This window comes from Porites lutea, chromosome 3, assembly GCF_958299795.1.
Source record: "Porites lutea chromosome 3, jaPorLute2.1, whole genome shotgun sequence".
NCBI lineage: Eukaryota > Metazoa > Cnidaria > Anthozoa > Scleractinia > Poritidae > Porites > Porites lutea.
Genome location: NC_133203.1, coordinates 9523229 through 9592799, shown reverse-complemented (window position 1 = coordinate 9592799; position 69571 = coordinate 9523229). Strand labels below are relative to the sequence as shown.

At 39.4% G+C, this 69571-nt stretch overlaps 7 protein-coding genes and 1 pseudogene across 9 annotated transcripts; 2 read left to right on the top strand and 6 right to left on the bottom strand.

Annotated features, from left to right (window-relative positions):
- The window catches only part of LOC140930406 (uncharacterized), a 7995-nt pseudogene extending 1332 nt beyond the window's left edge, over positions 1–6663 (top strand).
- A 1870-nt stretch (positions 6664–8533) lies between these two features.
- On the bottom strand, positions 8534–12246 carry LOC140929355 (uncharacterized). Its single transcript, XM_073379153.1, has 4 exons — positions 11892–12246; positions 10645–10749; positions 10032–10259; positions 8534–8871 (listed from the first exon to the last, which is right to left on the bottom strand). Exons 1-4 carry the CDS (start codon positions 12225–12227, stop codon positions 8650–8652), a joined length of 891 nt encoding a protein of 296 aa, XP_073235254.1. The 5' UTR covers positions 12228–12246; the 3' UTR covers positions 8534–8649.
- Positions 12247–14976: 2730 nt separating this feature from the next.
- Positions 14977–18879, bottom strand: LOC140930404 (ADP-ribosylation factor 1-like 2). The gene is made up of 4 exons (XM_073380091.1): positions 18656–18879; positions 18447–18557; positions 18212–18336; positions 14977–16287 (listed from the first exon to the last, which is right to left on the bottom strand). The coding sequence occupies exons 1-4, from the start codon at positions 18798–18800 to the stop codon at positions 16123–16125; spliced, it is 546 nt and encodes a 181-aa protein (XP_073236192.1). The 5' UTR covers positions 18801–18879; the 3' UTR covers positions 14977–16122.
- A 2927-nt stretch (positions 18880–21806) lies between these two features.
- On the bottom strand, positions 21807–25880 carry LOC140930403 (ADP-ribosylation factor 1). Its single transcript, XM_073380090.1, has 5 exons — positions 25759–25880; positions 25500–25673; positions 25246–25356; positions 23722–23846; positions 21807–23251 (listed from the first exon to the last, which is right to left on the bottom strand). The coding sequence occupies exons 2-5, from the start codon at positions 25642–25644 to the stop codon at positions 23090–23092; spliced, it is 543 nt and encodes a 180-aa protein (XP_073236191.1). The 5' UTR covers positions 25645–25673; positions 25759–25880; the 3' UTR covers positions 21807–23089.
- Positions 25881–26331: 451 nt separating this feature from the next.
- LOC140930402 (ADP-ribosylation factor 1-like) lies at positions 26332–30546 on the top strand. Its single transcript, XM_073380089.1, has 4 exons — positions 26332–26606; positions 26716–26826; positions 26940–27064; positions 28818–30546. Exons 1-4 carry the CDS (start codon positions 26459–26461, stop codon positions 28977–28979), a joined length of 546 nt encoding a protein of 181 aa, XP_073236190.1. The 5' UTR covers positions 26332–26458; the 3' UTR covers positions 28980–30546.
- An 804-nt stretch (positions 30547–31350) lies between these two features.
- Positions 31351–38202, bottom strand: LOC140930401 (kelch-like protein 18). The gene is made up of 4 exons (XM_073380088.1): positions 37186–38202; positions 35656–35816; positions 33881–34130; positions 31351–32700 (listed from the first exon to the last, which is right to left on the bottom strand). The coding sequence occupies exons 1-4, from the start codon at positions 38141–38143 to the stop codon at positions 32303–32305; spliced, it is 1767 nt and encodes a 588-aa protein (XP_073236189.1). The 5' UTR covers positions 38144–38202; the 3' UTR covers positions 31351–32302.
- A 4295-nt stretch (positions 38203–42497) lies between these two features.
- On the bottom strand, positions 42498–53321 carry LOC140930399 (uncharacterized). 3 transcript variants are annotated; one of them, XM_073380085.1, is made up of 6 exons: positions 50371–50556; positions 49909–49964; positions 48951–49058; positions 47774–48111; positions 45492–45689; positions 42498–43260 (listed from the first exon to the last, which is right to left on the bottom strand). In XM_073380085.1, exons 1-6 carry the CDS (start codon positions 50436–50438, stop codon positions 42568–42570), a joined length of 1461 nt encoding a protein of 486 aa, XP_073236186.1. In that variant the 5' UTR covers positions 50439–50556; the 3' UTR covers positions 42498–42567. The 3 variants fall into 3 exon arrangements, with proteins under 3 accessions (XP_073236186.1, XP_073236187.1, XP_073236188.1); XM_073380086.1 differs by lacking the exons at positions 49909–49964; positions 50371–50556 and adding an exon at positions 53203–53224; XM_073380087.1 differs by lacking the exons at positions 48951–49058; positions 49909–49964; positions 50371–50556 and adding an exon at positions 53203–53321.
- Positions 53322–55443: 2122 nt separating this feature from the next.
- LOC140930398 (uncharacterized) lies at positions 55444–64662 on the bottom strand. The gene is made up of 8 exons (XM_073380084.1): positions 64186–64662; positions 60579–60658; positions 59683–59872; positions 58859–58914; positions 58308–58415; positions 57394–57731; positions 56995–57192; positions 55444–56305 (listed from the first exon to the last, which is right to left on the bottom strand). Exons 1-8 carry the CDS (start codon positions 64362–64364, stop codon positions 55616–55618), a joined length of 1839 nt encoding a protein of 612 aa, XP_073236185.1. The 5' UTR covers positions 64365–64662; the 3' UTR covers positions 55444–55615.
- Positions 64663–69571: the final 4909 nt, after the last annotated feature.

Here is a 69571-nt window from a genome sequence, read left to right as displayed (position 1 = left end):
ACACCCTGTAATTGCCCATATATATGTTGTGATATACAGTAGAAACTAGGTAACTCAAACTCTAAAGGAGAATGAATAACAGTTTGAGTTAACAGGGAATTTGAGTTATCGATGTTCTACTGTACTCTGCATGCACTGTGTTTAAAGTGGTAATGTCTTGTTTTAGATAAGGCTCTGTTTTTAGGGTAAAATTTCAACAAGCAACATAGCCTTGCAACAGCAACATGAGACAGATAAAAATTAATGACAACAAATGACTTGAAGATGGCTTTGAAACTGCAACAGCGATGAGCACAATATTATTGAAAATACAATAGTAAAATACTGTCAAGGACATGTCCTCCACAGTAAGCAAAATGTCCGGTTTTGAAATTCAGCCTACAGGCATAAATCCCTCACTAAGAGGACCTGTTGAAAAGATGCAGAATAATAAATAATTTTTTCAACCACTTGGTAGAAAAGGAGTTTATTTCGCAGCAGAGGGAAATGCTTTTGATCTTGTTCACCAGCATGACTACAGTTATGTCTGCTGAAAACCTGCCATACCCTTAGTCTTACCTTTCCTTTCCAACTTTATCCTCATGATAAATGCATTTTCTGGTATCATTCTGCGAGCTTCTGTTATATATCTGCTTAAAAAATGGCCCTTTTCCATTGCCACATTTGTCACAACACAATGCAAATATAGCTAATGCAACTGCAAGAAATGTTCATTTTGCTTATTTAGGGGGGTTGCTTATTGGAATTTTTTGGGTGGGGTACTGCTTGACTCTAAGTTCTATAACATTAACGTTTTTTGTGTGCATTCACTAGGTCACTCAGTCAAAGCCCCAGTGGGAAGATGGCAAAAGGGAAAGGATCTTCACTGGTAAATCTTTTTTTTTTTCTAAGCATTGAATTTTTCTTCATTCCTTGTCTTAAGACTATTCACGACAACTTATTTTTCATTATCTGCCATTAACAGTCTAGTTTTAAAATCAGCTAAATTTTAATCAGTTATACACTTATTTACAGGTATACAAAGGGTGGTAAAGCAGACATCTGCAATTTCCAAGCAACAGGTGAGGTAAATTCTGTATTACAACCAACGTTAAATTCGTAGATTTAGCCAGAGCTTAAAGTGAAGCTCCCTTTAATGCATTTTAAATTTACCTCAGATAATGGACTTGAAACCAGTGCAAAGAAATCCATAAATCTAAACTTAACGTTATGGGAGTGAAAAACATAAACTTCAGCCTGTGATCAACTAAAAGCTAATAACTAGTCAAGAGAAAATTAAAAAAAACACGTGACCTTGATGGGTTGGTACCTGAGCTGGCCTGTGATGTGGTCATGAGACTTTGGTCAGCAGATACCTTGTTTTGATGTCCATTGTCAAGTTAAACACAAGTTACAGGCTCCCACACTAGCAAGAAGTTTGACATTTCACATTGGTTAGCCTGTGGTGCAGATGGATAGATTACCAAATTTTCTTAGGTATGGGGCTTAGCTCATGCATGCTTTGCGCGCACGTAGGGTTCTGCTTTCACTGTTGATTAATTTAAGGATGGAGCCTCTTTCTTTTATACTGTCCAAATTTTTGGTACAAAATAAGAAAATCTGAGAATCTTGATTATTTCAGTCGTGCTGCCTCATCATAGACCCTCCACCCCCACCCCCACCCCCAGCCCCAAAATATTTCTCAGGCATTATTGATCACCTGGACTTAATTGTATTTCTTAGCAGAAGGTTTTGAATAAATTTATGTTGGAATATTGTCTTTTAAATTTCAGGAGAAAGATGCTATAAAGAAAATGGAGGCGGAAGCTTTGGCTATAGCTCTGTGAGTAAACAAAAGACCATCAAAACATTTTTGTGCAAAAATATTTTGAAGTTGCATTGGGAATGTGATCATTTGGAACTTGGTCATGATTTTATCCCTGGAAATAAATAGTTTGCTCTCTTATGATCATGGTAGATGAGACAAAAAGAATAAACCTATTTCACAATTCACAGACTAATGTAGCCTGCGTGCAGACGATAACTAAACTCTGATTAGTACTGTCTGCGAAGCAGCGCAGAGATCCTTGTTCTGGACCCCCAACGGACTCAACGAATTACCGGAAGTGCGTTTCGAATTTCCCTTCAACCTGATTGGCGATCACGACAAACAAAACAAAGGCCTTTTTTAACTGGCCAATTGTGGTGCGTACTCAAATCTGGGTACACAGCTGGAAGTCCAGAACAAGGATTTAGGCGCTGTTTCGCAGACTGAGTTAACCAGAGTTTAATTTCGTCTGCGCGCAGGCTAAGACTAATGCTAATAAAGGAAAAAAAAGAAGGTTGTGCTTGAGAATAGCCTTCAGAACAGGAGTTCTTTTTTGTGTTTTTGAGGCAAGCAAAGGTAAGCACAAAGCACGTGCAATGGGGAATTTAGTTGGTTTGGTGTAGAATTATATTATTTTTGGGATGAATTCTGATGGTAGCCCAAGAAAGAATAAGAAGGCTGCTGACAATGTTGCAAGTTTGCTGATCTTTCATTGTATTCTTGACGGTTAGCTTTAGGATACTGCTTTAGGTGGGCCAAGTGAAGACCAGTCTTCAAATAAGATAATGTGAAAAAGTAAAGTCTTGCAACTTAGAGACATCAGCAAAGTTGTGTTAGTGTAGTTTTGTACTTGTCAACTAGAACAATGCAGGTTCTGTTTGTATTGCAAAATTTACCACCCCAATAAAGCGGATAAAATTAATCTTTCGATCCATGCCTCATGCTCAAAAATGGCCTTAAAGATGAGCAGTGTTGTCAAATAGCTGATGTATCTTTTAAAATTGTTTTGCGTTACCGCTGGCAATATTCACTCTTTTGGATCCGTAGTAAAGAAATGCTTTGGGATCATGTATCCAAAGTATCCCGTTTTGGATATGATCCAAAGAATTGTCCACCTCCGTTGTGGATCATTTGGATCAAAAATTTGTTTTTTGACTATAGTAAAGAAATGCAGCATTAGTAGGAGAAAAGTGATGTTGATTACCCTTAGAACTTAAAGCGCTAACCTCTCTTTATGGCCACCTCTTCACAATAGTAGCAGCTGCCAATAAAGTGCATCCCAGTTGCCAAGAAAATTTTTATCCTCTCCCATACCTCGCCATAGTGACGCTTCTCTATAATGGCCACTTTCCTCAATCCTTTCCCAAGGTGCAACTTTTGAGAGTTTGAATTGCATCTAGTTGGAAGGTTACAAGCTATAGTTTATACAGGAAAATCATTATGTAAGGCATGGCGGTTTAAGAAAGAATGGAGGTCTTATCTTCTAACCAACCAAATCTGACCTTGCTTATAAGTTCTATCACTGATATTATCTGAGATTTTATTCCTCTCTTTACTGCTGACGATTATCTGAACTTGATGGTGTCCAACAGGAAAGCTCGTGCTATTTTAATTTGGACACTGTACGCAAATGAACTTAATGTCTTTTAGTTAATAATTATTATTTATCAGCTACTTTATTTTCCTACCTACGTACACTTGTGTAAATATCTTATGTAGTGAGAAATAAAGAATTGAATTGAATCGTGCACAAGTCTTGATGCATGATATTGATCAAAGAAAAGGTCTGAAATGTGCACATTAAGTGCTAGACAAGATAGTGTTAGTAAGTAAAGCATTTGACCACCCTCCCAAAAATTAATCTTTTGGTGTTGCAGAGGGAAGGGAAATGTCAAGAAAAAAGCAAGTGGAGTTTCTAAACAGGTGAGGAACTCCCCTTTTTATTTAATTACAATTAAATTTTAACTAATAATAATAATTAATCAGAATAATTATTTATTGCTTAGTGGGTGCAAATTAACATATGGATATGATCAATACACAATCTAGGAATGGATTTTTACTATCCTGCAATAAATACACTTATTTTGTCATAATCATTTCATAAAGATGTTGCAAATTGCCATTGTATGTTGCAAATTGCCATTGTATGTTTCATTTAATCAATTAATCATTTAAGTTTAAGTCAGGGATCCTCTCTGAAAAGCTCAGCGGAGCTTGCTGAGATATCTCCTGTTCATGTATCCCAGCAAATACCAACAAGGTACAATAATATTATAATTTTACAAAGTGGCAGAAAAAGGAATAATTACACATGCTTTTCTTTTTTGTTAGGAGCTGGCTGAAGTTTGTCGTAAAGGCCAGTTAGAGCGTGACTCTATGGACATTGAGAGAGTGGAAGGCATGGGTTTTGGAAGGTATTTAAAAATAATGACTTGTAGGAGCCAAACTCTGTTATCAGGGCTAAAAATAAACACCCCATTCGGTTGTTTGGGACAAGCAGATTACCTTGCTCGGCAACTAACTTTGTAAGCTCACTTGCCTGGTGGGTTAGGGTCCAGCAAGGCATCTTGCAATTAAAATATCAGTGAGCAAGACAAACAAGCAAATGAAAGAGCTACTAGTCTTGTCCAAAGGCCAATTAAGCTGGAACTGAGTTTTTAAGCCATTTGTTGTGTTGGCCCTAAGCTACATAATGTGGTTAAAGTTTCTTAATAAATCGTGATTTTTTTATTTAAAGTAACCAAGCAAATTTTGATCGCGACGTTGTCCCCTGTTACATGTAAAGAATAACAGGGTCACAGAGTTTTTGTTATTACAACGATCGTAAGTCTTCTCTATAAAGTGCAGCAATAATAAGTATAATTGTTCAATAGTGTGTCACTGATGGTCTGCTATCAAAACAGTTATTTTTATGTGGCTAAAAATGAAATTTAGGCTTAGTTAAACTCAGGACATGGCTAGCCAGCACTCACTCACAGGAGATTTGCTGGGTTGCCCTAATCATGTCACAGGGGCTCATGGATTATTTTTACATCCTTTCACTTGAGGTCAGGCCATTATTTCCGTGTGTTGTTCCCTGCATGTTGTGGCTTGTACTTGCAAAGTGTTTTTCTACTCCCTACCCTTCCCTAGTGTATGGTATTAAAATATGTTAGGTTCCACTTTTTAACAGTGTGACAGTACCTGGGTGAAAGCCATTCTCGGGGTTGTCAGGGTTACCCATTATGCATCAAGCAGTATGGGGCTCCACCAACTTCACAGGTACCTCTCCCCACGCTCTCTGTTGATGAGTTTTATGAGTGCTCCTTTCTATAACAATTCTTCAATTGTGGTTAGGTTTTGGGTAGTTCTGGCCATAGAAGAGAAACATAGAAGAGAAACAGAAAAAAAGAAACACCACTCTCATTTTAAGCATATGGCATGAATGACTGTCTCTCAGCCTACAAATTTTTTTCAACAGCTCAAGAGCTAGGCTTATGGATGTTGCATCTGCACCAGTTAAAGAAACACTTGGAGCTACTGGTACACAGGAGGTAAACAGTTTATTTAATTATAATAACTGTATAATCAAATAGGATCAACCAATCTTACTTATCTCTGAAATGGTTTTGATTGAAAAATGTAATTATGGGTATAATAATAATGTAAATAAAATTGATTAGACATAAATTTCTTATGAATTAAATAATAATATTTCATGGTTAGAGGTTTGAACACAGGAATCAGTTCATAAGTAGGTGGAATATGACCATCTGGGTCGACGTAGTCCTGAATAGGACTGTTGTTGAAAGCACAGGGCACCTAGAATCACAACAGCCATACTGGCAGCCAAATTTTAAGGACTTGTATGGAAATTTATCTTAAGATCGATAAAATGATTAAAATGTACAAAAAAAGCTATAAAAGTATACATACCTTATGAAAAGTTGTGTCTTTGATGTTTTCTTACTGTTTCCTGTCCTACAACTTGCTAAAGTGGCGGTTATAGGGCAGGAAACAGTGTTGGTATTAATAAAACTATGGTTATTGACCACAATACTATTGGTCATCTTTCAGTTAAGCCATAACGTTATTTGCTTTTTATGTCTTGTTTTTGAAGATGTGGTTGGTGCAATTCAATCTATTTTTTGCCTTACTTTAATGGTTGTTTATTGTCAGTCAAATCCAGTCATATATCATTATTTTTTTTTACTACAGGTAGATATTCCAGTCCAGGGAAGTAAAACTAATGAAAAGGAGGAAATTCAAAGAGACAAAGATAAAACCAAGAGAAAGAAAGATAAAAAGGAGAAGAAATCCAAAAAGGACAAGAAGCACAAGAAAAAGCAGTACAGTGACGATGAAATCAAAGAATCCAAAAGAAGGAAAAGAAAACACGATCATGATGAACTTGACAAATTTGATAATAAAAATGCTAAATATGAAAGGAAAAGATCACACAATCATAGTGAACACAAAAAGAACTCTAAACGCAAGAGGCATGACTCTTCAGAAAGTGAATCATCGGATGAAAAAGGGAAGTATTCTAAAAAGCGTTTTGATCCATCAACTGAAGGCTATTCTGGGAAAGCTGGCAGTAAGCATAGAATAGATGAAAGGCCAAAAGAAAGAAGACAGAGGCATGATACAGAATGAATAACTGTGATGATCATTTTGAATATTTTATTTTGTTTAAAGTACAGTTTAAATAGGCCGTTTGCACAATGACATGTTTTTACTACTAAGACCAGAATTCCTTTCTTTTTTCTTTCATACTTAAATTTGGTAATCCTATTTAAAAATGACAAAAGCCCTAATTTGCACAAGAAAACAATACCCTGTTCAAGGATTCTGGTAGTGGTAGCTACCACTCAACTCTCTTTAGCTGTGCATGCAGGTTTAAAACACTTCAAACCAGACATATTTATCATTAATATCTGTTATCTGTTGTTAATTTCATAAACTTGTCTGATTCACATGAACTGTAACAAAAAAGACTGGAAACAGTCTCTTATTTTCTTCATTTAGTCACTTAGTATGGTGATGCCACGTGCAAGCTGCGAGATACAAGGGCGCAAGCCCGAAGAGGGAGAAATCTCTCTTTTCTCATTTCTTGTCTGGCTATGCACTCACCATTTAAGAACTTGACAGATCTAAGAAAAAGGTGGACTGCAAGCAGTCTATTAATACAAACATATGTTTTAACCAAGAAGAGGTTGCCTTAAGGCAATGTGTATTAAGAATGTATCCATCAGGAAATTGAGTAATTTTAATTGTCTGTAATAACACCAAAGAAAATTCCTTACCAGAGCCTGAGAAAATAAAAGTGAAATTTAATAAAAAAGACATTTTTCACACGGAATTTTTAGAATTTTATGTGTGTTTTCACAATTCTTGTGAAAATTAACATTTATTTTCTCGGGCTCCCATAAGAAATAGTCTTTGGTATTATTACATCTATAGCCCTTGAAAATGTACAAAAAAGGTGATATTGTTTAAATTATTCTGGTACAAGGTTTTTGTCTACTGAAAGTTTACTCAATTCCATTTTCATGATTTTTACGAGTAAAATTTTCTCTAGTGTAAGGCCGAATCCTGTGTTTTGATTAGCTACCTTGGCTGCCCACTTGGGATTTCCTGCTTTGGTCCCGCAAGAAAAATTTCTCTTTTTGGCCATATAATAAATCCTATATTGACCAAGCTTGTTTGGTCAAGGTAGCTGGATGTTACCCATGTTCATGTTTTGTTTTTTTTGTTTTTTATTTTTATTTTTATTTTTATTGACCTTAACTTTGTCTTAGTCCATAAAAAAGCAAACAAGAACTTGGCCAATAGCCAGCCATCTTTACCTTGTGCTTGGGTCAAATTTTCAGGCAAATATCATATTGACCATGACTAATGAAATTTACCTCTTACTGGTACCATGTTGACTCAACACTTCTAGCTTAAAACTCTTTGAGTATCTTATGGATTAATTAAAAAAGCCTAAATCATCACAAATTTTGTTATAGTAACAATAATTAATTGATAACAGAGCTTTGTGTCATCCAATTCAGTCTGTAATTACATTCATGATTAAACAAATCAAACTCCCACTATTTGATCGTCCAACTTTATTAATCACTTCTATGATTACAGACTGAATGCTGACTCATCTCTACACTTCTCTTAGTTTCTTATTAAGACTGTGGGGTCAAGGGGAGCATGAGCAGCAATGGGAAGGGGAAGGACGGGAGATGACTGACAGATTCTATATCCTCTGCATTCATTTTTCCCCTTCCTATCATCCTTCATGCTCCCTTTGGTCATGCTTGTGGCGTTCCATCTTTCGTGTGTGATTCCCGCATCCAATTAGAGACTACTGGGGATGATTCAGGACTCCACTTAGTCCTACATCTGTGTTAGCCTAATTAATAATATTATAATTTTGTATTCTGTCCATTCAATGTTCTTATCTCCGCATTACTGGAAAAGTGTTGCTTGTTTGGAAAGCATCTCCAGGTTTTACTCCTCCAGTGTAGCTTGGTGAGGTCTCCCAAGGCCTGGTGGTGAATGTTGCATCTTCTTCTCCCAGCCAGTGAGTGTGGATGAGTTAGGACTTTACTTAATCCTGTAACCCATATTACAATAATTTATTTTGTGATTCTGTCCATTCACAGTTCTGATCTCCACATAATTGGAAAAGTGTCGCTAGTGTGGAAAGCATCTCCAGCTTTAAATCCTCCAATGTAGCTCAGTGAGGTCTCCCAGGGCCTAGTGGCAAATGTTTCATCTTCTCCCAGCCAGTAGCGGTGATGAGTCAGGGCTCCACTTATCCCTATCACCCTAATTAATAATTTTAATTTTGAGTTTCTGTCCATTCACTGTTCTGATCTCCACATAACTGGAAAAGTGTCACTGGTGTGGAAAGCATCTCCAGGTTTTAATCCTCCAGTGTAGCTCGGAGAGGTTTCCCAGGGTCTAGTGGCAAATGTTGCATCTTCTCCCAGCCAGCGAGTGGCAACCACTTGTCGTCCAACTGTGTCAGTGGTTTGTTTGGCTCCATGAAGAGTGAGCATGTGAAAAGCTATGCAATCACCAGGCTAAGAAAATAATAAAAATTAAGAAAATAGATTTTGAACATTTGATGAAATTTGTACATTACAATGAACTATTATTATAATTGATTTTTTTTTTAAAACGAAACAAAAGCAAAAACATTTCTGAGACAATAGGCCTTAAATTTTTGGGCTTAAAAAGCCTGCTCATGATCTTGTTCTAGTGATTTCCCTTCCCCTGTTATCAAAGTTGCCAGCAATTCGAGATGATGTTCAAACCTCAGGGGAACAACCTTGAATAGAGGAAAGGGAGTGGGTGAGTGCTATTTCTTGCAGATACGTGACTAGCAGTGATTTTAAGACACTCAAGGGAAACATGAGCAATGATGGTAAGGAGAAAGAGGGGAGATGACTGGAAGATTCTGTATCGTCTCCATTCATTTCCCCCTTCCCATCATTCCTCATGCTCCCTTCAGTCATGCTTCTTACGTTCCATCCCCCACGTGAGAGTGTCTCAACATTTTTGCAACTGGTTGTAGTCCACAAGTTCTTTTTGGCTTAGAGGGTAAAAACATAATTGACTGTCTCTTGAATACAGTTTCCTGTAAAGCTAGGGATAAAAATAACTTGGTCAATCTGCCATAGCCTCACCAAGGGTACTGATTGATGATGCAGTGGTGGAGGCAGGAAAGCAACTGCTCAATTTGATGTAAGCTTAAATTCTATCGCAGGCCAAGGAGTGGTGTTAATGGTAGTAGCAGTGGTAGTGGTGGCAGTACTCCCTATACACTCTGTAGTGGTGGTAGTCGAAGTGATAGTGGTAGTGGCAGTGGTAGTGGTAGTGGTAGTGGTAGAAATAGTGGTATTGGTAGAAATAGTGGTATTGGTACATTGTAGTGGTGGAAATAGTAGTAGTGCTAGTGGTAGTGGGTGGTAGTGGTGGTAGTAGTGCTAGTGGTAGAAATAGTGGTATTGGTAGTGGTAGTGGAAGTGGTAGTGGTAGTTTCTGTTCATTACTTCTACACATAAATTAGTCATTTTATGCAATTTTTTATCCATATGAATTTTGTGAGCTGTTTTTATCTGCTTGTTTTCTATTTTGAATAATTCTCAACTTGAATCTGCCGTTTGCCGTTTGCCGTATATGTGAAGCTTAAACTCTCTAACAGTTTTGGCAGTAAATTCAGTTAAAAATTCACCAGTACCTGCAAATCCCATGAGAACAGTTCATACTTGTCTGGTTCTCCATCTATGTTTGGGATATCATCAAAAGCTTCTTGTTTGCTTCTAGTGTTGGCATTGTCATAGTTGTAATTTTTGGAGGAGGCAAATTTCCTGGGAATGAACCACTTTCTCCATTTGTGAGACCCACCAACATATTTCAAACAGGAGACTTTAGAAACAGGAGTCAGTGGCAGCCATAATGAACAGTTCTGTGGATAAAATGAACATTTTTTTACAGTGTGACTACTATAACGGGAGCCACCTAGCCAAATTGGACCAATCAGATGACAGGAAAATAACAATACATTTGAGAAAGTTAGTTGTCAATCATAATTATCATAAAAAAAAATCAATAACAGGGATCAAAATCAACCAGTTACAACCTACAGACGAGACCTTTGAACCCACTGAAGAAAGCCTATGTTTCCTGAGAGGACTGTTAGTGTTGACGGAGGTAAAAAAAAATCTAATTGTCGCGGAAAAACAGACAGGACTTTCTTCGAGCATTGCAATCTCTAAGAATTTTCACTGACCAAGTGCGGGTGGGGAAAGTGTGAAATAGAAGAGAACTTTTACTTAGAACTTAATAATTACCTTCCATCCATTTACAGGGTAGTATGGTTGATCTTGGTGCCATGGTGTCCCACGAGTTGTGCCGGGATCTTTAGTGAACACATGTTCATGATAGAACACTGCAAACTGAAGAGAGGATCACGAAAAAAAAAAAACTTTCTGACAGAGCAGACAGATATATTTTGTGGTTCAATTTTATCCTTTTATTCTCCTTTGTTCTGTGGGTATGGTTATGTATAACAATGTGTTTGAAACAAAGAAAAATAAAATTTAAATCAAGGATAAAATTGAACCACAACATATACAATCACCCTCAAACTGAATTTGTAAATGAACATGAGTACAGAAGAACCTTCGTGATAGATCCACAACTGCCACGGCCAGGAAAAACTGGCCTAAATGGGTATTTGCCACTAAAAAGGGTATGGTTGTTAGGGGTCTTACTTCTTTAACAGGGTAACTAGACAATTTCACTATTATGCATCTTGAACAGGGTGTCCTTTTGAACCGAAGGTTGACAATGAGCGGTTCACATTACCCACACTTTTTTTCCATAAAATCTAATTAGGTGATGTTAGTTTGAAAAACTCCTTAATTCTGTATGCAAAATGAAAGAGGTCATAAAAAGTTACAAACATTACCGAAGATTCCCGAAGATGCTATAATGATTTCCTAGGGTTGCCAAAATATGTAGCAATGTGAAGCACGAAATCCTGGCACCATCTTGCCAAGATCGATCACACACATAGACCTTTGCAAGATTATTAAGGAATAGAATCGTGAGATCTTGACGAGATAACCTTATTAGTTGCCTTTGTTTTTGTAATTGTGCGTTACCTGTGTAAAATTGTACAGTATGTGTGTGGTAGAAGTTTTCCATCTGAAGGTTTATGACGCACTTTTTTTTACTTATAAATACAAGATGGTTTGTAGGTATACAATAGGAAATCTGTGTAAATCTACCCCCTTCCCTCAGATAAAAACAGGGAGGGGATAATCTGCAGACTGCAAACGGGAGGGGGTGGGGGGGGGACGGGTTCTTCCATCCTTTAATAATTTCCCATTAATTTTTTTGCCTTGACATCCTGTATACTGTTTGGCTTTATCTCTCTGGTCTCCACTACTTCTGATGAAACGGATATGAAAATTAATCAGGCTTTGATTAAAAAAGAAAATACACACGGCTGATTATAACTAAATGTCCCCCAACTCTTAACTTTTTTCCACCCACGTGTTCTACTTTTGTTCTCTTAGTGGATGAAACAAACCTCAGACATCATCAGTTTGCCGGCAATTTCTGCAGCTGGTGACGAACGTACAAATTCCTCAAACTCTGGGATCCGACGCCAGTTGAAATAATCATTGAAGTAGAACGTCTGTGAATCCTCGCTTTTCAGCCATTCGCCATCTTTACTGGGGTTCGCATGATTCGCACCAACGCCTTTCTTCAGCTTGTCGACCCATTCTCTGAATGCTCCCCTGACACACACGACCCCTTGCTCTTGGAATGTCTTTATTTCCTGTACTGTGACAAGTTGTCGTGAATCCAAAGACTTGAACAGTCTAGATTTAGAAGAACTGAAAACACTAAATATACGCGACATTTGATTTCTATGGATGTGCCGGCGCCGCGCGCGTTCACCAGGACCCTTTCTCCGCCCCCTGTACAGTAGCCTGCGTGGCAGGCGCAAAAAGGGGAGGGGGGAGGGTCCCTTCCTCCCTATCCCCTATCCCCTATCCCCTACCCCTTTCGACGCCTGCTACGCAGGCTATCTGTACAGCCCCTCAAATGATCCCGATCCCGAAATGATCCCCAGCCCCGATTAGGGATCATTTCGGGGTCGGGATAATTTCGGGGGCTGTACAAATCCCCCAGAATCCGCCATTTCAGTTCCTATTTCCACACCCCAATGATCCCCAGCCCCGATTAGGGATCATTTCGGGGTCGGGATAATTTCGGGGGCTGTACAAATCCCCCAGAATCCGCCATTTCAGTTCCTATTTCCACACCCCAAGAGCAGGGCAGGGAGGGGTAGGGGTACTCAACGAATTCTTTTTTAGGGAGGCTCCCTCCCGAGGTTACCCTGGGTACCAGAGGTTTTTCTCGCATGCGGCGGGAATTTTCGGTGTTGGCCGAAGGCCGACACATCTTCGGCCGTAGGCTTTTCGCGCGGGTCACTATAAAGACTTGACAGAAACCGGAAACTGCGCTAGAAATAGACTACGAGTAGTCCCCATTTTTCCTCAGGGATAGTAGAGCCTTTTCTAGCGTGGGGTGATTTTCACGCGCGCTCGCGTTTCGCTCGCTCTACTATCCCTGAGGAAAAATGGGGACTACTCGCAGTCTACGCTAGAAAAGTCTCTGCCACCCACGGTATCCCGAGGTTAGCCTGTACATAGCCTGCGAGCCGCAGGCGTATTTCCGGTCGTCGCTTCTCTCCCTCTTGGCGGGTGAAACTACAGGCAAAAAAAACGGATGCTCTCGCAGGGTAGCCTGTACCCAGACGTTACTTTAGTTTTCTTTTCGTTCTTTTCAAAAACATCGGCGAGCTCGCTCGCTGTTTTTTTATTTTTCTTCATCCGCGCTCGACGGTCCAGTTCCTTTACCCTTTATCCTTTCATATACCAACACCCCTTTCACACACCTACTTTAGAACAATGAATCCCTTTTAATCTGCTGTAAATGTACCGTCTTTTTGATATGAATAAACCACAAAACCAGGACGTTTTCTTGTCTCCTTCCCACCCATCAAATGCGTCTGTTATCCCTTTTAGTTACACAACGAAATGGCAGATTTACCTACCCTTTCCAGTAGACGGCAACTAGTAAAATCGCCTACCCATTCATTACTCTTTCATACACCTAAAGTCTTATTAGAGATACCCATTTCGGACAGACCCTCCCGGAAAAAGCCATTATAGGGTGAAGTCTACGGGAAGAAAGACGGCATTCCATTGGGATGTTCTGGATCAGGATCAGTGATTCGAGATTACTCGGATGATTTAGCCTACGAGCAGGCTCACGTCAAGTAATGTGTGTCTTAGCGAGTTCACTGTACTACAATACATCAAAAGTACAGTGTCTACAATGGAACCCCATTAATACGGTCACCAATGGTTCAAAAAAATTTGGCAGTATTAACAGGGTGGCCATATTATTGGGGCGGGTTCGAATTTCATGAATATGAGGGCCGAAATGACAAATACACCGTACAGCACATTCGCATTTCGTGAACAACTGTTCTCAATAATAAACAACCGGAATGTAGATATCAAGTACAGTAATAAAAAAAAACTACTTAAAATTTCCCTTCAGTACATAAAACACTTTTAAAATGCACTTCAGTTTAAAAACAGTACAAGAACAGGCTCACACCACTAGGTCAATAATAAAATTGACATGTCACAGGCATTTTAATTTTCTGACTTTCGAACAAGTAGCCGTAGGGTGAAATTCTTAGAGATTCTACTGCTTGGGATTTTAAAATGTGGCAGTTGGCTGTATGAACGGGTGACCACACTAACAGGGTTTTTTCATAAGGAAATGTATGGCAGTGTTGCCGGGCCAAAAAAAAGTGGCCATAATAATGAGGTGACCGTATTACCGAGGTGGCTATAAGGCGGGGTTGCACCGTACTAAACACAGTGCCATTATCAAATAATATTAACACAGTAAAAACCTGTGACTAAGAACCTGCATTTTCTCAAGCTAGCCACAAAATTGGGCTATTTAGGTTCGTAAATACTCAGTTCTTATTTTCTGAAGAAAACAAAATTACATTGTAGCTAAGAGTATTTAGTGGTATATAGCTCATCCTTTTGGTAAAACCTGTATTCCATTACAGAGTTTGGAGTGATGAGACACCTATGTTTCCAAAGAGGATTTTGAATGTTGACTTATCTTATTTGCCTAAGGGTGCAGGTTCTTATTTTCTATAAATGTCTATAAAAAAATTGTTTTATAGACATAAAAAAATAAGAACCTGTTTTAAATTTTAGTCTAGCAGGTTCTTAATAACCAGGGCCCAGTTGTTCGAAGGTCGATTAGCACTAACCCAGGGTTAAATTTTAACCCGGTTCTTTTATTCTTTTCATCAAAAGCATTTTCTCAGACAATTTTCTCTATTCTCTTTAGAGTAGTAAATCATCAAATTATTGACAAAAAGAATTAAACTGAATTTGCTTTCATATCTGAATTCAAATTTCGAGCTAACCCTTGAACAACTTGGCCCAGGTTCTTAGTCATCACTTTTTACCGTATTTCTCATCTGGTCAGTGAGGGCAGCATCTAGTAAGGGAAGGTGCTCACTTAAAACATTTCATTATTAATTCATTTTTACAAATAACACAATATTATACATTTTTCCCTCTTTTCTTTAATTTATTCAAAAACAGTAGCATTGATTCACGAAGAAAGTTACTATTTAAGGTCTAAATATGTCCCTTTCCACAGAAAATAGATGACGGTAATAGCAATGGCAACAACTATGTTACATTTTAGCATTAACTGTGATTAAAATCAATGAACACCATATTGTAGCTAGGGGGATGGAACCATAATTAATCTTCTCATAATTAGTTTATGATCCGACATGCAGCACTCACTCAGCAGCACTCTTATGAGTAAGTACCATAGTGTAAGAAAACAGTCATGTCATTATTTTTGTCAGCCCCATTCACACCAACAATGTTTAAAAGCACTTTGGTTAAACAAGGTTTAAATTTGTTTTCTTTATAACAGCTATGTACTGTACTTTTAATGACTAGTTTTCTGTTTCGGTCAGTTACTATTTTTCATCTTTTTTCAAAACTTCATTCAATTAAACATGATTACTTAGTGTGAATGGACCATAAGGAACTTGACAAAACTGCATTCATAATGTTACCCAGGAATGGAAGGCACAAGGCATATTTAAAATGGCTTACACATTAGCTTTAACACTCTCACAACACTGCAATGAACCAAATGTTCTTAAGAGTTGAAAGATTGCCCAAAACTGGTTTTGAATAATTATTTTTACTCAACATCACATAAACATCCATTCGATCTTTTTGAAATAAATTGTCCACAAGTACAGTGCGTCACAAAAGCACACAAACAGAACAATCTCTACATACAATGTAAGAAAATGGATGGCTTACATACATGAAATTGAAAGTAATAATGAGAGAAATCACAGTGGCCTGTTCCAGGCTCCGAGATAATTGGGTCTACGAAATTGAGAAAGAGCAAACATGAAATAAAAAAGGAGAAAACTGGGGAGAGGAAGGGCGGGAAAGGTCACACCCTTTCTTTTTCCCACCACTGCTTCCTTTTCCTAGATCACAAACTCATTCTTTTAAGTGCGTTTTACTTATGCGTCATCCCCACTATCTAAGACCCTGGAACAGGATACAACCACAGTTGTTTTAGTGTAAATGAATGTTTTCACTGTTTTCAGCCCAATGGCCATTCCCAAATGTGTCTTGTTGCATATAAACTTTTTCTAACTTTTACTTTTAGTTTTTTCTCTTTTTCAACTCATTGGAAAGCCAATCAAGACCTTCATATAATCCATCTCCGCTTGTTGCACACGTTGCTTGGATGTACCACAAACGGTTTCTTAAGCTATGCAAGCCTAATTTGTCCGTTATTTCAGCTGCATTCATTGCATTTGGTAAGTCCTAAAAAAAGAATAATAATAAATAATGTAAGCATAATGATACTACCGCTGTTCCAAAAAGGTTGTACAAAAATATTGTTAGGGTCACTCATAGCGCACTGACTACAGACTATTAAGAGCATGGGCTCTTGTTCTTCGTTCTTGGTGTTCACTGATAACAGATAAGGGTAGAGTAGACTAGAATAACAGTCAGTACAAAATGCAGATGGTAGACTGCTGCAGACCATTGTTTTCACCATGCAAATGAGGACGTGACAACTATAGTAACTTTGTTTTCTAACTCTGAAAACAATCGTCTGCAATCTGCATTTTGTACTGTCCAATTAGAATAACTTTGTCCCCCTGAAGTTTCTTTGAGGACCCTTATTTTCCAGCAGAGGGGTCCCTAAGCATGCGACTGGGGAGAGAATACTGATGTCTGTATGATTATCATTACTAGTACAGTCAAACCTCCTGTAAGCAACCACCCAAGATGCAAAGACTTAGTAGTCACTTACAAGAATCTAACCACAGGGGTCTTTTCCGAGAAGATGCGTGGACAAATCATCTTTATGGTTAATAATAAATTGCATGCAATTTCTAAGTTACAACATGTAGAGTTCCACGTTGATTCTAAAATTCTTTGTATATAATTCAAAGTAGCATAGTACACACAGCAAACATAAGAGATCAGACAAATTGTCATGTGGTCACTTACAAGAGGTTAAAAAGGGTGGAAAATTATTAAACCATAAGCCCCAGATAATGCTTGCGGTTCCCTATGGGAGGTGGTCGTTGACAAGAGGTTCCAACTGGAAGGCTCTGACTGGGAAAGTTTTGGTGTTTTGGACAGGTGGTCATATATGGAGGTTCGACGATATAATAATTCTTGGCTTGCAACCACGTAACAAGGGGGTCAATATGAATACAGTGACACCTGTATTAAGGGAACACCCTCGGGGAATGCTGTGGTGTCCGCTTAATACAGGGTGTCCGCCTAATACAGGTTTCAATAGATAAAGTCATCTGAGGTGTCAAATGCCACTCAAATGAACAGTGGAAACGTTTAGCTGTGCTCCCAGAGACTATGACGATATACGTTTGCAATAATGTCTTTATTTAAGTGGACCAATTGATCAAAGTACCATAAACATAGATTGCAACTCAAATTTGAAGAAATCAGACGAGTGAAACAAGCTCTATACAAACAAAACGAAACAGAAAACAATACTGTACTGTGAAACTAATCAAATAAGTTCGTCAAGTCACGTTTTTTAATGTAAACATTGAAAAATTTGTGGATGGCAATCTTTCGCATTTCCGGTGTCTGGCATGTTGGTTGATGGAATTCAGTTACAACTGTCCGTTTAATACAGGTTGGAAATAATAGAAATGACCATTTCAGGTACTTTTTAGGGGTGCGCGTCCGCTTAATAGGTGTCCGCTCAATAAAGGTTTCATTTAAAGAAAATAGGGGAAATACATTTGGGGACTTTGGCTACTGTCCGCTTAATAGAGGGTGTCCACTTAATACAGTGTCCGCTTAATACAGGTTTCACTGTATAATTTTTTGTCAAAGAATTTACATGAAAATAGAGTTAGTTCCCAGGGGAGGGAAATGCTTCTGTTCTTGACCTCCAACATTGCCGCCGTGACATTATGTACAAACCAGCAGTAATTGTTTATACGACTTATGTATTTATTCCTTATTGCCATATGTAATTAATGAAAACACTTTGCTGTCAGACAAGATCCATTAAAAAAAAAAATTCCGGACGAAGGAAATGAATTTTGTACGAATATCCCTCGTATGCTCTTGCTCTTTAATAAATAGGTTAGTGGAGGAAGATTAAACACTTGATATAATAAAACATTACAGGAACAGGTGTCGACATTTTATGATATCGTTTGTAAAAGTTTTAGTTTTTTTCTTGATAATTTTGTACCTGTTTGTTGGCAAATACGAGAAGAACAGCATCTCTGAGTTCATCTTCATTCAACATTCTGCTTAATTCTTCCCTTGCTTCTGCTACTCGTTCACGATCGTTGCTATCCACAACGAAGATTAGACCTAAACAATACATACAAGAATGCTTATCTGCCAATTCGCAAACATGAGCTACTAAATGCAAAGTGCAAAGCGAATCAAAGAAATAATGGTCGTAAACTACATTTTGCTACCTTGGGTGTTTTGGAAGTAGTGTCGCCAAAGTGGTCTAATTTTGTCCTGGCCTCCGACATCCCACACTGTAAAACTAATGTTCTTGTATTCAACTGTTTCTACGTTAAATCCTGCAAACAAAAGTTGACAAACGTGTTACATGACTGATATAATAACATGATCCGTGGAATAACCCCCGAAGAGTAACATAACGTTAACTTAAGTTTACCAATTGTTGGGATGGTTGTAACGATTTCACCAAGCTTCAACTTGTAAAGAATCGTCGTTTTCCCGGCGGCATCAAGACCAACCATGAGAATTCTCATCTCCTTCTTGCTAAAAAGACCCTTGAACAAGCTAGCGAAAGCACCCATGACTAGTAAAATTGACGTTCAACCCGACGCTTGTTACGGAGGAAATGGCGGCGACCTCTCAGGTATGCATGCCATATGAGAAGTCACGGGTTGTACCACAGGAATACCAAGCTGTTCAGTTCAACTGAGCTGAGAAGTAAAAAGACAACGGAAGAATTTCAAGGAAAATACCCATAGCACTGTATGTCGACCCTTTTAATGATATTTTTGGAAGACTGCACTTTTCGCCTATTGTCTTTCTTTGCCTATCACTAGAGTGTAGCTCTGGCCCTAAGGAAGGCTAATTTTGTTAGCCGAAATATTGGAACCGCATACCTTTATGACCGTAAAATTCCGAAATAAGCCTCGGGGCATATATTTTTCAAAGGCCCTTTTTGGCTAGCCTGCGTAGCAAGCGTTTCCGCGCAAGTTCGTCGAGAAAGTTGGGAAGAGAGCAAAAAAAACCTTTTCTTATCGCTTCCGCTCTAACTTTCGCGCAATAAATCGATTGGAAACGTTTGCTACGCAGTACATACTTTTTGGCGGGCTTATTTTTGGAGGGGCTTATCTACGGAGGGAAATTGGCGTTTCAAAATCGATTGGGGCTAGCCTTATAGTTCGAATGAAATTTACCGATTTTTCTTTGTTTTACTTTGTATTTGAGGGCAATTTTCCAAGTACAAGCACACGGGGGGCTTATATTTGGAGGGACAATTTAACGGAGGGTTTTTTGCGTTACTGGTTTGGGGGGCTTATATTTGGAGGAGCTTATACATGGAGGGACCTATTTTCGGAATTTTACGGTAGTTTTTCTAGTTTGTTCAAAAGCTTAACAGTGGGATTTTAATTTTCTTCGAGGGCTAGCTCCGGACCTTTTGGGCTAGCTCCGGACCTTTCGGATTTTCGATCGGAAGGTACGAGGAGAAGGGTGAATCTTTCAACCTTTTCGCTGCGAAGTTTGAAAGCGGAGCGATGCGATTTTCTGGGGGAAAATCGCTGCGGCGCTGGAGCCCTTTCTAAACAAGGATTCCTCCCTTGTCCTTCTATTATTAGGAACGTAAACGGCGAACTCAAAATCCTTCGAAATCGCTCAAAAAACCGCTTTTGAGGTTAAGGTAATTCAACGTTTATTTGATTTTGATTTATAGGGAATACTAACGGTAAATCACAGGGTACCCAGACATTGTGCAGGTGCCCTGTGCTGCTTCATAGGATTTTGGAGTAATTCTCATAGGGGGCGTCTATTAGACAGGGGTAGGGGGCGTTTAGTAGAGAGGGGTATCTAATAAAAGTTTTACAACCTAAAGGGAGCGTTTATCAAGCTACGTGCAAACGGACGCGACACTGCTGGGAGTTGTTGCGTCCGTTTGCACGTAGCTAAAAGTTTGACCGGTTTCAACCTTTGAGCAACAACTCCCAACAACACGCCACAACATTCATCAGGGTGTACAAACAGACGCAACATGTAGCATCCAACAATGTTGGGAGCTGTTGGTCAACAATGTTGCGTCCGTTTGCACGGGGCTTTGTTAAGGAAAGCGGGGGCGAAAGGGGTGTTGGGAAGAGGAGAGCTCACTTGTCTCCAGCTCTCGCGCTTCTCGGGAAAGCCTGAGGGAGGCAGTTCCTGTTCCTCGTTTTAGTCACACCCGCTCTTATGCGGCTGAAGTAGTGCTTCATACCCTGTGTCCCCTGGCATCAACAATGCCATTTTCTCTACAACACTGGCATTCTACTTCAGTGGAGTGAATCTTTGTGTACAAAACTTTGCGGCAATTTTTTTTCTTTGCAAATCGTGAGAAAAAGAAATGTTATTGACACGCTGAAAAAATAAAACATTTACTAGCCTGCGTAGCTGGCGCTTTTGTTCGGGCGCACATACAAGCTAGTAAGCTTCCCGCCCCATTCTCTCTCACCCCAAGAAAAACGCCAGCTAAAGCAGGATTTCCCAGGAGTGGTACGAGGGGAAAGTATAGCTACAGCACTTGGAACATTTTTAAGAGCCGTGTGAAAAACCAGAAAACGCTGAGGTAGGCATCTCAAGTACATGAACATTGCAATGTTTTTCAGATTTCAATCTGATTTTACATGAAACAATATCATTAATTCCTTGCAAAGAATAATAAAATGACTTTGCAATACATTTGAAAAATAATGTAAATTTAATGTTCAATCATTGTTATCCTAAATTGCTATAGACAAAAGAGAATCTAGAAAGTAACCCAGCACAAAGAGCAATGATCCAGTGTTTACACTTAAGGCAAGAAAATCAAGCCATTATTCCTAAATGCAGGATTTTTCACTCATCATGGTGATTATGGTACTGCACATACAGCATCGGACCGCTGTGAAAATCTCACGTTTGTGTCTCCACGCAACAATAATTTTGAAAGAGTTGTATGAATAACTTCAAAATAATGCTCATGTTTTAACTCCCAAAAGAAACTGAAGACAATGCTTATGCAAAATTGTGGGGTGACAAACAAAGAACATTATGGTATGTTACGGTGTTTTCTGTAGTGGTCAATTGTCTTGAAGTTTTCAGGAAATTCCTCTACAACTAAACTATGGTGGCAAGAGATAACTCATAGCTTGATATCACTTGGTGCCTCCAGTTATCAAAGGGTTAGGTCATCAGAAGAGTTTATTGCTGCTAGAAAGTGGAACATAGAAAATGCAAACCACACAAAATTTCAAAAAACTTTGTCTTCTTAGTCTGCCAATATAGTTACTAGATGCCAAGTAATTATGTAAGGCTGTGCAAAGAAATGGCTTTTAAATGACACAATCTCTTAAAATGAAAAAATTACAAACCCCAGATATTAATTCTCCAGACTGGCCTCAATACATTGAATGAATTGGTTGAGAGATTTGAAAAAAAAAAAAAAAGATCAAAGCATTTTTCCTTTAAGTTATCCTAACCTTTTCTCCTAACTATGGTTAGGGTAAGTGTTATCAGCTGAGCTGAAGGCCGAGGCTGAAAATACTTACCAAGACCTAGATTATTTAGGATATCACAAAACCCGAATCCAGTAATAACTATTGTTTTATTATACACTGCTTTGAACAAAATAAGGACAAACACAGCACCGCTTGCAACACAGTTTGACATTACTCTTAGAAAAATGGAATGTGCGCACAACCTACAGTTTAGTAAGTTATCTGCTACTAATCTGTAGGTTGCGCTGATTTCTGAAATTAACTGTAGGCTCTTAGCCAATGAGAAGACAGATAGTGACTACAATATATAATAAAAGGAGAAATTTGATGTTGCTCACTCTTGGCACTTGAAAGGTTAACTCTGAAGAACTAACAGGCCGCATTTTTGATTTTTTTTTTTCAGCTGTTCTATCTCACATATTTGCTTTGTTACTGAAATGGTCCTTTACATTTCATTCAAAAACTCATTAATAATTCATAAAGAAAAAACAAAAGACGTTAATCTTTAATGGGAGTGTCTTTAAATCTGATAGACGCGACTTAACTTTTTGACTGATTTTTTAGACCAAAATAATCCCAAATATAAATATAACCCCAAGAATGAGTTGATCTATATCAGAGATTTTGAAGCCATTCAGAAGACTTGCAGTCGTGTATTATCAGGTGTAAAAACTCTCGGCTTAGACTCGAGTTTTTAAACCTGAAAATACACTCCTACTAGATCTTTAAACAGTACCTAAACTTGGTGGCTAACTCCCGATGGCAGAAGTTGGCTCAACACTGTGTCTTTTAAGTCCCAACATCCACAAACAAATTCTCCAGACTGTTCTCCATACATTTTCTTACAGAATTAGTTCAGATAATTATTTTAATGAAAGATCAAAGCATTTTTCCTCTTTGCGACCATTTTATTAACACTCTTCACCTTTTCTCTTGGTTATGCATTAACAATGTTAGCAAAAAAATCGACGTCAATCACTTTTGGGGCTTAAAAGGAACCTTGCCTTGTACTGTACATATCTGACAAAAAAACTAAAACTTGAAAGCCTCATGCTGTGAACTCTCAAACCAATTAACAACACAAAACATCAGGCCCCAGTTTTTCAAAAGGTGGATAACGCTATCTAATGGGTAAATTTCTTTCCAGTGGATAGCGCAACTGTTTGTCCCACTATTTATCCACTAGGTAGTGACTTACCAAGTGGAGGGCACTATCCAACTTTTGAACATCCGAGGCCAGTAAAATAACATACATGTAATCTGCTCAAAAAATAAAGTAAGGACTGTAATTCTTCTTTGACATAAGGAACTTTGGAGTTTTCACGGCCAGAGTAACCTTCTACCTATTATTATTTCATCGTGATTCAGTTATGTTACTTTGCATTTTTCAGCTGATTAGAAAGCCAGTCAAGTCCTTCATATAAACCATCACCGCTTGTTGCACAAGTTGCTTGAATGTACCATTGACGATTTCGTAAGCTGTGCAGGCCTAGCTTATCAGTAATTTCGGCAGCATTCATGGCATTTGGCAAATCCTGAAAAAAAAACATACATAACAAAGGACTGTGAGTCACACATAAGAATTCAAGAAAAAACGCGAGTAAACAAAGCAAAATTATTTGAACTCCCAAAGGGTAAAATTTTGTGATTTGTTGTTAACATAGAGAAAATAAGTAGTGAAAGGAATACATCTATGTAATTAAGGAGGACACTCAATTTAGCTACAGTGTGTGAGAGCTGAAAGCAATAATTTATTGAAGTTTAAATGCAATTTGGTTTTCAATCCCTACAACTCTTCAGATTTCTTCTTTAATGGTCAGCATAAGGCAATTAAACTTAAATGATTCGTTAATCTTGGGGACATTCATGCTAATAATACACTGCCTAAATTCTGTAAAATAATGGTTATCCATATGCGCATATGATTCATGTTACAAAGTCATACATGTGCAATGCACACACTTGTCATGCAGAAACTGCTCCATTTTCTTCTTTACAGTTTTACCTGTTTGTTTGCAAAAACAAGAAGAATAGCATCTCTGAGTTCATCTTCATTTAACATCCTGTTTAATTCTTCCCTAGCTTCCCCAACTCGTTCACGATCATTACTATCCACAACAAAGATTAGCCCTAAATATGAGATAAGGAAGATGTCAGTGTCAGCATTCGAAATGTCAACTTTTAAATAAGTGTAAATCATAACGATGCTGTCGCAGGCAAGAGAACAACTAAACATAGTGGTCAAAACCCTTAACAAACAGCAAAATTGTTGATTGTCTGGGATTTCCCAATGTAACGAAACCTGGCTGGTTTTCACATGAGACTAATCCCAGACAGATTGAGAACTTCACTTTTTCCCAACCATTCCAGCTTCTGCTGACTAATGAACACTGAAATTAGTAGATATCCCTGGTGATCTGGGATGGTCAAGGCATTGGGGCAGTCAGAAGTATTGACAGTTTCCAGATGTATTCCAGATTTGGTGAATGGTCAGTGAGCATTCCTGGCACATGAAAACTAAAATTTGTGCTTTCGGGAATGTTGGATACGGAAGCAAGAAAGGTTTTCACTTGGTCGCAATCATTCCACTTCTTAGCTATAGCCTTTCCTCAGATAAATCAAAATGGCGGCTTGAAACAGAGCCATCTCTCTTCACTCATGGCCATAGGGATTTTTCACGGGAGACGCAAAAGCGATTCGGCCCCCAATCATTCCCTACTCATGACATAGAATTGTCTGGGATCTGGCCAACAAGAGCTGATTGGTCAACATAGTAACGACATAGTAATTTAATTCTTTTAGCAATTGTTGCCATATGACCCACAAAAGAAAAAAGCAGGGCTCGACAAAAGTGCTGTACGATAACTGTCACGCCTCTTCAAATTTGAAGTCAACCCTAATATACAAATCTGTTAATCCAAATGGAGGATCCTTGCATCAAACTTTTCATGATCTTTATACTCTAAATACTAATAATAGTTCAATGAATGTCAAGTTTGACATTTGAGAGATTGATGTGTTCTCCGGATTTCAAGTGACAAGGATTATCAAAGGATTTTTTGGGTTGGAAATTTTAAATTTCAGGATTTTTTCGGGTTGGAAATTTTGGCAGGTATTTTTTTCGGTACCTTGATTAAGTAGGGATTTTTTGGGATATTCAAAACAATCTGAAGATTTGTGATCTGATAGTTCCAACATATCCCGGCTGTGTAGTTCCGCGAATAAATTTTTTTCGGAAATTCAGCATGAGATCTTGGGGGGGTTAAATTTTGGTCCAGGGATTTTGGGTTTTGTTTGAAGCCCTAGAGATTTTTGGGGGATATGATTTTTGCCCCCATTCGATCATCCCTGTCGTTTGAAACCCGGAGTACCCCACCTGGGGGTGCAAAATGACCGTAAAGCGGACAGACTCTCTGATCCTCCTGACATATTTCTTCCAGTAAAATCCCGGATCCTCTGGGATTTTCCCTAGACATGAAAGCCAGGCTTTAAGAAGAAAACCGAAAAGTGAGTTAATTAGTTTACGTACCTTGTGTGTTTTGGAAATAATGCCTCCATAGCGGTCTGATTTTGTCTTGGCCGCCGACATCCCAAACTGTAAAACTGATATTCTTGTATTCAACTGTTTCTACGTTAAAACCTATAAACAAAAATTGAAAGTGGTACATTTCGATTGACGTGGATCAGTGAATAAAAAGAACACTGCATATCGAACCATCGATCAAGACATCGTATCAAAGCTACAAGAAATTTAAAATGGCGTCCGTCGGAGCGGTTGCATACCAATTGTTGGGATAGTTGTGACGATTTCACCAAGCTTCAGCTTGTAAAGAATTGTTGTTTTCCCAGCGGCATCAAGACCAACCATGAGAATTCTCATCTCTTTCTTGCCAAAGAGACCCTTGAACAAGCTAGCAAACGCACCCATGTCTAATAAAATTTGTCGGTCAACCAGAACTGAAAAGACGGGAAAACGTACGTCAGTAGTTACAGAAGGCACCACAAAAGGGAGGGAAAATTCTTCTGTAATAGAAGTCTTTACCCTTAAGACGTCAAGGTTTGAACAGAGGGTTTATGAATGGTAAATGACGAAATTCTTGCCGGCAAAATTCAACCACGTCGAGGAAACTTGTTGCTACTGAAGGGCGCGTCACATGTGCCACGTCATTGTCTAGGCAAGGGGGGTCCTTACATTGCCCTCAACCCACAAAACTCTGAAAACTGAAATGCTAAGAAAGTTTGCCGTTTTCTTAAAAAAATGTGGATAAAAACTTGACAACTGACTGAAAATAATGAATTTCATGTCAAGAAGAAGAAAAAAATTTCATAGAGTGAAAACTATTGAGGATTTTAGTGACCATTTTGATAGCAACTGTAAGCGTGACGGAAATGAGTGGGTTATACAGCATTCTGCAACGATGCGTGACAAAGGAATCCCGGAAGTCAGAACCGGCTGAAATCTTGCAAAGTCGGCAAGTTTAAACTATAAAACGAGTAGCAAACGAGATGCAAGTTCCCAGACATCTTCCAACTTGTTAGGGAGCAGATTTGTTGGTAAAGATGGTCACTCTAGTCTTGTCTCTAACGAACACGACATTAACGTCATTATAAACTTCCTCGCACATTCCTTCCGTTGAACTTGGGTGCTCTGTGCTACCTCGCTTCCTCGCCGAATCGTTTTTCGCCGTTGAAGTACTTGAAATTTTTAAGTCAGAGTTTTCTCCCGTCGACAAACTCTCATCATGGGAGGTGTGTTCGCTAAACTTTTCTCTGGTCTTTTTGGCAAGAAAGAGATGAGAATTCTCATGGTTGGTCTTGATGCTGCCGGGAAAACGACGATTCTTTACAAATTGAAGCTTGGTGAAATTGTCACTACCATTCCAACAATTGGTAAGCTCTTCTGCTCTCGGTTTTTTAGACACCATGTCGTTTTATCGTATTTATTTTATCTACTACTCTATGTCAGTAACGTAACGGCGTTTAAATTTTTTGTTTTTAGGTTTCAACGTAGAAACAGTTGAATACAAGAACATTAGTTTTACTGTATGGGATGTCGGAGGCCAGGACAAAATCAGGCCGCTTTGGCGACACTACTTTCAAAACACCCAGGGTATATTTTCCGAATTGCTTTCGTAATGTTGTATAGTAACTTTTATTTCTTCTTCTTCTTCTAAAGCTTTAACTCGTAGCGTGCTTAAACTGTATTCATAACCTGTTCTATAGGTCTAATCTTTGTCGTGGATAGCAATGATCGAGAGCGGGCCACTGAGGCGAAAGACGAATTGGTGAAGATGTTGAGTGAAGATGAACTCAGGGATGCTGTTGTCCTTGTTTTTGCAAATAAACAGGTGAATAATAATTCATAGCTACAGAAATGGTGTAAAACCTTGGTTTTTTGGTAGCTCGGGTCGAAAAATTTTGTCTTTAACTTAATTTCATACTAATATATACGACAAAAGTCGGTTGCAAGCAAACTTGCTGCACAGGTTTACCATCCTCTGTCGACCCTATGCAGTTATAAAAGTAGGGACCTTAAGATACACAGTTTCTACCTGTGGGTACGTGTAGGCGAACATAACACAGTTTCTACCTGTTAGTACATGTAGACGAACATGTTTGCCATGTTGTTATTCAAAAGGAGATCATGATTTCCCAGATGTGATAATAGCATCACCTTTCTCCCCAGATGCCTAATCGTTTCTCTGGGATAAGAGGCAGTCTACCCACATTAACGGCTACACGTACCCATACCCGTACACAGAAATGATGTATTTTAAGGTCCCTAATAACAGACCTTCAGATTCACGACGGGGATGAGATTTAACTTAAACTTTCATCACATATTCTGAAAATATATCCCCAGGAAGCTGCATAAATTGTACTTTTTTTTTTTTTACCAGAAAAGTTCACACAGTTAGTTTTATTGAAGGAGATTAAGCCCTCTCCCAACTGCAAATTGAGAAACCTTTTAACAGTTTCGCTAACATAGCTATCATGTTTTTCCACCAAAATGATGCTGGCTCATGCACGCACACTACTTCGTATTAGAAAATCTTGTTCTTGTATTAATAATTATTTGTCCTCATCTTAGAATATGAAGGTCTCAAAAAGATTTCATATTGCTGTGCTTCTGTTCAGTAACAGAGCGCAGATGATGTCAATTTGTGTAAAGAAGTCTGAAAGTGGCACACTAGCCATGTGCTGGAAATTGTGTTACTGATACTCTTACCACGTCTTCTGTGTTCTGTTAGATTGATTTAGCAACAGAATGGGAACGTCAGTTGACAACGGCACGCGCAAATCAGACAACTGGCTTGACCAATGGCAGAGTGACAACTTGAGCACTGGAAGTCATGTTTAATCCTTTCCGCGAGCTTTCCAGTCGTCAACTGATGTTCCTGCCTGTTGCTAAAATATCAGCCTATTACTGAACAGATGCACAGTAACATGGCATCTATTTGTTTTATACAATGCACAGAAAAGAAAACATGTGACAAACATGGTGAATTTTAAGCCTGGTCTATACATGAGAAAGATGATTTAGTGGTATTCTATTACCCTGAAATAGCATTGACCTTGGGAAAGTTGCTTACTTTACTTGAATTGAGCAATTTTTTTACGAATTACACGACTTTCCTCAATGTTTTTGATGTCTTTAATTAAGGTATTGCATGTCACTTCTACAAAAGTAACAAAGGCGAGCCTATGGATGGAAACTTAAAATAGATTTTTATAAGTGAGACATCTGTAGTTTGAAAGAATAATACAATTTGAAAGTGCAAAGCAGTTATCCAAAACTTGTCAATTGAATCGATCAAAACATTGATGAAAGTAACTCTTGAGGATGTATGTTTTTCAGGATCCCCCTCCTATTTGGATTTCCAGAGCCATTAAACTCCCCTCCTATGAGATTTTCCAGCATTCCTTCTGTTGGGGGAGTGTGGATTTTTTCTGGAATAACCCATTTTACGAAATGAAATTTGGGGATTTTATTGAATTTTGATTTCAGTTGACTGTTCTGCGGGTAAGAGGCCAGGGTTTCTACAGTGTAGGTGGTGTCATTCAATCTTTTTTATACAGCGTGTCATTATGTTTTTTCAGGATTTGCCCAATGCCATGAATGCTGCTGAAGTAACTGATAAGTTAGGCCTGCATAGCTTACGTAATCGTCAATGGTACATTCAAGCAACGTGTGCAACAAGTGGTGATGGTTTATATGAAGGACTGGATTGGCTTTCCACTCAGCTGAAAAATAGGAAGTAATGTAAGTTTTCTAACATTTGCAGTATCTAACCTTCTTTGTGGGAAAAACGGAGAAATCCTACAAAAGAATTCCTTTGAGTTTGCAATGCAGCAGGTCCATATACTTGTAGTAGTATTAAGCTTAAGTTTTCAAATTGATGAAACTCCTTTGGCATTTCTGACTGACCAGAGGCATTTTAATGCATAAAATGTAGTCTTAAATTTTTAAAAATGAAAGAATGTTCCTATTCTTTAGGCAATGTTGTTGAACATTAGGGACTTAAAACAAAAACTTAGGCAATTTTGACCGAGATTTTTTAGGTGACATCAACCTTGTTCCCAGGGGGTTCTCTCCTATACTCATCCCCACAGAGTGAGAGAATATGGGAGGGGTGGGCAAGAACCCTGGGAAAGAGGTTGTAGTGACATTACCCCAGTGGTGAGTAGTCACCTCTACCATGTTACACCAAATTTTTGCAGTCCTGTGTTTAATTTTGTGAATGGAGATATTTTGTATTTTGTAAGACCAAATTTTTGCAATATTATTGTGAAATACTGGTTTTCAGCTGAGAATGTATTTTTTAATTTACTGGAATTACAACACTCGGGTTTTGTTTATAAACTACATGTGCCCACATTACAAGTGTCCCCTCATGCAGAGATGTATCCTGACAAAACAGCTGACATTTCACGATGCCATCACTGGTTGCCCTGCGAAACGACTTCTGAGCAACGACTGCAAAAATTCCAAGCTGATGACGTTACTACCCAGATCTGGGTATTGCTTCTGATTGTTTAAAGCAAATTTCTCTTGCGGCACAACCAATCAAAAGCACTAAACAGATCTGGGTAGTGACGCATCATCAGTATGGAATTTCTACAGTGGTTGCTGAGATGTCATTTCACGGGGAAACCAGTGGTGACGTCACAAATTGACAGCTGTTTTCTCGCACTAGCAGAGATGTAAAACATTTTAATCATTAGTATCACTCTATCATAGTAACATCAGTTTTACAGCCTATACTGGGGCTGATGATTGCTCCTGCAATCCATCAGCAACATTGTAACCTGATGCACCATGATCTTGTGAGTTAATTATGGCCAAAATTTCTTTTTCCACACTGGTATTCTGCTTAATTGGAGAAAATTTGTAGATTTTGAAAAAAAAGCAAAACTTACAAAAATTTTGTGACACATGGTAGGTCAGATTATGAGTAATTTGAAACTGGTGTAATTTTCATTGTTTTAGTAATTATATTTAAATAATTTGCACATAGTGATATTTGACCCAAAATTGTTTTCATGCCTGCAAAACACAGACTGGGGTCTTTTGAATACATAGTTTTGCAGAAGTCAATAGGAAAATACTGTAAGGTGTCTTCTGCCATTTTTGCCTCTGTCTAAGCCATAACAGCCCCTATTTGTTTTAAGTATGTTTTTTGCTGTTTATGAAACATTATTATTTTTGCTTGAAGAGTTTAGAGTACCTAGTACATAGTCTTGTTGTTCAGTTCATAATACAACACAGTCAAACTAGCTTGTAATAATATCAATTTGCCAGTAAAATAAAAATAACGAAAAATTGACAGTCTTATTGTGAAAATCGCTTGGAAATGATAGACACATTTCAAGGTTGTTTATGCTGTGTACCATAGGGTGGGATTAGGCTCCAAAGTCGGGGAAAAAGGCAAAACCACTCTGCTTGGTTCGCTCACTGATTTTTGCTGTCTCACCCCATTTTTTGCCTTTCCCCAACCATGGAGCCTGATCTGCATAACTAACTGAAGGACAAATTTGGTGTCATTTCTGCAACAACTGCACTTTGAGTGGCTTATTTGAAGCAATTTATTATTAACTGAGATGTGACTGGCCAGTATTTAGACGAACAATGGGCAAGGTGCAGCTTCTTTTGGGGAGAAGTGTTGGGTGACCACCCTCACAGTGAATGCATAAGGGCATGTTTATATGGATATGGGGGACCCCAGGTACATGTAGGTGAGGTAACCCACTTAGGTAGGGTGACCCATGTGTCCATATAATCTCTCATTTTAATTTGATCACCTTTACGTCACGGTTTTTTTCATCATTTTACCTCACCCATGTGGGGTCCCCCAACTCCATGTAAACAGGCCATAAGAGACTATAAACGAGTCTGTGGACGAGACCCTAGGGTGTGATTATTCAAAACAGATAATTTTACATAGTACTACAGTAAAAACCTGCGAGTAAGAACTTGGTTTTTAAGAAACTGTTAAGCCTAAAATTTGAAACTGGTTCTTATATTCTAAAATCTATAAAAAAAAATTATGTACATTTGGGCATATAGGATAAGTCAACATTCAGGATCCTCTTTGGAGACATAGGTGCCTTATTACTCCAACTGCAATGTAATGGTATGAAGATTTTATACAAGGAATTAAAGGCTAAGAACCACTAAATAATCGTAGGTACACTGTATTTTTAAGAACCTACTTAAGAACCAATTAATTAAAATTGTGCTAATTACCTTTATTTATGGGAAAATGCAGGTTCTTACTCACAGGTTTTTGATGTATTTTGTGTTTTTCCGCATTCTCCAGGATGAAATTTGAATTAATTTTGTTACATTTTAACTTTGGCCAGTGCTGGTAGAGAAAAGGTTAATACGTGGATTACAAAAGGTACAGATTCCTTCTTCACCAGACACCCAAAGATAAACAGGTAGAAAAGAAGACTGTGGTACAGTACATTAACCACATGACAGGGTTGAGGACATCTAAGAAAATGCAGCCAGCCCTGGTTGTTCAAATGTAGGATAACACCATCCACCAGATAACTCACTATCCACTGGATAGCACAATTTTTTTTTCCTAGTACTCATTGACTGGATAGTGATGGATAGCGCTATCCAATGTTTGGACAACTGGGCCCAGGGCACTTTTTTTGCTGCTTCCAACTTTCCCCAGCCAGTTTCACCAAATCCTGTCCCCCCTTCATAAGCTATAGCATGCGAATACAGCCTTTTGTCCTTGCTCCTCAACCCAAAAATCCCATAATGATGACAGACAATAAAACACAGAGCAAAAACACAAGGTAATTCTCAACTGTTACACTGCTTAATGAGTTTATTATTATTTAAAACTGTTCACTGGTGTACTGTGAGCTAGCCCTGAAGATATTTACAGTAACAGTAATTTTTTTTACAACCATTATTTTTCCTAGGTTTTGTTCATGTTGATTTAAGATGTTTTTTTGTACATCCCATGCTCCTCACATGATAATCTAGTCAGTCATTTTGTTAAATATTATCACCATAAGACAAAACTGAACATAATTAAGTCCAACTGTCATAGAATTTACAATAATCAGGAGCAACATCCAAATCTCTTGCGAGTTGTTTGCATACTTGTAGAAGATGTCCACTTTCTTTTCTGCGGATGAAACAGTTCCATGCTGTTTAGATATTCCATACCATCAGAGCCACCGACAATATACAGCAGACCATCTACAACTGCAGTTCCAACATCACTACGCCGCTGTTTCATTGGTGCAATTATAGTCCATGTGTTTTTATCAGGGCTATAAATTTCAACAGTTTCTAAGCTCTGTCCATTGCAGCCACCGATAGCAAATAGGTGACTATTGAGAACTGCAACGCCAACCAGACAGCGTGGCGTTTTCATGGGTGAGACTTGGTTCCAGATATTTGTCTGACTGTTGTAACACTCCACTGATGAAAGGTCAAAAATGCCATCATAACCCCCTGCAAAATTTAACAAAGATTCATAAAAATGGTGCCCTGCATGTAATTTTTCAGTGTCACATTTATCATTATTAATAAATTTTATATATATATTTTTAAATTTTCCATGGTGACCCAACACAGTGACAAAGGATGAAACAGGACTGGCATCAACCCCTTTATTACTCACCCCATCAAAGGTTCTACCACACCACCAGGGTCTATGCCCCTTATACTTTACGAACGGCAGTGTAGGTTCTTTTACATCTTTCAAGAAACAGAACATTGAAAGAGCTATGAAATAGAACCCACCGTTTTTCGTCCTTGTCCTAGAAGACTAGAATGTCTAACCATTTGCAGATGTCACAACAAAGGCAGCACATTCTCTTCAGTTATTTTAAGACCTTGAGTGTTGGTCCAGCTGGAGTTTGAACCCACGACCTCCCGCTCAGCAGACCAGTGCTTATCAAATTGAGCTAACCGGTGGCGGCAAAATAATAATAATAATAATAATATTATTATTATAATTGAAATACCTGAGGAGATTGAAACCCACTCATCATTTACCTCTTACATGTGCACATCTGTTGGTTTGTGGGCAAATCGCAAACAAAATTTCTGTTAAGAATGTCTCGTGTATCACAATTGCACAAATCTATTCCATTTCCTGTAAAATGACGTCTGGAGGAAGAACTTCAGAAATTTCATACTGGTGACATGTCACTTCTCTGATGAGGCTAGTGCTTCAGACTGGTTAAGGCAAATTTCCCTTGTGGCACGACCAATGAGAGGTACTACCCTGAGATCTAAGTAGTGACATATCACCAGTTGGAATTTTTGCATATATTCCTCAGATGTCATTTCATGGCTCATTTCAAAGTTGACAAGAGTGTAAATATTAACTGTCTAACAGTACTATGTAGCTATTTGGGGTACCTATTTAGACTGTTGATAACATTATGCTTTGTTATGTTTAGCTTGATTGTCTTTGTTTGCAGTTGTTTCTCTTGTTACTGTTCTAAGGTCAAAGTTACCTTACATGATGTTATTTAAGAATAGAAAAATCACAAAATTTAATACATTCCAATTCAACCTTTCCCTAAAAATCATGAAATTAAATACTCATGAAATATGGCTCATGATTTTTCGTGGAATTAAAATTATTACTCATGAAATTAAGAGAGAATATTAAGGTACATACCCACAGCATAGAGTTCACCATTCAGCGAAGCTGCCCCTAGCATGCTTCGTTCCGTGGTCATTTCGGTGATCATCTGCCATTCTGCCATACGGGGGTTGTACCGCTCCACTGTCTTAACAGTTGCCTGCCCATTATACCCGCCAACAGCATAAAGAAAGCCATCTAGAACGGCCACACCCACGCTACTTCTGTGTTCTATCATACTCGTGGTTACTGCCCATGCGTCTAAACTAGGATCATAATATTCCACCTATATAGAAAAAGGGAGATTTCAATAATAGTCTCCACACTCTATACACTTGCCAAAGTGGAAAATGGGCACTTAAAATCAATTTTTTTTATCTTTGGCAATCATTATTTTAATGTCCATCTTTTCATTACTAGTTGATTGCACTTTAAAGAATCTTACTAAAACGGCTCAATAGGCCTTTATAAGGTCTGCTATAAATCAACATTTAAAAAATCATATTTCCTTTGACTTCATGACCCTTACAGTACTGTGCTCTGAGAAAAATTGAACAGAGCCGAGTCCCCTAAACCTGTGAAATCCAGGGTGCCCAGCAAATCATTTCTATAGGAAACTAACATTTTAAAGTCATCCAGGAGGGATGGTTGGATGCCAGGGGCAATTGGACAATGCCAGAGCACAGCATTGCCTCACAAAAATTTAAGATATAATTATTAAGAGAAATTAGAGTCTGATCACAATTTTGTCAGAAGGGCATGATAAGAACTTGCTTTCTGATAGCCCAGGGAAAGTGGAGTGACCCATCAGGCTAGCATGTTTTAATTACCTTACATGTATTATAGGAAATTCACGCTTCATGAAATTAATGCGAATAGTCGCGTTAATTTCTTAATTAAGTAGAGCATTAATTTCTGTGACCTTAATTTCAATTATTTTACATACATTTCTGACATTCTTGACACCTAAGAAAGAGGAGTATTTTATCAGGGTGGAGATTTGCCAGTAACAGTGAAACTGTGAAGAACCGTCACGGCCAGATTTCTTCGCTGGATCCCCTTCGTATGTTTAGGGAAAGTACCATGAACAAAGTTTGCATTTCAGATTATCTGTTTACCTTTACTTCTTTTGTCCCAAGAAGTTTTTGTTTCTTTGTAAGCGACCCGTTAATTTCATTTTTTTTGAAAGTCGTATTCAACTAAATTCGCATTAATTTTATGAAGCCTTAATTTCCTATAATAAGGTTGCCCGACACAAGCAGCATTAAATGATAAGGTAAATACAGTTGAACCTCCATGTGCGACCACCTCTCATTCATGACCACTTCCCACAAGCAACCTTCTTTCCAAAACACCAAGATTCTCCTACTCAGATCCCTGTAATCAGCGCCTACTCAAACACAACCCTGACTTAGTACTTCCTTAGCCTGACAGTAGTTATTGTCCATTGTTTTTAACCTCGTAAGAGACCACTTTATGCAGGATGTGCCCTCTGTTCGCAGTATGTCCTGTGCCGCCCAGAGTATAACAAGAACTTTCATTGACAACATGGAACTATTCTTACACATAACTCAGAAATTGCATGAAATAACTTATCTTCTAAAAATTAGATGTGCTGAGACATCTTCTCAGAAGAGACCCCCTGTTTGTTGATTGTTAAGTTACCTTCTGTAGGTGTCCATTAGGTCTTCACATTAATGGTTGGTTGCTTACCGGAATTGTCAAACAGGGGTCTCTTCTGAGAAGATGAATGCCTTGATGCATCTAATTTTTGGAAAATGGCAACGGCCAGATAAAAAACACAAATTTACCTGATTTACAGCTGCAATTCCATCTGATCCACCTACAACATACAAAATGCCATCTAAAATAGCTGCTCCTAGTCCACGACGTGGAGTCAGCATTGGAGACACTTTGCACCAGGTGTCTGTAGTTGGGTTGTATTTTTCCACAGTCTTCACTGTATTTCTACCTAAAATATCAAGTATTCAAACTCTCAGACATTGGCAAAATATCAGTATGCAACTGAGACGTGTGGAGTTTAGTCATGACCAGGGATCCATATTTAGTAGTATTTTTCACAGTCGTCAGCCGGGCAAGTATGTCGAAAAATATACTTGCCCTGGCTAGATTTTACTTGCCTGTCATGAATAAATTATACAACTGTAGACATGAGAAGGGCAGTGACAAGTACGGAACAACATAATCAGTGTCTCGAGAGTGTCCTTATTTAAGGAAGTTATATCATTGAGACTTGGCAGTGAGAATTACACTTGCCTTCAGGGGATCTGAGGACTTTTCATGGATCTTGATCAAGTTGGAGTGTAATACTACACAAAATAATACTTTTTTAAGAGAACACCTCAGTCATGTTTGGAAGCAACTGGACCAACTTTGCAGAGCACAATGCCAGTGGCTTCAGCTTTTGTGGTTGGTGGAAAGTTAAGCAGCAGGTAGGGTCTTGGATGTTACATTTAAAACTCATTTACATTCAAAACTCTCTCGATGTTATGGTCGTCTGGGACAACCTGATGGCTGCTGAAATGGATCCCTGGTCATGAGGTAGGCATTTTTACACACCAGTTCATTGAGAACTGCTTTTTGCCATACTCTCACACTAGGCTGGTCAAACTTGTCAAAGTCAGTTCGAAATTGCTGCCTGGGCAAAACAAATAACAGAAATTTGAGTACACAGGAAATAACACCCCAGGGCCCTGTTTCTCGAAAGTCCCAGCAACTTTTTGGTCCCGAAAAGCTGTTAATGTTTGCCCTGTTTGCATTCAAGATCAAAGTCTCAATACTTTTGAAAGTGATTAGATGAAAAATTGACTGGTTTGTGAGCTAGGAAATGTGCTTCTTATCAACAGGTTTTCAATTTAAAAATTGCCTTTGGGCCCGAAAAGTTTCCGGGTCTTTCAAGAAACGAACCCCTGGCCAGAAGAGTCGACGAAGTATCAGTAACGTGTCAGCTGAACAATCATGGCTTATCAATCAATATGTTGACTGTGTTTTGGTCAACATTCTGACCCACACTATAAGTCGACATATTTGCCAATAGGCAATCAACATGTTGACCATCTATCAATTGACATATCAGGTAACATCTCGACCAACACTCTGCAGCAAACATGATGACTGAGACTTGACATGTCGGCTGATATTTGGCCAATATGTTAATCAAGTATCGGCTGATATCTTGGCCAACATTTCAACAGTGTTGGCCAATAGTGTCAACCAATACTTGACCAAGGGGTGCCTCAAGTACACAAGATCCAAAATATTTGTATTAGTAATGTTGTTACTCATTGACTGGGTTCTGTCACTCGCTTGAATCTGATTACCTGGACTAGTTTCCCCACCAATAACATAGATCCACTCAGCCTGGCCATACAGCTTGCGCGGCCTTAACCGGCTGCACTGATTCATTTCATGGCGCAACTGTGGAGCAAGGTGGTACCTCCTTGCCTCCTCAAAGAGGTACAACGTGTGAGGGTTGCTTGTGATCAAACCATCGTCTAAGACTTTTGTCACCAAGAATTCCCATGCCATCAAGGGAAACCTAATTACCTCAGCTAATTTGGGAAATTTCTCTAGCCTGTCTTGCTTACTGTAATTGAGCCATCTCAAGGCTGCCTCATATATTTCTTCTTCATGGCGGACATACAAAACATCTTCACTAAGAAATTCAATAACTCCCTCTATAGAACACTGCAAAAATTCTTCCAGCTGTGTTGTTTGGTCAAAATTCCGCATTGCATACTGTTTTGCGATTTTACTTAATGCAAAGCAACCGTGACTTTCTGCAAAACGCCTGATCCCGAGACAGTTTGAAGGATGCAACTCGCTTTCCAGAAAGTGGCAACATTTTTCCACTAAAGATTCAACCTGAAGCAAACTTGCGACAGTGAGCAGCGACTGCACGTTGTCCACCGTTATTTTGACCTTTGCAACGTAAGCGAACTCCACAAACGAGCAGACAGCGGAAGGATCTAAGCCGTTCAACTGAATAACGTTCTGCCTGCTTTCTTTGTGATCACCCGTAAACATGGCATTGAAATATGGACTCACAGCCGCTAAAACGACTCGATGCGCTTTTATCTCTGTCTCGGCAATCTTCAGGGTTACATCACAGAGTTCCTCGCGATTTCGCAGTCTCTCCAGTGCGGCGAGAAGCGACTGAGCGTGCTGAAGTCGAAGGCACAAACTTACAGTTTCACTGCAGCCGTCCGACAGAGTACTTCCACAACAGTCATCTTTCACGCCCAGAAGAGATCGCTTAATATTACGCTTCAAGTCCATAAGGACAACACAATTGGACAGCACTAGACAAAACTTTTCACGCTCGCAGCCTTATCCTACAATACTACATTCATATAGGAGCAATGGACTGTCTCGCCTTTTTTTTGCACAGGCTCACCATCCTCGTCTTTTCCTGGTCGTTGTGTCAGTCGTGCCACCCATTCTGGTCCCCAGAGCCCGTCGATTTTTTGGTTCGCTACAAATTAAGCCGAGTGGCTGTGGGAACGAGAATGTTGTTCACCCAGCAGCACAATATAGCCTGGAACCAGGCTCTGCTGGGGGGAAAAAATGGTAAAAAACGGAACGGAAACGACATAAAAATTCGGCGAGCGAAGCTAGCCGAACGGTTGACTGAGGAGGGGGAAAGGGTGGCGTCTTGGCCCCTCCCTAAAGCACCGCTCGGCTCGCTTTGCTCGCTCTCACTTCGCTAAGCAATGCAGTGCATCTGCTGGAAATCCGAGGGAATTCTGGAGGGTGTTTAAACCTTACCTGTTTTCCAGGAAAAATCAGATGTCTGAGTCCATTCTATTGGCTCAAGGCACGACCATCTTTCAAGAACAAAGTAAGATTGCAGATATCTTAAACAACCATTTTCTCAGCGGTATAAGCGTACCGGCCCTGCCTGATCCGAAGAACCATCACAGTATTTCTACCATCAAGAACAATTTCTCTCCCACAGAAGTTTTTAACTTCAGTTCAGTAAGCGAATCTGTTGTGGCTGAGTTACTACAGTCACTCAACATCAGAAAAGCCACAGGATGTGACTTAATACCCCCCAGAGCTCTCAAAGAAGGATATCCCAGTCTCAGCCGCCCAATCTGTTCCCTGATCAATCACATAATAACTCGAAGGGAAATACCCAGCAGATGGAAACACGGTGAGGTTTTACCGTTCCTCAAAAGCGGTGACGCAATGGACAAAACAAATTATCGACCAGTTACTATCCTCCCTACAATTAGCAAAGTGTTTGAGAATTGTTTATGTCCTCAGTTAACCTCCTACTTCGAAACCATCTTTCCACCCACCTTAACTGCTTATCGAAAGAACCACAGCTGCTGTAGTACTCTGCTGATACAAACTGAAGATTGGAAAACCGAAGCAGACTCAAATAACATCATTGGAGCTACATTAATCGACCTTAGTAAAGCTTTTGATCGCCTTCCTCACAATCTACTACTTGAAAAACTCTCAGCGTATGGTGTCAGCCTAGAGGGCCTAGAGTTACTAACAAATTATGTGAAGAACAGAACACAATGTGTCAGGCTTGGCAACACTCGCTCGACCACCGGGAAGCTAATGTCAGGTGTCCCACAAGGATCTGTACTTGGCCCGCATTTATTCAATATTTTCATAAATGATCTGTTCTACAACATTAAAAGGCTAAAATATCGGCTTATGCAGATGACAAACAACTTTATTTCAGCAACGCAAACGCAAGAATTGTACAGAAAACCCTAAATTCTGAATTAGCTGTGGTTTCGAGTTGGATCACGGACAGTGGCCTTCTGCTAAATCCTAAGAAATGTGAATCGCTAATTTTCAGAAGAACAAATCCTAAACACAACCAAAAAGAGGAAGAGAAAATTAATTTCTCGGTCGATGGAACATTGATAGAGCCCTCCACCACCTGCAAATTACTGGGGGTGCACATAGACGAACGGCTAAATTTCAACAACCATGTAGCTTCAATATGCAAAAAGGCAAGCAAGCAGATCGCAGTTATTAGTCGCTTTAGAAAGTTGTTAAGCATCCATACTAAACTCACGCTATATAAGGCTTATATTTTACCTCATTTCACCTATTGTTCCACAGTGTGGATGCACTGTGGAAAAACGGCATCAGATAAACTTGAAAAACTGAACAAGCGGGCTCTAAGATTAATTTTTAATGACAATGCTAATACTTATGCTACTCTACTGGAAACAGCAAACATGCCTTCTCTGCACAACAGGAGAGTCCAGGACATGTGTATTCTTATCTATAAAGTCATTTATGGAATAACACCTACTCCACTTCGTAATCTACTGACGCTTAGAAGTAAATCACGTAATTTACGGGGCGAATTGATTCTTGTACAACCTAGAGTTATCACCACCAAGTATGGACTAAACACCTTTAGGTACTACGGACCAAAAATCTGGAACTCTCTAAATGATGAACTCAGAACTTCTCCGACCCTTAAAAAATTTGTAACACGCATCAGAAAGATCACCTTTGACGCATGTAACTGCTCTTTATGTAACTGTTAGACTATTGTTGATATTGTACCTTTTAGAATCACTATCTGTAAATAATATCGCATCATGATATAAATAGTTTAATTCAAGTTAATTTCTTCTTTGTTTTGTTTTCAACCTCGACTCATTAGCTATTTAAGCTAGGAGCCTAATAAGCTCCAGACCCTCGAGTATAAATAAAGTTTTCAGTTTTCATTGTTTTTTCCGGACGCGTGACGCACGCCTAAGAATGTCTACGGGGAAGGCTAGGTCCCAGGCTACACATCACTGTGTGTAACAGCCTTGGAAGTCTTAACCATTTGGGAATATGGAAATAGTGAAGTGTACAGGGCCTCGATTCTTGAATATTCTATTCTCTTTGATTCCATATATCCTTTTAAAATAATCTAATGTTCTATATTTTCATTATGCAGTGATTGTGATCATGATACACTATAATCAGCTGTACAAAAATAAAATTTCGTCTTAAACAAGTTATCTCTAAAACAAGTTAATCCTTACTACTACTACTACCACATTCACCACCAACACAGGGACCAGCGAAGGTAAAACAAGTCACGCACGCGAGAGGCGTAAAAAATTTTAAAACGCGCCTTACTTTTTTTGCTCTTTTTTTACTCCCCTTTTGCGGTAAGGTCAGTGTTGAACGTAAAAACAATTTTTTAGCGACTTTTTAACCTTATTTACAAGTCTAGTTTAAGCCAAGGCTTTTATGTCTCTTTGTAAGGAAAACAAGCCAAGGGTTTTGTCTTTTTGTAAGGAAAACAATCGTGAAATAGCGGCTGTATAAATATTTGCAAAAAGAGCTCAACCTATAAAGATACCGATGATACAGGTAGTTTGACGAATTTTGTTGCAATATTATGAAGGTGTTCATTTCTCGCAATAATCTTTTCTGCAACTGGCTTTCCATAAAGCAAGAATGCCCCATCAGGCAAACTCCTGTGAGACCAATAATAATGTTACGGCAAGAGAGAATTCTTCAAGTTCTTATTTTCTTTTAGCCGCAAGCTTGAATTCACCGCATTCTTTCCAAAAGGCCAGTTAGCCATCGTGTTCATCTTGGTACGAAAATCCCTGAACGTCACCGCAATGACGATGGGCTTAGAGAACGCTAAGCCAACCTCATTCAAATTTTTGTAGTAAGAGCAAAGAATGTGAATCGCACTGTGCAATATTACAGACCTTTGAGATGAGGACGACCCAGTACAAGAACGAGATTTTCTCGATTCCAAGTAGTGCGCCCACGTAAACCAGCGTAGGGAAAACGCGATAGCCGTGGTACTGTCGCAATTTGTTAATCATAACACTTTGTAATTATACCTTTCTCAATTTGTAATATCTTGTGTCGCACTTTGTAACAAAAAAGCTGTTGCAATTTGTAACAACTGTCCATCGCACTTTGTAATAAACTAAGCTGTCGCAATTTGTTATAATTATATCATACTCTGTAATAAACTTCAGTTAACAAATTGTATGAAATTCGCTTTTATGACTTTGATCTTCGTCAAAAAATGAAACTTACTGTGATATCACGGTGTGCTTGGTTGCGAGTGCGACACGGTTTATTAGAAATTGCGACAGGTATTATATAGTGCGATGATTGTTAAAAATTGTGAAGAATACAGCCGTCGTCTTTCTACGTCGGGTTTTAGCGGGAATGTCATAGTGACCGCGGAAACAAGTTATCAAATGTACGTTAGAGGATTTATCATTTTGGGAACGGAACAAATAACTTATTTTTTCTGATGAAAGAAAAAAGGGAAAAAAAGCTTTCCTTGGCTGAGAAAACAGCCGACATTTGGCGACGCTACCACTGGTTTCCCCACCAAATGACGTCTGAGAAACGAGCGCAACAAATTCCATACTGATGACGCGTCACTACCCAGATCTGAGTAGTGCTTCTGATTGGTTGAATCAAATGTCCCACGCGGCACGACCAATCAGAAGCACTACCCAGATCTGGGTAGTGACACGTCATCAGTATGGAATTTCTGCGTTCGTTTCTCAGACGTCATTTCGCGGGGAAACCAGTGGTAGCGTCGCGAGATGTCGGCTGTTTTCTCAGGCTAAAGCTTTCCAGGTTGACTATTTTTTGAGAATACGCGAAAAAATGGCGTCCTCTTAGTCGCCCGTATGCTCAAATCTAAAAGTCTCTATTCGTCCGGCATACCTTATAGCCTATAACTACAACTTTGATGAACACTCCTCTAGTTTCGGGATAAAGTTTTCTGTTTCGCTATTTGCATCTAATTCCTCGCCGATACTTCGTTCCGAAGCGTCGTCGATACACGAACTGTTTGTTGTCGTAGCTCCACTGTAATTCTCGATTGAGGTGGTATCTTGCGATTCTAATCCGTGAAGCAAAAATACAGGGACAGAATTTGTCCTTAGAGGTCGACAGTCTAGTTCGTCAGGGGGAGGTGTCAAAAGAATTTCGATCCGCGTATCCCTCCTCTCAGAAAGAGTATTCGTTTGATTTCTTGCTGGCAAACTTAACGTAGAAGACCTTGGCTTCCTCTCTCCAAAAGAGAATCTCTTGACGTCACGTTCTGAAAAACGATTGGAATGTTGTATTCTTGCCAGCACAATGGGGTCTATTTTTTGGTTTATGTAAGGCTCAGAAGATCTGCGTTCAGAAAGAACAGTCAATGTTGAAGAGCACCTCGAACGATCCGTTTCAGCGCGTAGTCTGTTTGGAGGTGGTTTACAAAGCTCAAAGGGCTTTTTACATTTTGCGAAGCAATTCTTCCATATCTGACGGCAATCTTTGTTCATGAATAACAAGAAGAAGAAGATTATGCACAAAAATCCAGGAGCCACAAGATTGATTAATGGTAAGACTGTGTTGTAGCTGGGAGACTTGCAGTCTTTCGATGTCTGAAAAACAAGACATACAATCTTTTCACATTGTATTGATCATCCTCGGAGACCCAGGGGCAGTCAGTCAGTTTTCAAGCACAGGCGGAAGAGCCCCTGGGTACCGACTCTCACCGGACCATTTCCAAACGGTCAAGTGAATGCTGGCTCCTGATTGGGCACAAAAAATGCTTTGTATTATTGTGCCCAATCGGCGAACAGTTTCTCGTGAGTTCTTTTCGTGAGTTCGTACACGATTGGTATTATGTCGCCACAGTTGCCCGGTTCGTTCACCAAGCTTGTGCGTACAAGGGAAACTTCCATTTTCTACTTTCCTAACCAGAAACGAAGGACCTACCGATGAGTCGAAAAACGTTTCGGATGCTATCAGCAGGAACAATTCATTTTGTACTGAGAAAATTCTGTTTCTGACCGATCACAATGTATCGTAAATAATCAGATAATAGGAAGTTTAAGATGCGGCGGCGACGAGATAATAAAAAAGCAATAGGTTGACAAGGCAAAACAACAACTTTGCACGTGCATTACGCATTTTGCAGATTTCTTTGCCGTCACTGCACGACTACCACGTGAAGATGCCTAATTTCAGGTTTTGTGAACGAGGTAAACAAACAATGACAAAATTTTCTTTCTCTTTATGAACTTGGATATGGTTGATAGAAAATCAGCTCCAGAAGAGTTCGCTTGCATTTGACAAAGTAAGCGAGTTGGGATAATCACGATAGAGACTGGAAAAATGTGAATTCACTTTTCATGCGACGTTTTCGTGGCTGTCAGCTGTCGTGGAATCTTAAACTCCTTAAGATTTACGAAGGCATAATCGATGCAAGTGTGAATACCTGTTGTAAGCTCAAGCTTGTATTTTTGGAAAAGCGTCTTTAGTTTTCGGGTAGACAGTGGTAGTCTTTACACTAGAGCCTAAATAAGCTAAGAAATATTTCAAGACAAGTAAATTTTAATTACTTCAAGTAAAATAAAGCTTCACACACAACCGATTCTTTTTTACTTCTGGTTATTTTCCCACGCAACAAAATTAAGATTGATTGACATGTCTCGCCTTTCTCAAAGCTCAAGAAACCGCAAAACCGCAAGTCAGCTAAGTAAGTCATAAGGATGGTTTTCAAGTCGCTTGAAACTTTCTTGAATCGTTTCAGCTTTCCGACTTTAATGAGATGCAAAGCAAAGTTACTTGAGATTTTAGTTAGGCCTTCACACACGAATTTTTGGTTAAGTAAAACTTAGCGGCTCTTAAGTCTTACTTAACAGCCTAGTGTAAAGACAACCAACCAGTATTTTGAAATAAAGTGTTTATATCAAACTGAAAGTTTCCTGACTGCGTGCATTTGTTTGGTGCATGAGCCAGACAAGCCGTGATCGAGTCAATAGCTGTCGCGTCGTGTACGAACTCACGAAAAGAACTCAGGAGATGCTGTTCCCCGATTGGGCACAATATTACAAAGCATTTTTTGTGCCCAATCAGGAGCCAGCATTCACTTGACCGTTTGGAAATGGTCCGGTGAGAGTCGGTACCCAGGGGCTCTTCCGCCTGTGCTTGAAAACTTTCGTCGCGCGTTTTCTCCCGACCCGACTGACTGCCCCTGGGTCTCCGAGGATGTGTATTGATACGAAAAAATAGCAATTGAAATAACATCGTGGAAAATATACACCCTGGCCTGCGTGAAAATGGGGCTCGAGAGTAGAAGATAATGTCAGGCGCGGATCCACACCGGTTTCCACCGTTTTACAGAAATCGGTCAGATTTTTAATAATAGAAAACATTTTCCAAGTTTAAACCTGGGCAATTTCCTGCCTGAATGGCTCGAAAACCCAGGAAAGGGGACTTAGAGAGTTAAAAAACAAAACATTTCTTGGGGGAGCCCCCCCCCCCGGATCCCGCTAGATAGTACTTGCGCCTTCGGCCCTCGTTTATGAAATCGGTCATTATTTATCCTGGATCCGCGCCTGTATGTCTATATCAAAGACACTGCACCTTACCCTCGTCTTTAAATAGAGGCTAGCTAGGGACTCGGTTATGGTCTATAGTAGCGATTGCGTGGCGACAGGAAATTGCCATGAAATCCGACGCAAGTTTACGCTCGCGATATGAAATTTCTCATATATCGCATCAAACAAATCGCAAAAAATCGCCTGTGTAATCATGGTTTGAAATATAGACCGTAATGGTTTTTGATCTGAGAAGTTACGTCGACTTAGATGGAGTGATACGTTACCTGTAGACAAAGAAAATAAACTTCGGAATCGTGGATAAAACCTCTTACGCAGTATATGATTACAGTGTTGATGGTCAAGACAATTCCCACCAGCAACAGCATAACTACTGCCATGCTTATGAACTGCCGCTCCACGCGCCTCATGGAGACTCGCTCATCCCTCGCGCGGATCACACGTTTAGTTGAGTCCAAACGAGCCTGGCAAGAAAAAAAAACGACCGTTAGTGTCCACCAAACCAATTACACTGGAACCTCGATATAACGAAACCTCAATATAGCAAAAAAAAATTGCTAGTCCCTTATATCGAGGTCCCACTGTAACAATGTTTTAGCGTAATCTGGTCGGCTAGTGGAAAGCAGTTGAACACGTAACAATAGTTAACATTCAAGGGCCGTACAGGTTATCAGCTATCCATTTCAAACGTTTTCCCGGTGGAATCGCTTTTATCTACGAGTCCCTTTATGGAACTAAGCTAAAGGCTAATGGTATCATGCGGCCATCATACGAGACGAGATGGAATCCCAGTATACGTGACCAGCAGCTATGCAAATTCATTGGAGCAGAAAAAAGAGCTAGTTTTAACGTAAGAAAAAGGTTCAAAAACCACAGGGACAGCAACATGGCTGCCGTTTATTGTTTTGGAACTCGAATATGGCGGACGCTAAATCATGTGAAAACGCTCTGTTCTTGCTCGCCGGAGTCTGAGTCCGAGAAGCACGAAACTTTTAGAACTTCCAGCTGAGGGCCTCGTTATGTTACCCATGATATATAGAGGAGAAGTCGTTATGTCACGTTCCCATGGCAGCAAAATTTCTGAATGACAAGAACCCCAAAATTCACTTAAAAAGTGAATTCGCACTGTTTCAAACTTTATCAATCTTATCCAATTTCATTTAATTTGTCAAATGTTCGCGAAGTTTTCTGGGGTTGAATCCGAAAGGACCGTATTTAAGTTTAGAAAAAGAAAGATAAAATTTTTGTGTTGGGTTTACCTACTCTATAAAGCAAGCGCGTGAAATTAGGGAGTTTCACGTCGCAGACGTGTAACAGCGGCTAAGAAATGTACAAAAAAGCGTGATGCACGTGCAAAGTTGTTGTTTTGCTGATATAATCTTATTGCTTTTTAACTGTTTTCGTTGCCGTCGCCGTCGTGGTTGCTTAAACTCCCTCTTGTCGTGATCCGGAAATTTTGCTACCATGGTAACGTGACGTCACACTTCTCCCTCTATTGCAATGCTACGTTAAGCTTATCACGAAGGTGAAATGTTGGATGTTCTTCCGATGGAGAACGTAGCCTGCAAAGCAAGCGTTTCCGCGCGAGTTCGTCGAGAAAGTTGGGACGAGAGAATAGACCTCTTAAGTTTGTATGTTTTGTTTTCCCAATAGAGGTCCCAGGGGAACTTGACCCTTTCGCTTTTCATAAATTATTCGTACATATGCACGTGAATAAGACGAAATTTGAAAGAAACAGTTCTCTAGAGTATTATCACATGACTTGTATTGGGAAAACAAAGCATACACGCTAGAGAGGTCTATTTCATTTCCCTAGCTGTCGCTGCAACGTTCGCGCAATAGGGACTTTACGGTCCGACGACGCGATGGCAACGAGAACGTCTAACAAACAATAGGTTTAGAACAGCCTCGTTCCCAGTCGTCCTCGGTGATTTCGGATGTGACGTCACCTATCAAGCTTGTCGGGAAAATTCGCTATCGCGCTCGGTTCCAAGCCTTCTCTGGTCACTCGGATAGCGCGAACAGGCCTGGGTATGAGGCTGGGTTTAGAAGGCAAAAGAACAACTTTCCACGTGCATCACACTTGTTTGTACATTCCTCCGCCGTTTTAGCACGAATACGACATGAAATTGCCTAATTTTACATTTTATGGAGGACGTAAACAAGTGACGACGAATTTTATTTCTCTTTCTAAACTACGATAAGGATCCCAGGAATAACGTAACTTCAGTTTCTAAGCAACGTTTTCACTGCTATCGCGTCGTCGGATCGTAAAGTCCCTAATAACTCGATGGGAACGCTTGGTACGCAGGATATGAAGAACCGGAAACAGAGCTTGGGGAACGAGAGATGAATAATGGATACAAAACATAAAAATGGTCGATGGGGTTAGTGATAGGGCCAGGATTAAGGCTATGTTTTTGTCCATTTCTAATTTTTTCCTTGACAGTGAGCTCGTTCCCCGTACATAGTTTTAGTCAGTTACAATCGTGTCATGTTTGACAGGGTAATTGAAGGTAAGACATGTGACTAGAAATAATTTTACTACCTTTCTCAGACACCATACAATTGACCACAGCAAACACAGCGACACTCCTAGCGAGAGCTGCATGGGTAGCGTGAAAGCGAAGTAAGCCATTTGAATGCTGTCGGTTCCAGCGGCCAGAAGATCCGCGAACACAAACCTGTATCCAGGGGGAGAGATGAAAAGACAGCCTAAAACAATGCCCGCGGGGCCCAACCAGCTGAAGACAGATTGCATGAAGTGGAATTTCATAGGATGCTTGAAAACTCCTCGCCTTTCATGCACGATAACGGCGTAAGTATTCACTATGAAGCACATGGCCCAGAAGGAATGAGCCAGACTAAAATAATGCGATGTGGCGCCTGAAAAATAAGGAAAGATTACATTAAAAAAAGGGAAAAATTTCCTCATGTTTTATCACATGGTCTGAAGGATATAGCCAAACAGAGGGCTAGAAAACCGTTGGATATTTTACATGGTATTCCATGAGTTGTATTCCAAGGTCGCAAAGCAAACGGGGAGATGATATTGAAAAGTGACTTCAACAAAACTTTCCGTCGACGCCTCGCTTGGCAAAAATCTCCACAAAAATTCAGCCTACAGGCAAGGAAGTTGCTGAGGAGTAAACTGCCTCGTGAAGCGCTTAACTCAGTGACCAAAGCTAACTTTCGGTAAAATTTCCAGATATCTTTTTGTACAATGGTGAAAAACAAATATTGAAATTTAAAGTACTAGTAAAGAAGCTTCGTTTGAGTGGTCACACTAGTATCGACCACTTTAGAAACGAGGGGGAAACTGGAGCCAAAACGCGTCCCGCAATCGTTTCTAGGATCGTTACTGGCTCTGTTCCCAGTAACAGCCCCAGACGTCTTTGCGAAAGTTAACTGGACCAAGCTTACTCCTCGGTTTTTAAGTGGCGAATGGGATCTCATCCACGGACACAAAGAGTGTTGCCGCACTCCACCCCTACGACGAGAATCTGTACTTGGATACGACGGATTCGAGGAAAATTCGCCAATAATTGACAAATGAGCGAGGTGGAATAATATCGATGATAAATGAAACAAAACAAATTCATTTTTAAGGTGACGTTTTGATGCCGTCGCCATCGTTGTTACTTAGACACTAGAAGTCCATTTTTTTTTAATTTTATATTTTTTTCCGTTGCGAGGCTGCTGAGTACGTATTTTTTGAAAATTACCTAGGAGTTTAACAGCGAACGAGGAATGGCCACTAAGCTTCCAATATTTTTCCTCTCGACAAAATGTCTTCCCAAGTCCAATTCGAATGGGAATCATCCTGCAGCAAGCTAAAAGAGAAAAAAAGGAAAAGAGAAACCGTAGGCAAATTTAGGCAAGTTCAACAGTCGCACTAGATATTACGATAGTCTCATAAATTTTGCAAGCGTGCTTATTCCACACGGGAATTTGGCAAGTCGTGTGTTGCGTTTCCACGATGGGGCACTTGTCATCAAAGTTCTGCCTGAGGTTGAGGAATTTGTCATTGTTGAACTCCATATTTTCTGCCACTCTTTAATAAAAAAGAAAATCTGTGCCATAGGAATAGTAAGTACATAAGCAAAAGCTCCCTGGGGCGGAAAAAAGCAGATAACTTGTAACCTGAGAGCTGGTACGCTCCACTTCCGCTGTTTTGCTTCAAATTATTCACTTGGTTGTCCTGAGAAAACGACGTCACTACTTGTTTCTCTGCGAAATTAAGTCTAAGGACCAAGTGCAGAAATTCCATACTGATGACGTGTTACTACCCAGATCCGCATTGGTCTTGCCGCTAAGAAAATTTTCTTTTAACCGATCGGAAGCACTACCCAGATGAGAACAATTACGCGTCATCAGTAAGGAATTATTGCGCATGTTCCATAGACGTCATTTCGCGGGGAAAGCAGTGGTGGCGTCGCCAAATGTTGGCTGTTTTCCCTGGCTATCACTTGGTTAAAGTCCTTCACTTTTTGGCTGCTTACAACTGTCACCTCGTTTCACGTTGTTGCAAATACAATCACACCGGGGGTATTTAGAACTGACATTACGGTACTGTACTTCAAAACCTTCACATCTTAATAGAGACCCACCTTAAAGCAATACTTCTTCCACTTTCGACCCATTTTCTTTAGACCTTCTAACATTATATTAGATATTACTTACCGAGCAGAATACAGCAAATCATGATGTGAAAGCGAAGAACGTGTGGAAACTTGCGGCTAAAAACGTTAAGAGGGTATTGTTAATGACGTCAAGAGAGTGCGACCCTCAAGCATTTAAAAACCAATCTCGAAGCCCAAAATCAAGCAACAAGCAGGTTGTGGCGCATTCTCCTAAGCAACTTTAAGATTATTCCTGCATTGCGCATCCTTACTGCGCATAACTTTACGAGTGATAAGCGCGCTCACATTAAAAGATGGCGGCTTTTTTTCCGACGACTGGAGCTCCCCAGAGAGGTAAACGAGAACGAAGACCTTTCATTTTTTCTTTTCTTTTAAAACTAGCAGTAACTTTTTTTTGTACATAGATATAAATTAAGTAGGTTCAGGAAAGGATAGACGTATGTTAGCTAGAACTATTACGAGTAAGCGGAAAGAGTTTTCCCACTAGGCAAAGTTTACTTACAGGGTTTTTATGCTGGCCCAAGTAACGAAAGTGATAACTGTAGCGATAACAACCAGCCAGAAACCCATCACAACAACGCCATAATATATCTTCTGGGTTAATGGCGACTGTGTTGTCCAGTCACAAGGCGGTCGACATTGACTTCTTTCTTGGTCAAGAATCAGCGGGGAGTTGCATTTGAGCGGTTGACCTGTTAGTAAAAAATGGTGGGAAAACTTAAGTCCCATTCACCTTGAAGTTTAAACTTGTTTAAAAGCTGTTTAGTTAAACATAAAAGCGTAAAAGCTGCTAACTAACTTAAATTTATTGCAAATTTAGTGCAATTAAATTAAAAAACATAATGAATTCATTTAAATCCTACGTGAAACCCTGTGTTCCAGTTTTGCATGTCTGTTTAGTTGGTGTGAATGGGGCATAAATCACCTTAGAATGACGAAGTTTTTTTTCTCTTAAAGTAGTCTTGTAGAAGGACAACTTTTTCCCAGCAACGGGCAAATTTGACAACTGCTAGCCCTCCGAGCAAGTTCCATGTTTTGAGAGAGAGAGTGGTTAGCTTGCGTGGCGAGAGCGCTATAAATAAGGCGCGCAGGATTAACAAAGAGCAGCGGACACGTACGACTCCTCCTCACTCACGGCAGCGCCACCGTTCTTATTTGCGCCTTAAATTTATCACACGCATGCACGCAGGTTAGAGAGTCGTAGGTCACACGCGACCGAGCCGCAAAAATTTGTGACTCTTGGCCTTGCTCGCAGGCAGGGTGGTTCCTACTTGTTCAACTATCTCGTGAGAAACAAAACTATTGAAGTGCTTGTGATAGTAAAGAAATATGTCAAAAAAATAGATTTACCTTGTTTTGATGACTTATTTGGATTGACCCGCGTTTGGCCATCTCTTAGACTCGTGGTACTGCGGAAGAAGAAAAAACTTATACAGTAAGCCCCTGCTAATACGAAGGTACATTTTTTGTTAGGATTGGCAAAAAAGGTTCTTTTATTTTGGGTAGCTATTGGCAATTTAGGCTAAGTAGGTTGTTAATCAAGTACTTAATTTCTATGACGGAGATATAGTTTTGACAACCAGAAAAACAAAGAAATTGAGTTTGTTGCTTAAATATACAGCACGGGTATTTACTATTCACAACTGCACATTGCAAACCTTATTTATGCAAAGTTCATGAAGACAATTACAATCTGTACTTCTTAAAACCTTTCTTCGTGGTAGAAATTACAGAAATACTTCTACTTGAAATTACAGTTGGTGCAATATCCTTTTGTAATATCAATTGGCAATCTCGAAGTCAAACTTCTTGGTTGAAATGTGAGTTATTTTCTCGAGCTATTTCGTGAGTCTTTTGCGGGATGATTATTTTAATTGTTGAAAAATAGTCGGAAATAGTTACGACTAGGCTAGAAAGAGAGAACAGAGAAGAAAGAAGATTTCTATTTCAGGGTTGAACAGGGTCAACGCTTATTACTTTCAAGTCGGACCATGATTTTTCGGGATACAATTGAGGCAATTTTTGTTCTTCTTGCTCAGGAAAATGGGACTACTGCATAGTTTATGAGATACAAGAATTTCAGTTCCTGGCTTACTTTACAGCGTAAGAATGCTTCACCCTATGCCACGGAAGGAACTTACCCCTCACGGGTGGGATAATCGGAACACTAGTCTATACGAAGGTCTTTACGACCTTGTATTTCGGAAGTGATCAACCCATCGATTGAACATAAAAGGAATCAAATCATGCCTCTATGAAGATAGACCGGCACGGACACCGCATGCAATATCCACCCTCACCTTTGGGTTTATGCTCTGTTCATTTCAAAGTGTCAAAAGTTTTGACAATTTTGAAAATGCTTTTCATGTAACTGCGGCTAGACGACAGATGTGCTTTCTAATCAAAGCAATAGACAATAAAGGAAACCGGCTGACCATCTGCCCTTCCCCTAAGACAAGATTTTACCCCAGGTAAGAACTTGGTGTTGACGTTGGGTTTAATAGGGGAGGGGTAGATGCAGGATTACGCCGGTTGATGCTACTATGGGCTATGACACTACTGAGCCACCATATTGGATTTTGCCTAGACTGGTATTAGACTTGTTAAATTGTGATAAATTATGCGGTTTTCGGTTTTATCATTTTGAATATAGTGGAAACCGAAAGGTGCTAAACTCTGAAATACCAAGAAAACTCAGAAACTCTGAAGGAAACTGGAAAATCAATATCTCGAGTTTCTATCCCGAATTAACGACGATCATGTTCTGTCTGTACTGAAATCAATAAGAAGATACTTAAAACACCTCTAAAAATCACTGTTACAAAGTTAATGTATTACAAAGCAGTGTTCAAACTCTACACCTCGCAAAAAGTCGTCTTTTCCGGCGGATAAGCCGGGAAAAAGTAGGCGCCCACTCTGGTCTGTTTCAATCGGCTGACCAACACAGGTCGAATGCATTCTTTCTTTTAATGGTCACACGAGCGCTAGAAAGATTGAATACGTTCTTATGTAAGTGAAATTTTCGCGTACTCGTGTGTATATGCGACAGACGACTCGGATGAGACTCTTACGAAAGCCGCCGTCTAATACGTTTGTAATGGCCACTTTTGTTTCACTTCAGAAGCCGCTCTAAATGTAGAATAAATAACAAATTTAACAATGGTTTTGAACCACACGCATTCCAGGAAAGGCCCTATTAATCTACGGAGTACTTTAACACTTCGCAGTTACTTTCTGTCCGTAAAATGAAGAAGCCGCTGGAAAAAATTATACAAATACAACAGTGGCACGCGTGCCATATCATATAAAATGCTAAAGAATGTTCGGTACTTACTCATTCATGTTGTGATGAGGAGGATGATCCGGTTGAAAGACGTAGAATATCGTTGGTACAGTCACTGTGACTACTAGAACCAAGTGAACAAGATAGTAAGTCAAACTGCACCGGGAAAATGCCGACGATTTACTCCTCGCATGCGATTCCGATGACATAGCTTCCATATTCTCAAGAAGATCAATGTTTCATTCATAAATCGATATTGCTCGTCGTTTAGTGTTTTTTTTTATCGCCCCCAAACAGGAGCTAAAGACATGTAAACAAGTGAAGTCTAATCTTCTGAATCTTTTGGTAACATGACACGGTAGTGACGACCCAGAAATGACAGTGACTGTAATTTTAGCTCATTTTGTGACATGTTTACACAAAGGTGGGTGTCCCTTTCAACTTTTTATATGCACGACGGAAATATGTCGAGAGAGCCCAAGATAATAAGCTGTAAAAGATACTCGAGCTTAAGGGAAAATGTCGACAGGGTCATCTCAACATGTTACTTAATTATATGAACTTTATTTTCCCAGGTCGCTAAAATCTAAAAGAGAACAAACAATTAATAAGACAACTTCTTGATTCTCTTCAGGACCGATCAGGAAAATGTCTAATTTCCGGCGAACTCATCCATGATGCTTATTAATAAATTAGTCATGTCAGCTCTGCACGATTTCTGCCAAGTGTCGCTCACTTTTTTTGAACGGGAAGTTGCAAATTTGGATCATAAAATCCGAAGTTATTTTATCGTAATCTTCTGTTGGCGGGTAAACATCCTTTTTTTTCTTAAGATTGTTCAAACAAAACGCCTTCTTTGTCTACGCAGTTTTATTTGATCAGAATTGCAATCATTACTTAGACATTCGAAAATTGTTCGCATCACGTACCAATATCACTAGGTTTCTTTTTTTTTAGAGAAAGATTATTCAGTTGTGTGCTGTAAATACAGAAGACGGTATTTTTGTGGTACGGGTGCCCACTCCCCTAGAAAGAATCTTTCGAATTTAATCTTTCACTTACATGACACGATATACCACAGTGATTCAGTTAAATATCATTCTTTTCTGTGTCCATTTTTGTTAAGAACTTGGCATGGGAATCAACAAATTTTGTTGCCGATTTGTTGATTCTGTATTTAATTTTTAGCTGATATGTTTAAAATTGCTTCCAAAATTTTGCAGAGTTTAGTGGGTAAATGTTTTTTTTTCGTTGATGTGATCATAGTAGACTGAATAAACATGATGGTGAGCTTTGAATAGTGTCACTAGGTTCAAAACATCCAGGAGACATGAAAGGGAAAACCACTCTTCAGGGCTCAGCTGCAGCTAGAAAGAATTAGACTTATCCAGTTTCACAGTGTTTTGCACTATTTCAATGTATATGATTTCCATTTAAACGTTGTCATAAAAAAACTGTTACACATGAGGAGAGATGAAAAAAATGTAAAAAGCCAAATAGGAATTAATTCTATGTCAATAAACTTTATTCTGGCACGAGTCTCAACAGACCTTAAAATTTCTGATACAAGTCTTCCTTTGTTCTACTCAACACCGCGCTTTTACTTTTCATGTTTAGGCAAATGTCTCCAGAAAACTATAAAAACTGTGCTTTAATACGCCGATTAGTGTATAAATATTTCTAATGAATAAAAATAATCGACTAAATAAACACTGGGATGTCAAAAGTGGAGCAGCACTACGCAAATGTGGAAAATTGTACCTGCCCTCACTACAGACTCTGGGTGATGAGAAAAAGGCAAACACAAAGTTTGCTACCTGTATTCTGTAAACGCAAGTGAATCATTGTTTTCAGAATTTTTAATACCCATATCATGCTTTGAACAACAAAAAACCAGGGGTCACTAATTCCTATTTCCTATTTCGCTTTATACATTTTTCTTTCAATATTTTTCTACTACAACGTTGTTGTGTCGGTGTAAACAAGAAATTGTTCATGCTTGTAAATAGCCAACTGGTTAGCCTGGGAGCAAGTTCTACCGGGGCGCTCTCTTGCCCACCGACCCCCGTACCTCCGGGAACCCTCGCGTAAACTATTGTAGCCTGCGTGCCAAGCGCCGAAATGGGTGGAGGATAAGAGAAAAAGGAACTGGGACCGAGGAAAGAGGAAAAGGGACCATTTCGGGTTTTTCTACCTCTCAGTCCTCGTCTTTTAGCAACGTGTCTTCTGGTTAACTGGGGAAAGTCTATGCGTTGAGAAACATCACTTGGCGGGCTATGAATAATGAATATCTTGTGCACAATAGTCTGAGGTTTAATAGTAGAAAAAAGTGCTAACATGACACTGTAGCTAGAACATTAACATATTCATGCGTCTAAGCTTTGTATGGTACATATGTCAGGTAATAACACTTAGATACAGTCTCACTTTTAATTATCTGTCTTCGTTTCAGCTGATGTGCTCCTCAGAGCCAGCTGTCGTCGTTTTTCCCAGTGCAAAGTGCTTTTGAAGAATAAGCCTGGATGTCATGTATAAAGCCCTCTCTTTCAATATTAGTGTTGCTGTTAGTATCTGATATTATGCTGCTTTTACTTCCCAATTCGCTCAAATCACGGGAAGGAGAATTCAGTGATGACAAATTCAAGTTAATTTTTTCCGCGTCTTCAACGTTTTCATTGGCAACGAACAGAGGAACTGAATTACATCTAGATCGTTTGTCTACGTCATCCTGAGAGGTTGTTTCTTGAATCTTTTCATTTGAGCATACTCCCGTATGACTCGTGAGAAGTAAGCTTAACGTGGAAGATCTGGGTCGCTCCGCATTCACTGTTGTCACGCTACCAGGAAAGAGATAAGGATGTGTTAGTTTTAAAACATGATCAGCAGTGAAATGTTCCGATATCCTGCGATCCGAGATCACCGTGAGAGTCGAAGAACATCTTGAGCGATAAGTATCGGCGCGTATTCTTCCCGGGGCCGGCTTACATAGTTCGAAGATCTTTTTACACTTCTTGAAGCAGTTTATCCATATCTGACGGCAATCTTTATTCATGAATAACAAGAAGAAGAAGGCGATGCACACAAAGCTGGGTGCTACGACCATCACTAAAGGAACTATGGTGTTGTAAGTAGGTGACTTGCAGTCCTTTGAGATCTAAATATCAAATTAAAAAAAAACGAAATTAAAAGAAAAAACTTTAAGGCGCCTTACTTTTCCATATTGCATGAAACTTAAAGGCGCTATGTCAAAAGAATATATATTACTGTTTTAAGTCAATTCTGTAGTAAGGTCATTTCTTACTTAGTGCCTCCCCCCCTCGCCCCCCCACCCCCGCCCCAATACACAAAATGCTCCAGGTGAGTTATAAAAAGATATCAAACAAGCTTCGCCAGGAGCATTAACTACGGTAGTTATTTTTCTGATTTACGCAGGCATAACATGAAGACTTGAAAAAGTTGGCCCAAGTTTCCTACCATGTCCTTCCTTGTCACCCGTAGCAACAGATTGACTGACGAGAGAACTAGTGAGAGCCACCTTAAGATCTGTATTATCTGACTCGTCACCAGTCCTCTCTATTTGGATCGCACGCTAGACCGAAGGAAACACGAGGGGTGATGGGAAGGAGGAAAACGAAAGGGAAAGAGAGGGTCTCCCCTCATCCCTTCTTCCTGTCACTCCTCGCGCTCCGCCTCGCTTCTCACGTTAATATTAATAGATGACTGAGAGACGACTGGGAAAGAGTCAGCTGCATTATGAACAACTAAACGTGGCAGGTCAATGGTGTCCTAGAGAAGCGCGCTAGTCCGTCTCCTGGCAAGCGTCACGTTTTCTTGGAATCTTACCTGAAGACAGTCAAAATAGTCTATAGCCTGGTGTATGAAGTCCCGAGCGCGGTTCATCGCAACAGCATCTAATGCGAGGACCAACCCAACGACGAACAATATCAAGAACGCCATGCTCAGGAACTGCCGCTCCACTCGACGCATGGAGTCTCGCTCTTCTCTCGCACGGATCACGCGTTTAGTTGAATCTAAACGTGCCTGAAAGAAATACAACACACCCAATCAAAAGTAAACTTCCAAAAAGACTTTGTTTCAAATTGCGATAATTGAATTTTGACAAACCAAAATGTCTGGAGCGCACCAGTCTGAACGAGTCTAAAGTATGTGCGCTTGTAGCCCGTGTGAACACTCCTTTATTTCACTTGCTACCAGGGTAAATGGTTTCGATTACGCCCATACCTTTCTAATGTGCCACACAATAGACCACAGCAGGCAAAGGGACACACCAAGTGTGACAGTCAATGGCAACGAGATAGCAAAGTAAGCCATCTCAGTGCTGGCGGGTCCCGCAGACATCAGGTCCATGAAGTAAAACTTGTATCCAGGCTGGCAGAAGTATAGACAACTGGCTACAACGACCGCTGGCACCAACCAACCCAACACAGACTGCATGAGGTGGATTTTGATTGGATGTTTAAAGACGGCTCTGTTATGGTGAACAACCACTGCGTAGGTGTTGGCCACGAAGCACATGGACCAGAAGGAATGAGCCAAGCAAAAATAATGTGTCAAAGCACCTAGAAAAAAACAAATGACGAGAGGCAAGTAAGCTCATGGAATTGCTTGGTAGTTTGAATTGATATGCATCATTTCTCTGTCTGTGTTTGCTGTGTAATTTTCTTGTTCTTGCTTAATCTTAAATTTGAAGCTAGCAAGCAGTTTTGTGGAGTTGATTTTGTTGTTATAGGCGTCATGGATTGGGTAAAATCGCTTTATTTCTTGGTAGGGGGTTCTGCACCAGCTTGTCGTGAGTGACCATAGAATTGGTAGCCCTCGAACAAGTTCTATCTTTTCTGTTGACTCGGGGGTTCGACGCGGGAAGAAAAAAGAAAACTCATTTTCCTGAATCGAGAAAAGAGATCGCCAAGACAGCTTATTGCTTGGAGGCTGGTAATTGTCATGGATGTCTTACACGTAAGTAAAAGCTGTCCAGCTTTTCCTGTGAAAAGGCCCCCATAACAAACCTACGTCGGGGCCAGAATCCCTCTTCAATTTTCCCCTTGCTGTTGACCCTCGCTGTCTCCTGGAGATTTTTATCCCCCTTTCCTTAACAAAAATCGTAAAAAACGATAAAAATGGATGACTTACAGTACCTTGAATCACAGCCCACGATGAAGATTGTCCTTCCGGGTACCAAAACTTTTCATTCAGACAGAAAGTTGTTTCCGGACGCTTATGAATGGGAATCATCTTGACATTTGCTGAAAGGAACAAAGAAGACGAACGATCAGATTTTCAAAGCTTTCGGACTAGAGGGCATGTTTGTTCGATAATCGTCGGTAGCGTTTAACATAAACTCTTTTTATGCTGGAAAGGTAAACGGCGGGGATGAAAAGATGTCATTTAATGTAAGAGAGAAGCAAATCCAGAACAAGTGGAAGAGGTAAATTTACAGCCAAATCTTGCAGTGAGATTTCTCTAAAGAAGTGAAGCTGAGGACTTTGGTGGGGGGTGGGGGCTAACATATTATGTCCGGTAGTTTGTTCAAGGGATATTTACATTCTACCGTCGGTAATATGGGAGGACTTTAGCCACGTCAAAAACGACTGTAACAAAAATACCAACAGAGACGAAATCTTACAATATTAATTTTTGGCGTCAGTATAAACCAGTATATACGATTACTACATATTGTTATACTCACCAAGTACAATACAGCAAATCATAATGTAAAAACGGAGAACGTGAGGAAACTTGCGCCTAAAAGGGAAAGAAAAAAAAACGTGTGAACAAAAAAATAGATTAACATAAGATCAAACGGAAAAGTTTGGAATGAATGTCGCGGCAGGAGCCGGCTCCTGGTCGCTGTTAGTTTCTACTACAGGTAAAATTCAAAAGATCTGTCAGGACTGAGTTACCCATTATTGTCTTAGGACTCGAATATGGACCTACGGGCTGAAATGAGTCTCAGAAAGAGCTGACATATTTCTTTGAGGGGACTGTTTTGGTTCAAATTATTCTGGTTAGCATCACATGAGGCCGAATCAAACTTAGGGCCCGCAGGACAAGGGTAGTCATAAAAAATGGGCGAGGAAAGATGTAACCAATACTCACCGCGAGCGCAGCGGCGGAAGCATTACGTGATGTAAGGGAAGGGAACGCAGGTATGGAATTTGCAAAATTGTAATTGATTTTATGGACAATCGACCGGTTTTGATGAATTCTTTAAGCGTTCAGATTTTGTTCAGCAAATTGAAAAAAATTATGGCAAAATGAGGGAAGCTATGTTCGCTTCCCGAGCGTTTCTCATTTTGCTTTGCTAGCAGAATGTCTCAATTTCCGCGCCCTTTTTTCGATAAATACAGTCTTTGATCATGAGCTAGAATACTAAGTTTGGTATTATTTTCATGAAGAAATAAATGTGGGGAGGAGCGCTGCGTGACGACACAAAGAACGGCTGTGGAGCAGACTACTTTTCACAGGTACTTTCCTCTATATAATTCCACACTTATTCATTGGGTGACTTACAGGTTTTTAATGCTGGCCCATGTGATGGCAGTGATGACTGAAGCGATGAGTGCTGCCCACAAGCCGACAATGATAGTTATATAATTTATTTTCTGAGTCAGAGGCGACTGTGTGCTCCAGTCACACGGCGGTCGACACTGGCCTGTTTCTTGATCAGGGATTAGAGGCGAGTTACATTCCAGCGATTGTCCTGGTGATGTAACAGTAATAGTTAATCTCAAATATATATAATATATTTTAGACGTTATGATTTGTTTAGAGATCATTACGTCAGCTGTAAATAACTCCATGCAAACAATGGTCTGCCCATGCGCGGTAGACAAAAAGAGATGGTTTGCTATGGGCAATGCTCAGTTGGATTCCGGATTCCTTGAGTTGTATTCCAGATTCCAAAGCTCAGATTCCAGATTCCACAAGAAAAAATTATTGGATCCCAGATTCCACGAGCAAAAGTTTCCAGGATCCCGAATCCGGATTATTTTGTAGGACGCGATCTGTCTTAAAAATTACACTAATTGTTTTAATGTACGTTAGCAGACTGGAATTTTTCAATATGAAAGAGCTAGAAACGAAGCAGAAGGAAAGTAACGAGAAGTTACAGCAGGATTTGCACCACTTAGGCCTCAAGGGGATCGTTACTTTTGGGAGTTAGGAACAGTTGACTGAAAATATAAGGGGATATAAAGTGATATAATTCACTTCCACGAATGTGGGGCATTTAGGGCGTGGCACAAACTCTGGGAATACAGAAGAAATAACTTCTTTAATAACAATGAAAATGATTTTCCTCTTACAACATGTATTTAAATCACGCCAGTGTCAATCATCCACATTTTTTGCACTATATTCATTTGTTGGCAATAAGCCCTGAAGCCCATATGGTTTATTAGTCGTACCTTCATCACTGCGAGTGTCGTTTTTCGCCGTGGGCAGCAAGTTGATCGTTGTTTTACTATTTGTTGAATTTGAGGTAGTTCTGTAGAAGAAACAAGTAGAAAGAACTTAAAATGACATGCCCTGGATTAAAGAATTACTGAGAAAAAAAGCTGTTCTAACTTTTCTCATTCCCACTTTGACTTATTAATGACACAGTACTATACACTTTACACCATTCATCTCTTTTCCCTTTCTTTCTCTTTGCGATATAAGCTACCGTACCTATATGCATCGACTTATAGGTGGGAAACCTTTCAAAGAAAGTCAAACTATTTTTTAGCTGCTTCTGCGGTGCAACTTCTCTTTTTCATCCATTCAAAGACTTGTCGATTTGTTTTGTATGTAGCGCTATCCGATAGTTAAATCTCTATCAAGCGGAACAGTATCAAGGAAAACAGTTGTGTTATCCACCTTTCGAGTACCTGAGTCCTGAAGTTGAATTACCTATTCACCGAAACCTGCCTCTTAAAAGCTGCAATTCGCCCCAGCGTGTTTCCATGCTGCTGTATCTTGTTGTGACGCCACCGAGGAAAAATGTTTTTGCAGTTCCGTGACGACTGTGTCAATATTATTGAAAAATTTTCGTGTATTCTTATATGACAGCTAACGCGCACATCCTGTTCCGGGTCTTGTGTTTGTTAGAACAAACCAAACGATTACAACGCATTTTTTGTTTTATTGTTTTCTCTGAGTTTGCCACAGAAAGCGGCAAACCACAAAGCTTTAATAAGGCAAGGATTACAAACTTAGTCCTGGCATGAGTAGCATTTTTGCTATTTAAACTTCGTTTGATTATACTTTAAAGCGGATTTAACCTTCATGCCACAAAGTGTCTATGGGTTACATAATTTAAGAAAACAATGCTTTTGGAATGTGTGTGGATGGCATAAAGCATGGGTTTTTCCCTAGAGGAAAAAAGTGACAATCTAGTCAGTATCACTGATCAGTTTTTACGACTAGCTTCTACGCTCAGACTGGAGATAAATCAAGCCTGCAAAAAAAAAAACTCATGCAAATGATAAGGAGAAATGTTTATAATCTTTAGGGATTAAGTCAATAAAATGCTTAGAAGAATGTCAGCAAACAATAGCGGCAACATGCTTTCGTAGTGAGTTGTGCTTGTTCTCGTTCATTCTATAGCTTTTTATTATGTAACTAACAAAATAACGCATTTTTCCTCGCCCCTTGAATTTCTGTTTTTTTTTTTTCACGTTATTGACACTTTTGGCGATGGGGAATGAGGGGGAGGGATGAGTGCTGGCATGAGCTGAAGCCTGAAAAAAAAAAAAAGATGCCATCTTCGGAATCATTAGGGAGTACCTTCCCCCCCGTAGGGGTACGTAGTCCTTATTTCAAGAGAGTGGGAGGCTGCTTGAACATACGTAGTGAACCGATGTCTCACCGGTTTCTCACGATCAAGTGAGGATTCACAACGAGTGATACCTCTCCAGAGGCCATATATTATTTACCCTCCGGGATCTTTAGATTTGACTGTCAACGTGTATGAGATCTAGTATGAGTACAATCTAAGACTGAATTTTGAGCCCGCTTCCTAAGAATTCCCATTGCTGAACTTGACATACTAGAATGGCGTATGGGAAACGGGTGTCACTGTGGATTTAACCCAGGTAGGGCAAATGAACTTGGTTTGAAAACGTGAACGCCTTGTCCAATCTAAAGGCCCCTACTTTCTTTGTCTTCTTTACAAGGTGAACACTCCTCGAAGACGCCAACATTCTTAATTTCATTTGTCATTTTAATTAGAATAAAAATTGAACTGTTCATACAAATGGAAGACATTGCCCCTCATCTCACGTGATGGAACTCAAGCTTGGAGACCGGTTCGTGATCTTAGCACCGTCATTCAATTAGGGTTAATTAAAAATTCTGACTGATATGGTCGAGTAAGAATCTCCGCTATAACCTTTTAAATTATACACCTAAATTTACACCTAAGGTTTTGTAGGGTTTTTAATTTCTGCGGCGTATTTCTCGTCGCTCTTAATACTTCACTGTCTTAACGAGTCGACGAGTAGAATACTCGAGTTTGAGACATATAATTTAACGAAAAATCTTTAGTATTTAATATATTTATTATACAAAGTTCTCGAGACAAAAACACGAAGGGATTAGTTTCGCTTACGGAAGTTATTATCAGCCTTTTGTGCGGCGCGACAGATCACGTAAACTTCACAAAAATCGATATTTAGTATCGATAGGTTAAATTGAAAAATGGATTTTTTCTTTAAGTATTGACAAAAATATACAACGGTGTTTACGATAGTCAAGGATAACTTTTTGTCAGTATTACTCTGTCTTAGAGATAAAAGGAAAACTCGTACAGTAACAAGTAACTTGCCCTTATGCCCTACAAAAGCAGGCAAAATTCTGAAGGAAAGATGGAATTTTTCTACTCGAAGATTTCAGCCATAAATGGAATCTGAACCACAAGTACCTTGCACTAGCACCGGTATAATACGTGTCAAAGTAGACTTTCTAAACGACAAAAGAATTATCCTAAAACAGACAGTGTATAACACCTCCATTGAAGAAATGTTGCAATAAATAAACGAAATGCTTTTATCTCGAGCTGAAGAAGTAGACTTCAAAAGAGTGACTTATTTTAATTACTTGGGGCCGTACTAAGGTAGAGCAAGCGAAAATTAAAAAGTCAGTCACGACCACATATTTCGTTCATCGCCAATCTCTTGAAAGGAAGAGAGACAATAATCAGTTTCAAATTTTAAAAAGTGACAATTTTTGAAAGTGAAATTGCTCACCTTCAGTTTTGGAGTATGGGCATAATGAAAACGAATAACTGTAATTTCAGTTCATACATGAAATCATTGAAAAATATACTGAGAAATGAGCCTTAAGTTTTCGTCAGTTTGCCTTTAATAATTTTTTATACTTCAGTGCTTGTGTATTTCCTTCCAGGCCGGTCTTCCAGTTCCTAACTTGGCCCACAAGACTAGGTCGTTTGACTTCCACAGACCTCCGTTCTTTTGCACGTTCTTTTTTTATTCAAATACATCGAATTTTCTTATATCCAGTTTTTTCGTACCCCGGGGGGACACTCAACAAAGTTTTATACAGGGAGGCTGCTCCCCAAGGTCCCACCCCTAAGCCTTTGAGAATACCGAAATGACGATGTCTGAAGCCTTTCATATGCTTCAACTCGTTAAATCCCAACTCTTTTATATACTAGAAGCCCTAATAAGATACCCCTTTCGGCCGGTGCCTCCCAGTTTACCGCTAACTGCTGCTTGTAAGCCTTGGGCTTAGGGGCTAATAAGAGACAGTACACCACAGGTCACTATAGGGTGTACCCCCCGGATCTAAACGGTCACCTCCATCAGCGAAGGCAATTCTCAGGTGGTAACGAGCGCACATATTTCTCCTGTATTTTGATAAAATCTACAGCCTCCAGTTGAGAAGAGGCCATCTCCCTTTTAGCAAACGAGTTGTGAACGAGTCGACGGTCAGTTTATAAATACGAGAGGGCTAAACGTATTTGACGTTTTGTGTAAGAGGAATAATGGCAATCGAAAAATCAAGTTTACTTACCCATTTGAGCTGAAGTGGACTGGATGACGCTGGCTATAGAACACGATGAAGAATACTGTTGGTAACGATACGAGTATTACAAGAACTAAGTGACCGAGGAAGTAAGGCAGGTTCCGCCGAGAAAGCTTGATTAAATTACATCGCGATGTCGTCTTCGATGAACATGGGGTAGTTTCCATGTTTTGTGCCAGTGAGTAGTGATCCTTTATGATTGAAAATTCTTCCAAACGCGTTAGAGAAGATAAGAGCTTATGTAAAAGACAAAGGTCAAGTTAAAATACACGTAATCAAAAATCTCGAATAACATAACACTGGTCGTGGCTCATCATGTAATTAGATAGGAGTCTGCGGTGACATGTTGACATTAGGATCTGGGACATGACAGAAAACAGCAATATTTTGACTACACTGTCATGCGCGTTCAAAACGTTGACGAGAAACTTCCGTCGGCACAAGTTTCGTGTTTGAAAATATTATCCTGCTAAATGCTTTTTCATTTATTGTTATTATGTGTTTTAAACCACTAACTTGGTGAGAGGAAGCCCAACACTGCATGTGTTCTCAAACAAATATTGCTCCACTACTCACGAGCTCTTCCGGTAAAGAATTAGAAAACGATATTTTAGACACTCATTTCCCCACGCTGCACTCAACTTCCTCATTCTATCACAAACGCCAGGCCTCATCAAAGCAGGAAAAAATGATTTGAATATATTTTATTCACTATCTAAAAAGCAGATTTCTCTTCTGCCCAAGCAAACACTCTTTAAGTCAAAGATTTTCCGTGTCCACGCGTCCACCCAATGTAAACAGTTTGATTGTCAAGAAGATGACGTCATGATCACACAAACACTAATGATCACGTACTGTAAACATGCCTGTGCCTGGATCTAAAATGTACATAAAATGCAAGTGAGTCATAAAGTTTCACTGCTCAAACAGAAAACAAGCACAGCGAAAAACAAACAAACAAACAAACAAAAAAACAAGAACAAAAAAAAAAGCAAAACAAAACAACACTGTGAATTTTTCGAGCCCAGTTTCAATTTATATCAAAGCCGTGATTGTGGATGTCGACCTTATCAAAATCCCGCGAGTGGGAGTATCATTTTTTCCAAAAGTGTTTTAAATGATTCAGACATAATATCCTGTTTTTAAAGCAGGTTTCTGCTGAAAAACGTAGGTTGATAAAAAAATTATCGGAATGTCCTTGAAAAGCAAAGAATGAAAAAACGTATATATACTCTTTTATTTATTTTTAGCAGGTGGAGAGTGACCTGTTTGCAACTAGCTATAGCACAAAGAACAGATTATAAAAACTGACAGTCTTGCCAAACATTGACAGACATGAAAGTTTCAGTTTCTGATTTAAATTTTGTAGCAATTTCCGAAAACGTAAATAAGGTAAAAGAACTTTTGACTGAGAGGAAATAAAAATCAAACAAACAAAAAAGTCGTAAATCGAAACAAGAGATCTAACGCACGCAAGGTTTAGGAAACTAGAAATAAAATCTGTTTTGAGTGGACTCTCCTAAAATTTTGAAAGGGTAGAGCTTTAAAAAAACTCTTGCCGAATATTATCAAGGGTTTTTTACAGCAGCAGATTCTCTATGAAAACGTACGTTCCGGTAACTTTTTTAAATTTCAGTCCACGGGGTCTACCTCCTTCCTAACTGCCCGTTTTTACTCAGACCTTACTCAAATACACTTTTGAAATCGTTAAATAGTTTCAGTTAGTTAGTTAGATATTGTTTTATGATACCCAGAGATCGTAACTGGCCGCCATCTTTTGGTTTCTAAGGGTAAGGGGTTGCACCTCGGTGCGGAGCCTCCCGGTATAACACGTTTTTGAGTATCCCTGGGGTGTATAGGCTAGTAACGTCCATTGAGACTAGAAAAACGTTGTTTGGTATCCTTGAGTCTTCAAAAACACGTGTTTCCAGAGGCAGGACCTGGGATCAAATGATGCGTAAAGAGGGGTGCGCACAAAATGTTGAATTAATATTACAACAGTGTTGAATAAAAAAATTGTCGTTGAATGTGGATGAATATTTATCGCGAACGTGAATGAAGATATTCGTGAAAAGAAATTAAATCGTTCAATGTGAAGGGATGTGGAACCCGTGTGAATTTTGCATATTAACAAAATGTTGAATGCAAATCAAGTGTGAAATAAACATTATGACCTTGAATGTGAATGAATATATGTTTCAAATGTGAATGAATATATTCGTAAGTAAAAAATATGTCGCTGAATGTGAATTGTGTCCACGTTGAATGACAAAGTTGTTGAATGTGAATGAATACATTCGTGCAAAAGAATGAAATCATTAAATGTGAATGAATATGGAATTTGTGTATTTTGCACCACTTCGCTAACCATACATAAAAGAATACAAACATTTATGAGCACTTTTTCTCTTTGTTTTCCACACATACCTCACTCAAGAGTGGCTATGATGACCTTACGCTTAAAACAATTGCAAAGTTTGGTGTATTTTTACGAACACCATTCCAAACATATTTTCTTAATACCCTGCATGATAGTTCCCTCGAAAACCATACCCGATTCCAGACCAAAATGGGCAAAATCTATAGCTGTTTAATTTCAGAGCAAAAAGGCACAAAAACCCTACCCGATGTGGCGGCACATACTTACCGTGTGGCACGAAATTTTTGCGGGTTCTAATTTTTGCGTTTTTTGCGGTTTTTCCAGCGATCCGTAAAAATAAGTTCCCGCAAATAAAAATTACCGCAAACATTTTTCCCGCAAAAATTTACTCCAGAGTAAATATTCTCTTACTCAAATTCGCTACAAGAAAATACAGTATAAGAAATCGTATGTGCTCAATCACAAAGTTGTCTCTTTCATTCAGAAACAACGAAATACTGGTTTATTGTTTGAAAATATGTATTTCTACGGTACGTACTCAATAAAAACGAAAATATTATAATTATTATAATATTGATCTTCCTTCAAATAATTCTTCACTACGCAGTTCACATATATGATTTTCATATATTCATAATTTTAATATTATAAATGCTGGGTACTGGGTACTTTCTGAAAATCGCAAAAATTAATTCCCAGCAAGAAAAACCAATCTGTCCTAATCGCAAAAATTAGTTCCTGCAAAACACAAAAAATCGTCAATCCGCAAAAATAAACTCCCGCAAAAATTTCGTACCACATGGTATATAGCTTGTATTTAACAATTATTCCTTGAGCCCGAATGGGCTCTTGAGTCAATAGCCCATGAGGCCAAAGACCGAATGGGGTATGGACTCAGAGGCCATGAGGGCGAGAGGAATAATTGTTTTAGTAAAATCCAACTAGTTGGTCAAAAATATCGAGAATAAAAAATTAAGTTTTAGCTGGTCCTTAGCTAATCCTTTTTTGCCGCCAAAAAGCCCGCACCTTTCGCTATTAGTGGGCTATAACATATAGCCTAGTAGTAGCTCAACCAATCAGAAGGCAGCATTGATAATAGACCACTAGCTGGATTTTACTAAAGGGGAGTACCCTCCCGGCTGTTGGAAAAGTTATGCAAACAGGAGACACAAACAACTTTCTGGAATACGGGAAGAGAACAAATATCGCAGTTCACTGAACAAGCAAAAAATCATCGGCTGGTAATATTAAGTAATGATCCGGGTAAGGTGGATAGCAGTTTCTTTTGTTATGCGGCAACGGTGCTTTCCCCACATAGGAATGTTCTCATTTTTACACAGAGAATGCATAAACCTACATGAAGGCCGTTTACGCAATAAAATGCACTTACACTCCACTTTGAAAGGGTGTTTTTTTGTGTTAAAAAATTTTGACCAATCACAAGAGTTGAAAACAATAGCCAAGAAAAGTTTACAATTTTACATGTTCCCCACATAGGATTTCTTTTTTATTCAAACTGAGACAAGATTTTGTTATATGGAAGACGATTGGAAAGTAAGGATGAATATATGTACCGCTTTATGAAGTTTTGTTAACTTTTGCTGTTTAAGCCAATCAGAAGTAAATACAGACAATAGAAAAGTTAGCACCTTTTTTGCATTCCAACATGTTCGTTGCCGTTGTTGCTATCGTTCTTATCTGGACCGTTTCTTAAATTCACAGAGCAAATCTCTTGGAACAAAATTTTTATTTCAAGATATAATTGTGTTCAAAGGGGAAAAGTGTTAAAACATGTTTTAAAATTCTCGGACCTAGGGACACATTTCAGGCAGGCTGGATTTTTGTGATTTTTTAATTTACACACTTCTCATCTTGCCCCCCAAGAGTTAGGGATAAAGAATGGCATCATCAAAGGCAAAGGCAAAGCTCCGGCCGCTCGGAGCCCTACCTCTGAAGAAATTTTCAAAACGACTCCTTAGATGGTACAGTACCCTGGCTCCAGAGGTCCGCTTTCAAAATACCTAATATGTAATAGTCGTGCATACGGTTTGATAAGGCTCTCGGCATTTCGCGCCTCGTTGAAGCGGCTTCGCCGCGAACCATCTCTACAGCCCCCGAAATGATCCCGACCCCCAAAATAATCCCCAACCCTGAAATGATCCCCAAATCGACCCCGAAATGATTCCCATTTCTCTTCACGTCGACCCCGAAATGATCCCCAATTAATTCTTGGAATGGAACTTGTATTCCGTCACGGAATTATTACAAATCTGTTGCAGCGTTTACGTTCTCAAATCGCGTTTAACATTTCGATACAAATTGAAAACCTTACATTCAAGAACAGTATTTTTCCTTCTTCCCTTCCCATGAGACCCCGCGCGCGCCTCAACCTAATCCCCAATCGTCTCTCATCCCAAAAAACACTTAAATAGCGACTGGGTACGAGTCTGAGTCAAGATCAGAAGACTTTAGCAGCGACTGATCAAACAAAGTGAAATATAGTTTAGTTGCGATATTTCGACTGGCCAATAACAGTCTTCATCAGGTTTATTGGGATATCACGAATTCACAGGAATATATATGAAGTAAAATTATGACCGGAAATTACATAATATGACGTGGTATGGTGAAATGAAAGATATACTATATATAGTAATATATATATGAAGTAAGATAATGACCGCCAAATACAACGAGCTTCCGACATTCTTCGCACTGACGCACTTACAAACAAACCCAAGACTCAGACTGAAACCTGCTAAAGTCTTCTTGACTGTAACGTTTTCAATTTGATCTATTTTGACTGATCACGGTCTTTTTGGATCCGACGTTGAACAAGATTGATCGTGCACGGTATATTAGACTACGAGTAGTCCCCCATTTTTCCTCAGGGATAGTAGAGCGAGCGAAACGCGAGCGCGCGTGAAAATCACCCCACGCGCGCGCGCGCTCGCGTTTCGCTCGCTCTACTATCCCTTGAGGAAAAATGGGGGA

Coding starts and splice junctions, on each gene's coding strand:
- LOC140929355 (XM_073379153.1), bottom strand. CDS start 12,227: ATGTCGCGTATATTTAGTGTTTTCAGTTCTTCTAAATCTAGACTGTTC. Junction 10,750..11,891: donor GCAAACTGATGATGTCTGAG/GTTTGTTTCATC, acceptor TCCTCTCTTCAG/TTTGCAGTGTTCTATCATGA. Junction 8,872..10,031: donor TGTTCTCATGGGATTTGCAG/GTACTGGTGAAT, acceptor TTATTTTCTTAG/CCTGGTGATTGCATAGCTTT.
- LOC140930404 (XM_073380091.1), bottom strand. CDS start 18,800: ATGGGTGCTTTCGCTAGCTTGTTCAAGGGTCTTTTTAGCAAGAAGGAG. Junction 18,337..18,446: donor CTACTTCCAAAACACCCAAG/GTAGCAAAATGT, acceptor TGTATTGTTTAG/GTCTAATCTTCGTTGTGGAT. Junction 16,288..18,211: donor TCGTATTTGCCAACAAACAG/GTACAAAATTAT, acceptor TTCTTTTTTTAG/GACTTACCAAATGCAATGAA.
- LOC140930403 (XM_073380090.1), bottom strand. CDS start 25,644: ATGGGTGCGTTTGCTAGCTTGTTCAAGGGTCTCTTTGGCAAGAAAGAG. Junction 25,357..25,499: donor CACAACTATCCCAACAATTG/GTATGCAACCGC, acceptor TTTTGTTTATAG/GTTTTAACGTAGAAACAGTT. Junction 23,847..25,245: donor TTATTTCCAAAACACACAAG/GTACGTAAACTA, acceptor TCTCATATTTAG/GGCTAATCTTTGTTGTGGAT.
- LOC140930402 (XM_073380089.1), top strand. CDS start 26,459: ATGGGAGGTGTGTTCGCTAAACTTTTCTCTGGTCTTTTTGGCAAGAAA. Junction 26,607..26,715: donor CACTACCATTCCAACAATTG/GTAAGCTCTTCT, acceptor TTTTGTTTTTAG/GTTTCAACGTAGAAACAGTT. Junction 26,827..26,939: donor CTACTTTCAAAACACCCAGG/GTATATTTTCCG, acceptor CCTGTTCTATAG/GTCTAATCTTTGTCGTGGAT.
- LOC140930401 (XM_073380088.1), bottom strand. CDS start 38,143: ATGGACTTGAAGCGTAATATTAAGCGATCTCTTCTGGGCGTGAAAGAT. Junction 35,817..37,185: donor TGGTGGGGAAACTAGTCCAG/GTAATCAGATTC, acceptor TTGATATTTTAG/GTAGAAATACAGTGAAGACT. Junction 32,701..33,880: donor TGGTGAACTCTATGCTGTGG/GTATGTACCTTA, acceptor TAAATTTTGCAG/GGGGTTATGATGGCATTTTT.
- LOC140930399 (XM_073380085.1), bottom strand. CDS start 50,438: ATGGGTTTCTGGCTGGTTGTTATCGCTACAGTTATCACTTTCGTTACT. Junction 49,965..50,370: donor TGGGCCAGCATAAAAACCCT/GTAAGTAAACTT, acceptor TAACGTTTTTAG/CCGCAAGTTTCCACACGTTC. Junction 48,112..48,950: donor GTTCGCTGTTAAACTCCTAG/GTAATTTTCAAA, acceptor CTTATTTTTCAG/GCGCCACATCGCATTATTTT.
- LOC140930398 (XM_073380084.1), bottom strand. CDS start 64,364: ATGGAAACTACCCCATGTTCATCGAAGACGACATCGCGATGTAATTTA. Junction 58,915..59,682: donor TGGGCCAGCATTAAAAACCT/GTAAGTCACCCA, acceptor TTTCCCTTTTAG/GCGCAAGTTTCCTCACGTTC. Junction 57,732..58,307: donor ATCGTGGGCTGTGATTCAAG/GTACTGTAAGTC, acceptor GTTTTTTTCTAG/GTGCTTTGACACATTATTTT.